Source organism: Mixophyes fleayi, chromosome 5 (genome assembly GCF_038048845.1).
Source record: "Mixophyes fleayi isolate aMixFle1 chromosome 5, aMixFle1.hap1, whole genome shotgun sequence".
NCBI lineage: Eukaryota > Metazoa > Chordata > Amphibia > Anura > Limnodynastidae > Mixophyes > Mixophyes fleayi.
This window is the reverse complement of record NC_134406.1, coordinates 247,010,644-247,082,732: the sequence shown is the minus strand read 5'-3', so window position 1 is coordinate 247,082,732 and position 72,089 is coordinate 247,010,644. Positions and strand designations below refer to the sequence as shown.

At 39.5% G+C, this 72,089-nt stretch overlaps 1 protein-coding gene and 1 long non-coding RNA gene across 2 annotated transcripts; both read right to left on the bottom strand.

Annotated features, from left to right (window-relative positions):
- Positions 1 to 37,147: 37,147 nt before the first annotated feature.
- Positions 37,148 to 42,690, bottom strand: LOC142159175 (uncharacterized). The gene is made up of 2 exons (XR_012692920.1): positions 39,094 to 42,690; positions 37,148 to 39,042 (listed from the first exon to the last, which is right to left on the bottom strand). It is a non-coding gene; the product is annotated as an uncharacterized LOC142159175 (long non-coding RNA).
- Positions 42,691 to 42,872: 182 nt separating this feature from the next.
- On the bottom strand, positions 42,873 to 50,486 carry PLEKHF2 (pleckstrin homology and FYVE domain containing 2). The gene is made up of 2 exons (XM_075213831.1): positions 50,093 to 50,486; positions 42,873 to 44,121 (listed from the first exon to the last, which is right to left on the bottom strand). Exon 2 carries the CDS (start codon positions 44,105 to 44,107, stop codon positions 43,361 to 43,363), a length of 747 nt encoding a protein of 248 aa, XP_075069932.1. The 5' UTR covers positions 44,108 to 44,121; positions 50,093 to 50,486; the 3' UTR covers positions 42,873 to 43,360.
- Between the last annotated feature and the right edge of the window lie 21,603 nt (positions 50,487 to 72,089).

Here is a 72,089-nt window from a genome sequence, read left to right as displayed (position 1 = left end):
AACTTCCCTGGTTATTCTGTTGTATTACTCGAGTAAGGCTTTCTTTATCTACTCTTCTAACTCTAAACCCCTGGCATCATCAGACAACTTTACTGGTTCTCAACCCCTGGCATCATCAGACAACTTTACTGGTTCTCAACCCCTGGCATCATCAGACAACTTTACTGGTTCTCAACCCCTGGCATCATCAGACAACTTTACTGGTTCTCAACCCCTGGCATCAACAGACAACTTTACTGGTTCTCAACCCCTGGCATCAACAGACAACTCTTCTGGTTCTCAACCCCTGGCATCAACAGATAACTCTTCTGGTTCCCAACCCCTGGCATCAACAGACAAATCTTCTGGTTCTCAACCCCTGGCATCAACAGACAACTTTACTGGTTCTCAACCCCTGGCATCAACAGACAACTCTTCTGGTTCTCAACCCCTGGCACCATCTGACAACTCTTCTGGTTCTCAACCCCTGGCACCATCTGACAACTCTTCTGGTTCTCAACCCCTGGCACCATCTGACAACTCTTCTGGTTCCCAACCCCTGGCATCAACAGACAACTCTTCTGGTTCCCAACCCCTGGCATCAACAGACAAATCTTCTGGTTCTCAACCCCTGGCATCAACAGAGAAATCTTCTGGTTCTCAACCCCTGGCATCATCTGACAAATCTTCTGGCTTTTGACACCTGTCTACCATTTTGACTACTCTTTTGCCTGATGCTCAAACTACCAACCCTGGAATCCACCTTGCCTGTATTACCTTTCTTTACAAATTATTCAAGGCCTTACATATAGTCACTGCCCAGTATGTATAACTAGCAACCAATGAAAGGGTGAGAAAGGTGAAAGTCATACACAACCAGGTCAGAGCAGATGCTCAGGCACAAAGGAAAGATCTGCAACAGTAATCCAATAAAACTATGTCTATATGTCTATATGTCTCAGTGATGACTGGTATAATTTACATAGGTGTTGTGACTTTAAGAAATGCGAACATGGCGACATAAGAAATACAATATCAGCCACAGATGCTGAAAGGAAGATGCCGTACAGGAAAATATCTTACAGTCCACTATCCCCTGATACAGAAGGGCTATAGGACCATTATCAGAAGACTTTTTAGGAAATATTTATTTAAATTTTGCTTTAAAACATTTTTAATCCATCACTGATACAAGTATCAATCCACGTAAATAGTTTGAACATCCTTTGGGATTTGTTACCGAGTGCAACAGAGGGAATCCTGAGTACTTTCTTCAATTATAAAAGTAATTTGTTTAATCTGTTAGCATCCTTGTCAGAATTTAATGGATCCATAAAAATACTGCTCTCTCTTATATTTATAAACCTTTCAAGGTCATGTGATAGGTGATTGATCAATTATTTTTTTTATTTTTTTAAATCCTCAATTCAGATTGTCATTAAGACCCCTGGGTTTTAAAGTACCTTGTGTGAGAATCCCATCTCAGCAATTTGCCTCTTTTGACTCCTATGGAGAAAACAGGCAGTTGATCAATGATCTTATATCAGAGTTTTTTGATTATTTATCACTCTTACCATGTTCCAAGGCTGAAGAACTGTCTGATCTGTGATTCGCCATTCTCTCTTTAAATTCTGTAATAGTTTCGTCTATGCAAAACAGTAGACATTTAATAAAGTAAATGACGTGGGTACTTGATTAGAAAAAAAAATCACCCATTATTTAAAACCTAAGTGGAATAATAATAATAAGTATACTGTTTGTATTGATTAGTTCTATTTGTATTGAACTATGCTGTGAACCAACACGTTCCTATGTTTACAATTTGTCCCAATAACAAAATGAATATAAAATCGCCCACAATGAGACCTTCTCACATGGTAAATTTGGCACCACATCTTCAACAACCCAGTTTGGGTTCTGGCAAGAAGGTCTATTTTACACAAGCATAGCAAAGGAAGGGTTCTGTATTGACCAATAAATCTCTGAGACTGGGTGGTCTTGGGTGGTCTTTTATTTATAGCAGGGTATTTGTCTAAAAGTGGCCCTAGCTACCACATTCCAACATTGACGGTATGTACAATATTCCTGCTGCCAGACGAGCACAGTCTCGGACTGGCCTGCAGGCCAGCCGGACTGATCACCGGTAGGCCCTGGCGCGATTAAGCTCCACCTCCGATGTTAGGGCAGAGCTTGCAGAGATCACTTGACTGCTCGACATCTGCGAGCCTCGGCGGCAGTGTCAGTAACAAACACACTGTCGCGCAGGTGCAGAGAGCCTGTCTGGCTCTCTGCACCTGCGCGGTAGTGTGTTTTTTAACTTCAGCAGGGGAGGAGGAGTTGTCTTCCTGTCGTGGCCGCCCAGAGGAGCAGCATGCCGGAGCATTTCACAGTCAGGTAAGTGACACATTGCGCTTGGCCCTGGGAGCTATTAAAATCATTCTAATTCACATTCCACAAGCATTGCCTGTAAGCATTCAATTAAAGAGTCTCTTTCTTTTAACACCAGAGTTTGATGGACCACTTTCTCCCATGCTCGCTCTGGTTTGCTCTGTTCCTTTATACATTAATGTTTTGATTGAAAACTAGAGATGGGCGGGTCCGGTTCTCCGAGAACCGAACCCACCCGAACTTTGGGTATCCGAGTACCGAGCTGAGCAGCTCGGTACTCTCCCGCCCATTCCGAATCCAAATCGAGGCCGAACGTCATTGTGACGTCGTCGGATCTCGGGACTCGGTTCTCGCGATACTTCAACTTTATAAATACACGCCTCCACAGCAATCCATCGCCATTTGACAGAGGGAGAGAGCAGGGTGTAGTCATAGGCTAATTAGAGCAGGGACAGAGAATACCATATTGTTCTTGCAATTGCTCTAACCAAAATCGCTAGTGCAGAGAGGAGGATAGAGGTTTATTATTTTTTCTTCATATTTGGCACTCCCCAGCGCTTTTGGGGTGTCCCCCATAATTGTGCATTAATATTTCTGGCTGTCAAAAGTCATATCTGTCAGCATTATCTACTAAATAATTTGTAGCACACCTCAGTGTTTTTGGGGTGTCCTCCCTAATTGTGCATTAATATTTCTGGCTGTCAAAAGTCATATCTGTCAGCAGTATCTACTCAATAATTTTTAGCACTCCTCAGTGTTTTTGGGGTGTCCTCCCTAATTGTGCATTAATATTTCTGGCTGTCAAAAGTCATATCTGTCAGCAGTATCTACTCAATAATTTGTAGCACTCCTCAGTGTTTTTGGGGTGTCCTCCCTAATTGTGCATTAATATTTCTGGCTGTCAAAAGTCATATCTGTCAGCAGTATCTACTCAATAATTTTTAGCACTCCTCAGTGTTTTTGGGGTGTCCTCCCTAATTGTGCATTAATATTTCTGGCTGTCAAAAGTCATATCTGTCAGCAGTATCTACTCAATAATTTGTAGCACTCCTCAGTGTTTTTGGGGTGTCCTCCCTAATTGTGCATTAATATTTCTGGCTGTCAAAAGTCATATCTGTCAGCAGTATCTACTCAATAATTTTTAGCACTCCTCAGTGTTTTTGGGGTGTCCTCCCTAATTGTGCATTAATATTTCTGGCTGTCAAAAGTCATATCTGTCAGCAGTATCTACTCAATAATTTGTAGCACTCCTCAGTGTTTTTGGGGTGTCCTCCCTAATTGTGCATTAATATTTCTGGCTGTCAAAAGTCATATCTGTCAGCAGTATCTACTCAATAATTTTTAGCACTCCTCAGTGTTTTTGGGGTGTCCTCCCTAATTGTGCATTAATATTTCTGGCTGTCAAAAGTCATATCTGTCAGCAGTATCTACTCAATAATTTTTAGCACTCCTCAGTGTTTTTGGGGTGTCCTCCCTAATTGTGCATTAATATTTCTGGCTGTCAAAAGTCATATCTGTCAGCAGTATCTACTCAATAATTTTTAGCACTCCTCAGTGGTTTGCGCTCAGAATGGATTCAAAGCAGTCCACATATGATCTAAATGAGCAACCAGGTTCTGTCACCAGTCCTGATGTTAGTGTTCCCAGTACGTCATCTGGCCAAGGCGATGTCAAACAACAGAGTGTTTTCAAATTAGTGCAAAAAACAAAAACCAAAAAAAAATTTACTGTATTGAAGCGAAAAAGAAGTGTAACTGAGCAAAAGTTAAGTGACGATAAAAAAAAAATTGCAAGCATGCCATTCTACACACGCAGTGGCAAAGAGAGAATGAGGCCTTCACCTTTGGCTATTAGTGGCAGATCCCAAAAAGTTACCCAGCCTACAATTGGTGCACAACTACTGTTACGCGTCAAAGCCGAGCTGCAAGATAACAGTGAGGCATTACAGGAGAATATTTGCTCTGATTCACAAATGATAACAATCCCTGTGGAGAGTCCATCCAACAGTGGGATGTCTAATCGTGAGCATTCTGCTGATGTGTGCCTTAATAGCCCGAGTGTAGCCGGTGATACCCAAATTGAGGATGCCACTTTGGAATTAGAAGAGGATGAGGGGGAGATTTGTGTAGGCGACGAGGGCGCTAATGATGATGTTGATGATTATGATGCAGACAGATACCAAATTGCCTTTCTCAATTTCTATTTATATTCTAGATTATATAACGGCTGAATAGTTTTCTATTTTACTCCTAGTGGAGAGAGGATCTGATGCAGACAGATACCAAACTGCCTTTGTCCATTTCAATTTATATTGTACAGTATATAACGGCTGAATTTATTAGTATTTTATACAAGTGGAGGGGGGCCTAGAGAGACAGAAACCAAACTGGCTTTCTCCATGTCAATTAATATTGTACAGTCTATATCGGCTGGATTTTTTGGTATTTTATACAAGTGGAGGGGGGCCTAGAGAGACAGAGTGACCCCAAACTGTCTTTCTCCATGTCAATTAATATTGTACAGTCTATAATGGCTGAATTTTTTAGTATTTTATACAAGTGGAGGGGGGCCTAGAGAGACAGAAACCAAACTGGCTTTCTCCATGTCAATTAATATTGTACAGTCTATAATGGCTGAATTTTTTGGTATTTTATACAAGTGGAGGGGGGCCTAGAGAGACAGAGTGACCCCAAACTGTCTTTCTCCATGTCAATTAATATTGTACAGTCTATAATGGCTGAATTTTTTAGTATTTTATACAAGTGGAGGGGGGCCTAGAGAGACAGAAACCAAACTGGCTTTCTCCATGTCAATTAATATTGTACAGTCTATAATGGCTGAATTTTTTGGTATTTTATACAAGTGGAGGGGGGCCTAGAGAGACAGAGTGACCCCAAACTGTCTTTCTCCATGTCAATTAATATTGTACAGTCTATAATGGCTGAATTTTTTAGTATTTTATACAAGTGGAGGGGGGCCTAGAGAGACAGAAACCAAACTGGCTTTCTCCATGTCAATTAATATTGTACAGTCTATAATGGCTGAATTTTTTGGTATTTTATACAAGTGGAGGGGGGCCTAGAGAGACAGAGTGACCCCAAACTGTCTTTCTCCATGTCAATTAATATTGTACAGTCTATAATGGCTGAATTTTTTAGTATTTTATACAAGTGGAGGGGGGCCTAGAGAGACAGAAACCAAACTGGCTTTCTCCATGTCAATTAATATTGTACAGTCTATAATGGCTGAATTTTTTGGTATTTTATACAAGTGGAGGGGGGCCTAGAGAGACAGAGTGACCCCAAACTGTCTTTCTCCATGTCAATTAATATTGTACAGTCTATAATGGCTGAATTTTTTAGTATTTTATACAAGTGGAGGGGGGCCTAGAGAGACAGAGTGACCCCAAACTGTCTTTCTCCATGTCAATTAATATTGTACAGTCTATAATGGCTGAATTTTTTAGTATTTTATACAAGTGGAGGGGGGCCTAGAGAGACAGAAACCAAACTGGCTTTCTCCATGTCAATTAATATTGTACAGTCTATAATGGCTGAATTTTTTGCTATTTTATACAAGTGGAGGGGGGCCTTGAGAGACAGAAACCAAACTGGCTTTTTCCATTTCTTTACATATTTAACTATAAGTGTAGGGTGTAATATACATTCAAAGACGATGGCTGCATTGCCAATATGCATAGATGGAGAGGAAGACAATCTGTTTTGTGTGTAGAATAGGCCTACCAACGAAGAATTAAACTGTTTTTTTGGATGATTTATTACCTCAACAATTAGATTACTTGTCTCTAAAACAGTTGGAGCACTAAATTGGGTTAATTTAGGCCCAAAAACATGGATTTTCCCAAAAAATAGCAAAACAAAACCAAACAAAACCAAAACCAAAACCAAAACACGCAATGGCGGTTTTGCAAAACCAAAACCAAAACCAAAACACGACGGTAATCCAGATCCAAAACCGAATCCAAAACCAAAACACGGGGGTCAGTGACCATCTCTATTGAAAACACAACTGCGCTTAACCAGAACTACAAGTTGTCTGTCTCCTTAAAAGTAGTGACAACTGTCTGCTTCTCCTGTTGACTCTGCAAAACATTAAATTTAAGAGCCTTGGTTTCATACTGTTTTTCTTCCAAACACTCTTTTAAATATATTTTTCAATGCTGCTCAATTTTGTCCTCTTGTCCACATTATTTATAAAAGAAAACCGCTAACAATTCAAAATCTTGCTCCTGAACTTTTGTATTTTCATTAGGGTAAATCTATATCAAACATTTCTCTTGCCTGTTATTTTTAACTAAAGCCTCTACCCCCCTCTATGTTATGTGCATTGTAACACTGGTATATAATAGCATTTCTCTCCTTTCCTTCACACTGTGGTATATGTGATTAGTCTTTCCCCCTCCCTCCTGTACATTACTTTCATTATGATAGAGAAAAGAAAGAACAGTCAATTTTTTGAAACTAGGTGCACTATGGGCCTATATCATTTATTGGTATCACTGAACCATCATTTTAAAACATAACTCTTATTGGATATAATGTTAAAAGGGAAATATAAAATGATATCAATATAATTAACAAAATTAAAATAAAACTGGATGCACTGTGTATCTCTACCTATATATCCAAACCAAAGAATATATGGTAAGGAGGCTGTATAAGTATTGCTAATATGCATATGTCATATGCATGCAGATATACTATTGTGTGATCGGTGTCAGTTATCATCCACCACTTCAATAGGATTAGTAAGGACTATGGTAATATATTTCCAAGTCCTGGTGCTTTTGATTATTCATATCAGCCTCCTTACCATATATTCTTTCAAGTGATAACAATAAATGATATAGGCCCATAGTGCACCTAGTTTCAAAAAACTGCTGTTCTTTCTTTTCTCTATCAAGTTATCCTCTAGTTTAAGGTTGCACCCCAGTTATAAAATGATATTTTATCAATACTTATAAAATCCTAGAAGGGAGCGAAAGAATTATTCCTAGAGATAGATTATAAATACTGGGTCATGGCTCTAGAGTTGGTGCGCAGTAGCGCACGCAGGGGGGTTTTTGAGTCTCTAGAAACCCCCCCTGCGCTAACTAAGTGGCCACTGTCCTATACAGCAGCCGCGGCGCTGTCAAAGAAGCGTCTGCGGCGGTGCTATATTGTATACAGCACCGCCGCAGACGCTCCTTAGATAGCGCCGCGGCTGCTGTATAGGACAGTGCTGGCGAAACGGAGCAGATCTCTCGTTTTTTTTTTTTGGGTCGGCGGGGGAAACCCCCCCCCCCCCCCCCCCCCCCCCCCCCCCTCGACAATCCTCCGTGCGCCGCTGGTGCGGTAGTATAACCCTTTTTCTCTGCATATGTGAATTTTTGATTTAGACTCCTGTATCACACAGTCTCTCTTGCTGTCTTTACCCGTTTATATTATCTTTTCTATCAGCCTTCCTTCCTTATTAACTTTCTTTCGCAGCAATTTTTTTTTCTTCATAAAGAAAGCACTGCATGGTAATTAAGTGATTGGAAAATCACTACTGTGTGGTGTTGAAATATTAAGGAATGTTATTTATATTTTATTGCGTTGTTGTGTCAGATGTTCTCAGTGTTAAACTAAATAGTTTTGTTTAAATTTTCTAATTTTCTAGTTCTAATTTATATTTTTGTATTCATACATGTGTTTATTACTATTAATAAAGGTTATTTATTGATTGATACACAATTTGTCTATAGTTTTGTGTACATGATATATGTGAAACTCGTCTAATTTGCAATGTACACTTTGTTCTTTAAGGACCACACTATGGTGCTATAAGTTCTCCTCCTTGGGCTGACCACACCCCCTTGACTGGCCACACCCACTCTTACAGTTGGCCACACCCCAACGTAGTGGGCCCCTATCACTGCATTCCCCTGGTGGGCCCTTCATACCCCAGTCCGACGAGCATGTACTCACAAAAGGTGTAGGAGCCCTATTTATCTGTTCGTGTGGTTCATTATAACCCCTCAGTTTGAATTTTAGATTCAAAGGCTCTATGTACTACAGGACGGTGCACAAAGTTGCCAAATTTGAAGTAGAAAGCGATAATGTGCCACTCTTACCTTCATATTTGCCTTAATACATAGACACCATCTATTCTAGTTGAATTCAACCTGATGCACAATCAGAATAAGTTTGCAAAATTTTGAGTAGGTGACATTATTATAAATATATAGAGGTACAAACTATGGCATTCCCCTATCTACTATCAACATCAAAAACACAGTAGGAGATAAACTGATGGAAATAACTTAGTCAAGCTAAAGCTTTCAAAGGTTATACTAAGTAGTTAAAGTATTTTCAATAATATGTGTTTGTAGAATATAAAATTCTTTTCCACATTAAAAATCCTTCTTGGGGTAAATGAAGGTCATCATTCTCCAAGTTCACGCTGTAACATACATGACAGTAAAACAATAACAAAAAATAGTGTAAATCAGTATTCAGGATTAGCGAACCAAGATCAAAAACAATACATATTTCTTTTGTAGATGGAGACAGCGCAATTACTATAAAACACTTGCCAAATGTGAATCTAATAGGTGTGTCCAACTGGTTTAACCCCTTGAGTGATATGGATGAGTGGGACTCGTCCTCTGCATGATCTGCTAAAGAAATAAGTCCATCTTTCTACCATGATCTGCGGGTTTTCTGATGCTGCTGGATGAAATTAATCTTTCCTGCATTAGAATAGAGTGTGCACATGCACCGGTGTCACAACATGCAGATGCACGCACACAGTCTATTAAAGCCAATGGGGACCTACTAGCGATGGGGGGTGGGGGGTTAGAGCCTCTATTTCCCAATTTGTGAGCCCAGGACAAAGATTACCTTAGTGGTCCCCAGTATGAGTGGCTTAGGCTAATGCTAGGTCTAGGATTAGCTTGGAGTAAGTTCAGATTTAGAACTTGGGCTACTGTCATTTCTATGTAAAGGCTGAGATAAAGACGATGATCATCTTGATAAATCAACGTTCTTGAAAGAAGAGGTCTATCTCTGAAACAAGGGGTCTCTGTCTTCCTAGGACACAGAGGGGCTGATATACGTACAGTACCCTCCTATACAGGCTCTTTCTATAGGAATATTAATGGGGGCCCCTGTCCTGGTGGTCCCAAATACCCTTTTTACCCCTTTGTTAAACAGCCATGCCTTGTCCCAAGATGTGTTGGTCACACCCACTTTTATTACTTCTACACACTCATATCTAAAGGACTTATGTAGAGCAGTTTCTGGAATACTGAAAGCATTATAATGTCCCTTAGCTTCTCTACCTGCTTAGATTGGCTCCAATTAGCACCTATTCCCTCTAATGCTTTCCACACTCAACTAGTTTTCCTCTCATCAAGTCCACACTTATCTCACTAACTCCCTTTTCTTTTTAGATTTTAAACTCTTACAAGGAAGGTCCTATTCATTCAAATGTTTTGGTATGTTCTACTATCATCATCATCATCATCATTTATTTATATAGCGCCACTAATTCCGCAGCGCTGTACAGAAAACTCACTCACATCAGTCTCTGCCCCATTGGGGCTTACAGTCTAAATTTCCTAACTTACACACACAGACGGACACAAACAGACACACAGACTAGGGTCAATTTGTCAGCAGCCAATATCAGTATCAGTATGTTTTTGCTATCAGTATGTTTTTGGAGTGTGGGAGGAAACCAGAGCCACTTGCTACATACTAGATGCCACATACTACCCCACCGTGCTGCCCCAGCAGCACAGTGGCCTAGTGGTTAGCACTTCTGCCTCACAACGCTGGGGTCATGAGTTCAATTCCCGACCATGGCCTTATCTGTGTGGAGTTTGTATGTTCTCCTTGTGTTTGCGTGGGTTTCCTCCGAGTGCTCCGATTTCCTCCCACACTCCAAAAACATACTAGTAGGTTAATTGGCTGCTATTAAAATTGACCTTAGTCTCTCTGTCTGTGTGTGAGTGTGTGTCTATATTAGAGAATTTAGACTGTAAGCTCCAATGGGGCAGGGACTGATGTGAATGAGTTCTCTGAACAGCGCTGCGGAATTAGTGGCGCTAAATAAATAAATGATGATGATGATTCTAAGAAAACCAGGAGTTCTAAAATGCCCATGGGACACTGCCCTAAGGAGCAAGTCCGAAGTTACCTATAGTTTCGACTTAGTAGTCAAGGACATAACTATGGATTACCGGACTGCAGAACAGAATTTCAGGAAGCACTGATGTTGTGGATGTTTGCTGAGTTGATGTCTTAGTATAGGCAGATCAGCAACTTTACTACTTGAATTCAGGATCAGGTATTATTACTGGGTGAATACTACGATGAGCATATTCTGATTATTCTATTATCTCCATCACGGACAATACTTTGTATATTGTTAACTGTTCCCTGGCAATGGACGAGTTACATCCTCACAAACTGAACCCACTAGCTACCAATTAATTCATAAGTTTCATTAACACATAACAAGTATACAATAAAGACTATAGAGCTGTAATCGATCCCTGTTCATTTGTTTTTAAATAACTTAGTTATCATTTTTACAACCCAACATATATGGCAGCTGCTCAAGTGTTGGCTAAATCTGTACAAAAGAAATATGAAAAGCCTTCATTTAAATAAAAAGAGCTATTGACATTCATCACTTCCCTCATATCTAGTTAATATCCTTCCTCTTATATAATATATTTGGTTTATTAATAAAGTATATTAGCATTACACAAGGAACCATGTTCTCTTTATCTAAACAGAGGAGGGAAGAGGAGACACACTGAGCAGAATTAATTGATGTGGAAACATGTTGGTGAATTACACTCATTGTATAATGTTAGAATAGATATTTTTAGATGGTTCGTTCTTTTAGGAGACATCTATCCACCATACTCTCTATCAATATAGGAGTTAGCTAGCTGTGGTATTACCAACGAGAGAGGGCATATGAGACAGTACATGAGGGAGATTCTATCTATCTATCTATCTATATATATATATATATATATATATATATATATATATATATATATATATATATATATATATATATATATAAACCCACAGCACACTATGCTGTCATCCTACAATAAAATGTTTTACTATTTGGGGAACCACTACGCTCAACAGTCAGTTAGTGGTGGGTCAATGACAGTTCCAGGGACTATAGAATGTTTGGGATTTCCTGCCCTGGCAACCATTGTTAGTCACAGACAGACATTCCGGAATCAGAGCTCTGGGCTGCTTACTGAGGTCAGTAGAGGAGAACTTCGCTTACAGGCTGCACACATTGTCCTATAAGAGGCGGTATTGATCGAGAGACGCTAACGCGGCCAGTTTGTGTGAGCAGAGAAGAGAAAACTGAGGATAATGGCGGACTTTTTAAAAGATCTACCTGTGTATGATGAGAGAAACTTTAGCAGATTTAAAGTAGACCCAAAGAGAAGGCTTCCTGTTTACCTTGCCACAAGAGAGCTTCCTTCTGACCAAACCATAGTGACAGATAACACGCATATACTTTTACTTTTGCGTTCTGTACACCAAAAACAGGGTGAAAAGAAAGCTGGAAAGAAAAGGAGCTTGGAGGAGTCAGAAATATTCAAGGTACCCGCTCCTCCAAAAAAGACGGCTCGGAGAGACAAGAACTGTATGAATAAGTGCCCTTGAGAACCTTCCAGCACCCTTCCAGCTTCATTCTACAGCTTAGTGTTCTCCTCATGGGACAGGATCATTTTATACCAGGCCATAGAGCCAAATTTGTATTTATTTATGAATAAATCAATTATTTACTATTATATTATGTGGTTTGCTTATTTACAATGTACAAATGTGCTATAATGGGCTGCAACCAGATGCAGTAAAAATCACTTTAGTGCTAATTAGACTGATGAATGTAAATATTGGGTAGATTTCTATAGGTATTTGTGCCAGTTGGAGCATCTTAATAGAGAAGCATTAAATGCACAACAACCCTTTCCCTGTGGAGTAAAGGAAATATTTAGAGGTACTATATCTATCTCTCTATCTCTCATCTATCTATATATCTATATATATCTCTCTCTCATCTATCTATCTATCTCTCATCTATCTATCTCTCTCATCTATCTATCTATATCTAGATTTATATATATATATATATATATATATATATATATATCTAATGCTGCTCCTCACCTCTATAAATACACACACAAAACACACAAACTTGGTAAAATGTTTACAAATGACTCCTGTCTACTTGACTATTGCTACTGACTATAATTTCCTCATTTCTTTAGTTTTTTTTGGGTGGCAGTTACCATTTATAATGACCTTTGCTATTCCAAAGTGACTCGATTTTCTAGCCATTCGTTTCATTTGCACTTAGTGCTAGATTAATCAGAATAGACTAATTAATTTAAGCAACAAAGTGTAACTGCGATGCCACCTAAAAGGCAAATGTCTGCTGTGGGAGTAACTGCACAGGAAGAAGCAGCAAAAAGACGAAGGACGGAGCGGGATTTAAAGCACGACAACGAACTATGAGCAAGGAGAACACGAACATCATCCCCATGCAAATATAACTCCTCAGCAAATTGCCCATCACACAGAAAGCAATCGAAGAGCGAATAGGACAGAGGTGATATCACATCAACATCTACAAAGTCAGCCAACAAGATTCCACGCCATTCATGATGTCGGTATCTTTAATGAAACGAATACTAATGCTTATAACTGTGGTCCCATGAAAAGTATTTGTGAATTATGCCGCACTAAACTTTTTGCGGCTGAGCAGCCATCTGACAAACTAATCAATCATTGTTGCTACAATAGTAACGTTAAATTGGGTGCAAATGGGTCCTACATGATCGTACTCTTATTTCTTCCGTCATTTTGAAGGGCTTTTAACTGGTAAGTAATAATATGAAAATGTGACACTATAAAAAACATTATCACCAAGTTGAAGCATTGTAAAACACACATGCCTCAGAAGTGAGATCTTAAGTCATTATAAAACTGAAGGAATTTTGCCAAATTTATATGCCCTATAAATGGGATCAAAAAATCAGGCTACTTATGAACATAACAAGTACTTCAGTGGAATACATGTGGGAGACATAATATAAGTAACTACAGTCAAGTCCATAAATATTGGGACATCGACACAATTCTCATATTTTGGGCTCTATACACCACCACAATGGATTTGAAATGAAACAAACAAGATGTTCTTTAACTGCAGACTTTCAGCTTTAATTTGAGGGAATTTACATCCAAATCAGGTGAACAGTGTAGGAATTACAACAGTTTCTATATGTGCCTCCCACTTTTTAAGGGACCAAAAGTAATGGGACAAACAAAACAATTCTACATCAAACTTTCACTATTTAATACTTTGTTGCAAATCCTTTGCAGTCAATTACAGCCTGAAGTCTGGAAGGCATAGACATCACCAGACGCTGGGTTTCATCCCTGGTGATGCTCTGCTAGGCCTCTATTGCAAATGTCTTCAGTTCCTGCATGTTCTTGGGGCATTTTCCCTTCAGTTTTGTCTTCATCAAGTGAAATGCATGTTCAATCGGATTCAGGTCAGGTGATTGACTTTGCCATTGCAATCATTCCACTTGTTAGCCTTAAAAACTCTTTGGTTGCTTTTGCAGTATGTTTCGGGTCATTGTCCATCTGCACTGTGAACCAATGAGTTCTGAAGCATTTGACTGAATATGAGCAGATAATATTGCCCGAAACACTTCAGAATTCATCCTGCTGCTTTTGTCAGCAGTCACATCAATAATACAAGGGAACCAGTTCCATTGGCAGCCATACATGCCCACGCCATGACACTACCACCACCATGCTTCACTGATGAGGTGGTATGTTTTGGATCATGAGCAGTTCCTTTCCTTCTCCATACTCTTCTCCCTCCCATCACTCTGGTACAAGTTGATCTTTCTCTCATCTGTCCATAGGATGTTGTTCCAGAACTGTAATGGCTTTTTTAGATGTTGTTTGCCAAACTCTAATCTGGTCTTCCTGTTTTTGTGGCTCACAAATGGTTTACATCTTGTGGTGAACCCTCTATATTCACTTTTGTGAAGTCTTCTCTTGATTGTTGACTTTGACACATATACACCTACCTCCTCGATAGTGTTCTTGATTTGGCCAACTGTAGTGAAGGGGTTTTTCTTCACCAGGGAACAAATTCTTCTGTCATCCACCACAGTAATTTTCCGTGGTCTTCGGATCTTTTGGTGTTGCTGAACTCTCCGGTGCGTTCTTTCAAGAATGTTCCAAACAGTTGATTTGGCCACACCTAATGTTTTTGCTATCTCTCTGATGGGTTTGGTTTGATTTTTCAGCCTAATGATGGCTTGCTTCACTGATAGTGACAGCTCTTTGGATCTCTTATTGAGAGTCGACATCAACAGATTCCAAATGCAAATGTCACACCTAGAATCAATTCCAGACCTTTTACCTTATTAATTGATGATGAAATAACGAGGGAATAGCCCACTCTTGTCCATGAAATAGCTTTTGAGTTGATTGTCCCATTACTTTTGGTCCCTTAAAAAGTGGGAGGCACATATAGAAACCGTTGCAATTCCTACACCGTTCACCTGATTTGGATGTAAATACCCTCAAATTAAAGCTGAAAGTCTGCAGTTAAAGCACATCTTGTTAGTTTCATTTCAATTCCATTGTGGTGGTGTATAGAGCCCAATATATGAGAATTGTGTCGATGTCCCAATATTTATGGACTTGACTGTATGTGTCCCCTCTCCCCCTTTTCTCTCGGTATTACCTCTATAAAACCTGAAACTCTTCCCTATTGAAGATGAGAATATGACAATATGGGTAGATAATGAACATGCTATGTATACTGTACTGTGATGATTAAGACTCTAAATAAATGAACAATTAAGGACTCCCTTTTGATGGAAAATTACTAATACTAGGAACAACCACACTGTTGTAATCAGAGCAAATATTGCTAAAATACTATTTTAGGAATAAGGATGATGGTGCACAACAATCCTTTCCTAATATAGGACATACACTGTGGAATCAGAAATTGGCAGACAGACATAGTATGGATCTTGTATCTCCTGTTTTGAAGTGTGACCCTGAATCATCATCATCATCATCATTTATTTATATAGCGCCACTAATTCCGCAGCGCTGTACAGAGAACTCATTCACATCAGTCCCTGCCCCATTGGAGCTTACAGTCTAAATTCCCTAATATAGACACATATTCACACACAGACACAGAGAGGGAGAGACTAGGGTCAATTTTGATAGCAGCCAATTAACCTACCAGTATGTTTTTGGAGTGTGGGAGGAAACCGGAGCACCCGGAGGAAACCCACGCAAACACAGGGAGAACATACAAACTCCACACAGATAAAGCCATGGTTGGGAATCAAACTCATGCTGTGAGGCAGGAGTGCTAACCACTAGGCCACTGTGCTGCCCATAAGATTAACAATAAACAAGTATATAATAAAGATTACAGAGCTGTAATCAATCCATGCTCACCAACACTGATCCGACTCGCTACATAAGGGTTTATTTGTTTTCAAATCACTTACATATAATTCATACATCAAACATTTTTTTAAATATTTCGCCACATTAATATTTGCAATTGATCTAATTTTAACAATGGGGAAATAAAGTTGTTTTTAATGTGTATTCAAATATTTATTAGTGTACTGGAGTGTCTTTATGTCTCATTGTCTTCCAAACTTGGTCTCTTTTGTTGACAATTTGGCTTTATTTGTTGGAAGTGCACCTCCCCAAGTGATATATGGGAATTCGCCCGTGAAGATCAAAAATAGAGAATGGTCCTTTTCCTTGTGCGATTTCATACTTACTTTTCTCTGTTAGATGGATATTTTTTTTAAACATATTTTATTAGGGAGATTTTTCAATTTTTCAAAACAGTGTGAAGGTTAAGTTACATTGGTCAAACAACAAGTACATTGCGAATAAGAAAAACAATGTGAACTTTGTCAATAAAAATAAAAACCGAGAAAGGGAAAGAAAAGAAAGAGAGCAGGGGACAGGGTGAGGGATGGAAAAGGGAAGGGGTAGGAAAAAATGTTAGTGTGGTAAGAGGGGGAAGGAGAAGGAACACCTGACTTGGCATCTAAATGTATTACAGGTACATACCATATATTGAACGTCTTCTGACGCTGTGTACATTAGTCTCCATTCTAATCAGGTCTTGGCTGTTCTGCCCCACAGGAGGCGAGCCAAGGATCCCAAATCGCACGAAATTTATTGGGACGGTCATTGAGAATGCTTGTAATGTGTTCACAACTATAGGTCTGCCAAATTCTGTTGATAATTTCAGGCAGGGATGGGGATTCTGGGTGTTTCCAATTTGCTGCTATTGCGCATATAAGGCCTATAAGCGCCATTGTATATTTGTTAACGTCCGGTATAGGCCTATGCAATAGTGAGTATGAGGGGCAGGGGGGGAGTTTTACTGAGGTGACTCTATCAATTAAATTGTGAATTTTCAGTCAGAATTCCACAAGTCACGGACAGGACCACCAAATATGTTGGAATGAGCCTTGCTGCTCACAGAGTCTCCAGCATTGACTCAGGGCCGGATTAAGGGAGTGGAGGCCCCTGGGCTACGGGCGCCTCCATTCCCCGTGAGGCCACCATTGTGAGCCGCCCGCCACCCCCCGTGAGGGCCCCCCCCCAAAGCGCTTACCTGTCAGTCCAGTCCTCCGTCCCCGGCGCGCTGTAAGCTCCTTACTGAGGAGATCTCGCGAGAGTTCACTCGCGAGATCTCCTCAGTAAGCAGAGTACTGAGCGCCGGGGACGGAGGACTGGACTGACTGTGCTCAGCAGCATTGATCGGGCTGGGGGCGCCCCCGCCCCCGGACCGATCAATAATGCTGCTGCGAACTTTGAAGGGCCCCCTGGATGCCCGAGGCCCCTGGGCTATAGCCCAGTTAGACCTCGGGTTAATCCGGCCCTGCATTGACTAGAGGAGTCAGGATATATGGCTTTCAAGCGGGTTGGGACTAAATACCATCTATATAAGAGCTTATACGAGTTCTCTTTAGTACGGACACAGATAGAGCTCTTAGCGACTCGTGACCTGATCTTAGCCCACTCTTCTACCTCTAGTTCCACGCCAAGGTCTTCTTCCCACTTCAGCTCATAGCGATCTTTGGCAGGTTGACGAAATGCCACCATTATGCTGTAAAAAGTAGAGATTAAACCAGTAGGGAGGGATTTACGTCTGCAAAAAGTTTCTAAAGGTGTAAGCTGGTATATAAGCTTAAGCGTTGGGATCGATTTATATAAGTGTCTTAATTGCAGGTATTGATAGAAACGGTCATGGGGAATGTCATATCGTCTTTGTAAGTCAGCAAATTCGGGGAATATCAGATGGATATTTTTGACAATTACTTTGGTTGCCATTTATGGGTTGTTCACATAAAGTTTTGCAGCATATTCATATAAATATGTTTATGGCAGAGTTTTACAGTATCTTTATGTTATGATGTTTGTGATAGTGATTGGATTGAAAGCTTATCTTCGCTCTCCCTAACTGCATTGCTACATGACATAAGCAGGAAATAAAAGTTTACAAAACTTATTAATTCAACTTTCTCCTAGGTAAGTTACATTCTATACAACTCACCGACTAAAGAGCCTGGAGAGATTCGGTGGGAAGCGACATGAGAGAGGTTCTAGAACCTGAGGAGTCATCTCACATTAGAGAGGCAGTTGCCAAATCCTCAATTTGCACCAGGATCAATGAAAGTTCTTACAAACTTTAGTTTGAATGATACTTGGACCCCACCAGACTAAAAGCAATATGTCCGACCTCCTCAGACCTTTGTTGGCAAAACTTCGGCACCCGGGCAAGTCTCACCCATATGTGGTGGAGCAGTCCCAAGATTAGGAAGTTAAGGACCTAGTATAAAGGATTACCCAGATACAACTCCCCCCCCCTCCCTCCCACCCAAAATCTCTTCATTTACCTTCTCCCTCGGCCAATGCCAGACGTCCCAAGGTAAATATGGAAACTTGCTGACCATATACCTACGGCAGCTAGATGCCTGATCGCTGAGAACTGGAAGAAGTCTGATCCCCCCCTAACCCGACACACACACTTCCTGCATTTATCAATAATGTCTGGCAGATTTACATACTAGAACACATCACAAGCATGATTCAGGAACGGTCAAATAAATTCTTATCAGTATGGAACGTTTGGACTGAGCAGTTTCATTTGTGAGGTTCCCCCACCCAGAAACCACCAAAACATAAGTAGCCTGAGAACTCACCCTCTTATTCTTCTTCTCTCCCCTCCTTGTCCCTATAAGCTTTATTTTCCTAACATGAGATTTGTTTTATTTAAGACTGTTGTACTGTCACTTTCTGTACTGTTTTGTTGAATGTTCTGTCGATTCTCCCCTCCTCTTCAATATTCTGCTCCTCCATTGTTATATTGTATAGCAATTCAATAAAATATTATTTCAAAACAAAACAAGGAAACTTGGTAGCAGTAACATATATTATTCTATAGCACAATCCATCTTCTGATTGACATATATATTCCTCTCTCATATGGGCCTGGGGCAATTTCCCCATTTGTCACATTATTAAAGTGGCCTTTGTTGCAGGAACACAGTAATGTCACCCAGCTAATGTCTTGCATACTGAGGACAGCAATGAGCAACATAATAGGGGCATATTTATAAATATATGGTAAAGGATAAAGTGAAAATCAAAACCAGGTGATTTAAATTATATAAATGAGGACACATCCAGCAACACAGAGCAACAATCCAGTTTGACCATTACTACTCTTTAGAAATCATCATCATCATCATCTATTTATTTATATATAAAGTGTTATATTTAACTAGTCTTCTAGTAAAGCTATTTAAATTAGAGGTTGGGAACTGGTTGCTGATTCATTAACACGTCAATTTCTGGAGATGCTGAGCAGTGATTGGTAGCTTAATTTGCATTCCTAATTTTATGTAATCTTTCACATTCCTATAGTATATAGGCTATTTGCCTATTTAATTGTATGTTTGACATTGATAGGTTTTCTTCCTATTACAATTGCCCTATAAATAAGGTTATTCAGAAAAGCCAAAAACAAGAAGATACGGGTGGCAAATGCCAGCATAGATTTACCAGCACACTGGACTCAAGCAGTTAAATTGTTAGGACATTGCACGAAACAATGTTTCAGTGACCTTGAATGAGTCACTGTATATGTTTATTATACTTTCAGTTGCGTGCAATGTACAACATCATTATATAAGATTTAATACTATGCTCACAGTTAAGACCGGAATTAAGTCAGCTGATCATTTTTCAACACTGTATGCATTTCTGTCATTTGGGTTTGTAAGCAAGACCAGCACATATCAGCGATTTGGCTCTTGGGTGAAAATGTTTGGTTAAATAGCAAAACAACCTGAATTGTAAATACACCATTGGAGTAATATTGTTTTATTACCAGTTATTTATATAGCACCATCAAATTATACAGCGCTGTACAGAGACTATATAATTATCTTCCACACAAACACATGCACACTAGGATACTTTTTTAGTCAGCAACCAATTCACTCACATTAAGGGCCTGATTCATTAAGGTACTTAAATTAAGAAGTTTCTTATTTCAGTCTCCTGGGCAAAACCATGTTACAATGCAAGGGGTGAAAATTAGTTTTCTGCTTTGCACATAAGTTAAATATTGACTGTTTTTTCCTGTCTGCTTTGTTCAAAGGATTTATTTATTCTTAAGCATCACTTGCAAGACAAATGCATATAAAATGTTCATTAGGTTGACACAGCTAAAATGTCGACATGTAAAATGTCTACATGTTGTAAGGTCAACAGTCAAAATGTTGACTTAAAGCACTATATTTAAAATGGCTAGGTGTACGCAGCCCCATGTTGGCAGCACTAGGGCTCTTCACACATCTCTGGGCAGTGAGTGTGGGGTAATAATTATTTTTTGATCGTTAAAAAAAAAAGAAAAAGGAAAAAAAAAGCATTTTGTCCCTGGTGCACTATAGGTCCCAGCATGTCCAAGCTGTTATAAAGTCTTTGGGCATGCTGGCGCTTGGGGAACCACAAGTGGCAGCATGCCCTGGCACCCAGAGCCCACTGGGACCTATGGTGCACCAAGGAAAAATGAAACACAGACACCAGTGTAACAATTATTTTAACTGAAATAAAAACATCCTACATTACCCTAATTTTCCCTTTTTATTTCTCACCTACATCCATCTTCATCTGTAATTCCAGTGGCGCACGCAGGGGGGGTTTCTGAGTCTCCAGGAACCCCATCCCCTGCGCTAACTCAGTGCCCACCATATCGGCATTGTCCTATACAGCAGCCACGGCGCTGTCAAAGAAGCGTCCGTGGCAGTGCTGTATTGTATACAGCACCGCCGCGGACACTTCTTTGGCAGCGCCGCGGCTGCTGTATAGGACAGCGCTGCCGAAACGGAGCTGCTGAGCAGCTCTCTCTCGTGGTTTGGGGGTTTTTTTGGTATGGGGGGAACCCCCCACTGACAATCCTGCGTACGCCCCTGAATTCATCCAAGGATCCTGGGCAAAATAAAAAACCCTGATAGCCAACGCAAGACTCCTCCTTGGAGCTCTGCAAAACGCCATTCCGTTGTTTTTTTTCCCCCCTGTATTGCTGTTTTAAATGTAGTGCTTGTAAAGGCAAACTTGCCTTTACAAGCCAGCGCCGCTTTAAATTTTACATGCAAAGTCGCCGATCTCTAGCGAGATGAAAAAACCAGAGCATAATACATTTACCCCTTGGAGTAAGTTCAGATTTAGAACTTGGGCTAATGTCATTTCTATGTAAAGGTTGAGATAAAGAGGATGATCATTTTGATAAATTAACATTCTTGAAAGAAGAGGTCTATCTCTGAAACAAGGAGTCTCTTGTCTTCCTAGGACCCAGAGGGGCTGATATAGGTACACTACCCTCTTATACAGGCTATTTCTATAGGAAGACTAATGGGGACCCCTGTCCTGGTGGTCCCAAATGCCCTTTTTACCCCTTTGTTAAAACAGTCATGCCTTGTCCCAAGATGTGTTGGTCACACCGACTTTTGTTACCTCTACACACTCATATCTACAGGACTTATGTAGAGCAGTTTCTGGAATACTGAAAGCATTATAATGTCCCTCAGTACTCACCTGCTTAGATTGGCTCTAATTAGCACCTATCCCCTCTAATGCTTTCCACACTCAACTAGTTTTCCTCCCATCCAGTCCACACTTATCTCAGTAGCTCCCTTTTTAGATTTTAAACTCTTAAAAGGAAGCAGGGCCGTTTTTCCGACTGGGCACGATGGGCAGGTGCCCGTGGGCCCAGCAGGAAAGGGGGCCCAAGATAGGACTGCTGTTCAAAAACAAATCCTGTAAAAAAAACAAAAACAAAAACTTACCTTTTGCGGTCACCTGACAGTTCAGATCAGGTGGTCAGGTGGCGATCCGCCTTCCTCCCTGGTCCCCTCTTCCGTGCTGTGCTTGCAGTGAATGTCGGGCGTGAAAAGCAAAGAAGGGGATCGGACTTAAGGTAAGTTAAAGGGGCACATATACATATATATTATAAGGGCACAGTAGGAATAATGTAAAGTTTAAAATCTTGCCCTTTTTTTGCACTTCCTGTTTTGCAAAAGTCACAGTTTTTCTGTTTTTTTGGGGGGACAGGAGGTTTAAGGACCTGGGTTTTGTTTTATAAGAAAGCTATTAGGGCTAAGGAGTGCCTTTTGAGGGTTTAAAATTTTGAGAAAGTTATAGTTTTTTTACAATTTGGTAAAATATGCCCCATTTTAAAGATAGGGGATTATATAACATTGCACATGTCAGTTAGAGGTTTGTGCTGGGTGTACTCAGACTGGCTTCACTTGAGAGCACAAACATGGCTGAGTCTCTGGCTATGGGATTTTCATTTCTGAGCTGAAGAAATTACCCACACTTTCTAGCCACAGGGGGGCTGTTTAGTGTTTTGGGGATATGGGGGGGCACCCTGTAGTACTATTAGCCCATGCACTGCTCTCAATTTAATCTCTCCCTGAGACAGCTGTTAGTGATTCCATTGTAAACCTCCCTCCCCTCAGTGACATCAATGAATTTATTCAAAAGTGCTTTGTGGTACTTGTACTGATCACACTCGGTGGTAATCACAGCGGGGAGTAGATGTGAGGTATCTGGACATTAGCATCTGACATGTCCCTCTTTACAAGTGACATGTACTGGAGAGAAGCTGCATATAATCTATACACACCCACTTCTCATTGCCTGCTGTGGGCTGTGTTTTACTCATTGGTTTACTCATGGCTTTTCTGTCAGAATCTCTGTAAAAGTCTGTCTGCTTTCACTGGTGACAGCATCAACAAGGACTCAAGTTTAAGGACTGGGGAGGTGATTACAGTGCTGCAGGTGCTGGTCGGAAGCACATAAGCACAATGCGGTACATACTGCACCACATTTCTGACTGCCAGAACATGCATTCATACATACTGCACGCATAATTGCCAACTTTTGGCAACCTAATTCCGGGAGATCCCACGCATCATTTTGAGCAGCATATTGCCATATGCGACATGTTTGCCTGCTCTCCCGGGAGCCCAGGAGACCTACCCGAATTTCGGGAGTCTCCCGGACATTCCGGGAGAGGTGGCAAGTATGACTGCACGCCGCCACTGACTGCCAGAACATACATGCATACACTTCACTTTACAAAAAGCCATGAAATTCCATAGACAGAAAACCTTACGGTTTAACATGTCCAATTAAGGTTCCTTATACACAATCTACAATGTTAGAAAACGATTGAAACTCTTCAACTAAAACTGCAAAAAGCAATGAAATTACGTCAATTAAGGCAGAAACCTTAGTGGACACCCAAATCTGTGAATTAGCAGCTCCACCATTTTGTGAGTGACAGCAATCTCACTCCATGATAGTGCTGAATCTGCAGCTAACCACAGGATGTGATGGTATACCATGTCTGTATTGCGCAAGGAACACGTCCATAAAGGTTTGTGCCTTAATCATCGTAATTTCATTGCTTTTTGCAGTTTGAGTTGAAGAGTTTCAATCATTTTCTTACATTGTAGATTGTGTATAAGGAACCTTAATTGGACATGTTAAACCGTAAGGTTTATTGTCTATGGAATATATATTAAAAAAAAAGTGATTTTATTTATATAAAATAACTTCTTTTTTTTTTTTGCACATACACACACACACACACTAATATATACATATATATAGGGGCCCCGGTGCACTGCTTTGCCCGGGGACCCATAATGTTGTTAAGGTGGCCCTATTCATCCAATTGTTTTGGTATGTTCTAGTATGTAATATGTAATGTACCTTCTGTAAATTGTACAGTGGTATGTGAGATGTTGGTGTTTTTTTAAATACTAGATGATGAGTATTGATTGTAACAAGAAATAAATATTGACAATAATATTGTTAAGACTACAAAATGGTTATATTTTCTTGAAAGGTAAAGCAGCATTTTAAATGCACCAATGCTAATCAAATATCCATTTAAATGAATTTGCTAGACAGAACCGATATCATAAATGTTTCATTAAAATAATATATATTTTTAATACTTTTCTACTGAAAGTCTATAACTCAGTTTCACAAGAACTTGTCCTTGTCATATGATCTCTTTCTAGCTGTCTCCCATGTAATTATGTAGTTCTAACTCCTTTTCACAATCACCAGCACTTCTTACTTGGTCTGTTTGAACTAAACCAAATGAGTGGCAGTGGCCCACCCTAGTCACCAGAGATGGGGTATGAAACAAGCAGAGTGTGGAGAAGAAAGTGCAGTGTCATATATCTCCTTCCACAATTACAAGTTTATCTCAATCAGTTCTGCTAAGCTCCTGAGAGTGGCATAAATATAAATATTTGTGAACGCTTTCAGTAACTTTTACATAAGCCAACTTTCAGCGTTCTAAGAAAACCGTGGAGTTCTAAAATGCCCATGTGACACTGCCCTAAGGACCAAGTCTGAAGTGACCTATTGTTTCGACTTAGTAGTCAAGGACATGACTATGGATTACCGGGCCGCAGAAAAGAATTTCAGGAAGCACTGATGTTGTGGATGTCTGCTGAGCTGATGTCTTAGTTTAGGTATATCAGCAACTTTACTACTTAAATTCAGGATCCGGTATTATTACTGGGTGAATACTATGATGAGCATATTCTGATTATTCTATTATCTCCATCATGGACAATACTTTGTATGTTGTTAACTGTTCCCTGGCAATGGACGATTTACATCCTCACAAACTGAACCCACTAGCTACCAATTAATTCATAAGTTTCATTAACACATAACAAGTATACAATAAAGACAATAGAGCTGTAATCGATCCCTGTTCATTTGTATTTAAAAACACTTACATATCATTTTTACAATCCAACATATATGGCAGCAGCTAAATTGTTGGCTAAATCTGTACAAAAGAAATATGAAAAGCCTTCATTTAAATAAAAAGAACTATTGACATTCATCACTTCCCTCATATCTAGTTAATATCCTTCCTCTTCTATAATATATTTGGTTTATTAATAAAGTATATTAGTATTACACAAGGAACCGTGTTCTCTTTATCTAAACAGAGGAGGGAAGAGGAGACACACTGAGCAGAATTAATTGATGTGAAAACATGTTGGTGAATTACACTCATTGTATAATGTCAGAATAGATATTTGTAGATGGTTCTTTCTTTTAGGAGATATCTATCCACCATACTCGATATAGGAGGTAGCTAGCTGTGGTATTACCAACGAGAGTGGGCATATGAGACAGTACATGAGGGAGATTCTATTTATCTATATCTAAAAACACAGCACACTATGCTGTCGTCCTGCAATAAAATGTTTTCCTACTTGGGGAACCACTACGCTCAACAGTCAGTTAGTGGTGGGTCAATGACAGTTCCAGGGACTATAGAATGTTTGGGATTTCCTGCCCTGGCAACCATTGTTAGTCACAGACAGACATTCCGGACTCAGAGCTCTGGGCTGCTTACTGAGGTCAGTAGAGGAGAACTTCGCTTACAGGCTGCACACGTTGTCCTGTAAGAGGCAGTATTGATCGAGAGACGCTAACGCGGCCAGTTTGTGTGAGCAGAGAAGAGAAAACTGAGGATAATGGCGGACTTTTTAAAAGATCTACCTGTGTATGATGAGAGAAACTTTAGCAGATTTAAAGTAGACCCAAAGAGAAGGCTTCCTGTTTACCTTGCCACAAGAGAGCTTCCTTCTGACCAAACCATAGTGACAGATAACACGCATATACTTTTACTTTTGCGTTCTGTACACCAAAAACAGGGTGAAAAGAAAGCTGGAAAGAAAAGGAGCTTGGAGGAGTCAGAAATATTCAAGGTACCCGCTCCTCCAAAAAAGACGGCTCGGAGAGACAAGAACTGTATGAATAAGTGCCCTTGAGAACCGTCCATCACCCTTCCAGCTTCATCCTACAGCTCAGTTTCCTCCTCATGGCACAGGATCATTTTATACCAGGCCATAGAGCCAAATTTGTATTTATTTATGAATAAATCAATTATTTATTATTATATTATGTGGTTTGTTTATTTACAATGTACAAATGTGTTATAATGGGCTGCAACCACATGCAGTAAAAATCACTTTAGTGCTAATTAGACTGATGAATGTAAATATTGGGTAGATTTCTATAGGTATTTGTGCCAGTTGGAGCATCTGAATAGAGAAGCATTAAATGCACAACAACCCTTTCCCTGTGGAGTAAAGGAAATATTTAGAGGTACTATATCTCTCTCTCTCTCATATTATATATATATATATATATATATATATATATATATATATATATATATCTATCTATATCTAGATATAGATAGATAGATGAGAGAGATAGATAGATAGATGAGAGAGAGATATATATATAGATATATAGATATATAGATAGATGAGCGATAGAGAGATATTATATATATATATATATATATATATCTCTATCTATATATATATATATATATATATATAATCTAGATATATATCTATCTATCTATCTATATATATATATATAATCTAGATATAGATAGATAGATGAGAGAGATAGATAGATAGATGAGATTATATATATATATATATATATATATATATATATATATATATATCTATATCTATATCTCATCTATCTATCTATCTCTCTCATCTATCTATCTATATCTAGATTATATATATATATATATATATATATATATATATATATATATATATATATATATCTCTATATATATATATATCTATATCAATATATATCTATATCAATATATATCTAATGCTGCTCCTCACCTCTATAAATACACACACAACACACAAACTTGGTAAAATGTTTACAAATGACTCCTGTCTACTTGACTATTGCTACTGACTATATTTTCCTCATTTCTTTAGTTTTTTTTGGGTGGCAGTTACCATTTATAATGACCTTTGCTATTCCAAAGTGACTCGAGTTTCTAGCCATTCGTTTCATTTGCACTTAGTGATAGATTAATCGGAATATACTAATTAATTTAAGCAACAAAGTGTAACTGTGATGCCACCTAAAAGGCAAATGTCTGCTGTGGGAGTAACTGCACAGGAAGAAGCAGCAAAAAGACGAAGGACGGAGCGGGATTTAAAGCAGGATTTAAAGCCCGACGACAAACTATGAGCAAGGAGAACACGAACATCATCCCCATGCAAATATAACTCCTCAGCAAATTGCCCATCACACAGAAAGCAATCAAAGAGCGAACAGGACAGAGGTGATATCACGTCAACATCTACAAAGTCAGCCAACAAGATTCCACGCCATTCATGATGTCGGTATCTTTAATGAAACGAATACTAATGCTTATAACTGTGGTCCCATGAAAAGTATTTGTGAATTATGCCGCACTAAACTTTTCGCGGCTGAGCAGCCATCTGACAAACTAATCAATCACTGTTGCCACAATAGTAACGTTAAATTGGGTGCAAATGGGTCCTACATGATCGTACTCTTATTTCTTCCGTCATTTTGAAGGGCTTTTAACTGGTAAGTAATAATATGAAAATGTGACACTATAAAAAACATTATCACCAAGTTGAAGCATTGTAAAACACACATGCCTCAGAAGTGAGATATTAAATCATTATAAAACTGAAGTAATTTTGCCAAATATATATGCCCTATAAATGGGATATAAAATCAGGTTACTTATGAACATAACAAGTACTTCAGTGGAATACATGTGGGAGACATAATATAAGTAACTATGTGTCTCCCTCTCCCCCTTTTCTCTCGGCATTCCCTCTATAAAACTTGAAACTCTTCCCTATTGAAGAAGAGATTTTTGACAACATGGGTAGATAATGAACATGCTATATATACTGTACTATGATGATTAAGACTCTAGATAAATGAACAATTAAGGACTCCCCTTTGATGGAAAATTACTAATACTAGGAACAACCACACTGTTGTAATCAGAGCAAATATTGCTAAAAATACTATTTTAGGAATAAGGAGGATGGTATACAACAATCCTTTCCTAATATAGGACATACACGGTGAAATCAGAAATTGGTAGACAGGCATAGTATGGGCAGTGTATCTCCTGTTTTGAAGTGTGACCCTGAATAAGGTTACCAATAAACAAGTATATAATAAAGATTACAGAGCTGTAATCAATCCCTGCTCGCCAACACTGATCCGGCTCGCTACATAAGGATTAATTTGTTTTCAAATCACTTACATATAATTCTTACATCAAACATTTTTTTAAATATTTCGCCACATTAATATCTGCAATTGATCTAATTTTAACATTGGGGAAATAAAGTTGTTTTTAATGTGTATTCAAATATTTATTAGTGTACTGGAGTGCCTTTATGTCTTATTGTCTTCCAAACTTGGTCTCTTTTGTTGACAATTTGGCTTTATTTGTTGGAAGTGCACCTCCCCAAGTGATATATGGGAATTCGCCCATGAAGATCAAAAATAGAGAATGGTCCTTTTCCTTGTGCGATTTCAACCTTACTTTTCTCTGTTAGATGGGTATTTTTGACAATTACTTGGGTTTGGGTTGTTCACATAAAAATTTGCAGCATATTCATATAAATATGTTTATGGCAGAGTTTTACAGTATCTCTATGTTATGATGTTTGTGATAGTGATTGGATTGAAAGCTTATCTTCGCTCTCCATAACTGCATTGGTACATGACATAAGCAGGAAATAAAAGCTTACAAAACTTATTAATTCAACTTTCTCCTAGGTAAGTTACATTCAATACAATAAAACTCATCCCTCGACATTTATTTACATAGGGCCATCATTAACATTTATTTATAAAGTGCCAGCATATTCCGCAGCGCTTTAGAATTGGGAAGAACACAGTAATAAAACAATACTGGGTAATACATACAGACAGAGAGGTAAGAGGGTCCTGCCCGCAAGCTTACAATGTATAGGACAATGAGAGTTTGATACATGAGGGTAAGTGCTGCATTTTGCATATTGGTTCAACCAGATTGCAAAGGTAAAAGTGCATAGTGGGCTATATGATCCAGTCACAAACCAATGCTGGTCAGAGGGTTGTTGTCTTGTGGCATTGTGTAAAGGGTTGTTTTGCAAAACTATGTGTTGAAATGCAATTGTCGACAGATTAACACAAGGCCCACATCAAGTGTTTCATAATTGTATCTAAATTCCTTAATTTCTCTTCATTTGAAAAAGCACAGTAGTTCTCTGCAAGATTCTTAATTTAGCTACATCATATGACAGTGGATACCAAACTTTTTCAGTTCAAGGCACCCTTAGGGTCTCCCAAATTTTTTCAAGGCACCCCTAAGCCAAAATAATTACCAAGTAGTCCCCCGCCTTGCTTACCACTGGCCCTGGCCGAGGCACCCGTGACATTTCCAAGGTACCCCTGGGAGCCTAGGCGCACAGTTTGGGATCCTCTGTCATATGACATTACTGGATAAAGAGGGAAATTATGATTAGAGTTGGATTAAGAACCCATGGAGCCCTAGGAAACATACTGGTTTGGTTCCTCTTCCCACCTCCGTTCATCAAAAAAAACAACAACATAAAAATGGGTTAGAGTAATCTGGGCCCCAGGCCCTAGCTTGTCTAATAGGTGATCCGGCTGTTAGGCTGACGGTCTGATCATCAACCCACAGAACTAGATGGCGGAGGTCTTCACCTATAGCAGCCACCTTTCCCTTAGAGTTTAATGTGCTCACTGGTACTGAGATGCCCCCAGGACTTAACTCCAGGTGTAGTGTGGGTTGGTAATGCAGGCCCTTAGTGGCAGGCCAAGAGGCAGCGGATAGTCAGACAGTAGTTGAGGTCAAGGGTCACAGTTAAGCAGAGTAGTAAGTAAACACGCCAAGGGTTAGGGTCACAGGCAAAGTAGTAGAGTCCAATGTACAGGCCAAAGGGTCAGGGTCACGAGCAAACAGGCAGAGTCCAAAGTCCAGGCAGGGGTCATCACAGAAAATCCAACAGAGTATCCACAGGACAGGGTACAAACAGACAAGAGCAGGTCAGCAAGACTGGGTCAGAAGCGCTATAACCGGCAGGGAGACTAAGCCCTCCCTGCCTTAAATACTAGAATCCACCAATCAGGGATTTGCCCCGTAATAATCCTCAGGGCCAGACTGATGAGGACAATATTAATTAATCAGCCCGCAGGCTGCACCTCTGCGCATGCGCCCGGCTGCCAGACTTGCCGGGGCGCATAAAACCTTACTTTGGCGAATTTTCGAAAGGGACGTCCCGGTCGTCATAGCGACGGTCGGGACGCCAGAGAGAGGGGCGGTGAGTTGCGGCAGTGCCCGCTGCGGCTCTCTAACACCGGCTAGGATTATGAATTTTATAACGGTCTGAAAAATATTTATTAGAAAATAAATATTAACATCAATGTAAGGCACTTGTGCATTTATTTGAAAAATGTTCAATCACTAGTGATACATTGTGAATAGTAATTTGCTGTTGTTTGTAGTGTACAAAAAGTTACGTTTTTATGTAGCTTATGTTAATATGGCATTTGTATTTCTAAGACCTGAAATTATTCTCCGTGTGAAAAATGTTTCCGCTGGAAAAGAGAAATAATGGCAACACTGCAATAAGTGGAAAATAAACTAGGACCTAATAGAAACTGGTCAGACTTATCTTCACAGTATGCTGGTCACACACGTATGGACAGTGAACTGACCTGCTATTGTTGCAAGTGCAGGCCCAAAACAAGCATGAAGTCTGTGAATGAGATGGATCATTATCAGATATTTCTGCAAATCCAGACATTTGCTGACCACGCTACCAGGTCCCAGTGTTACCCAACAGTTTGGATCATTCCTATTTGGAAAGTGATTATGGTTCTGCATTTGGACTATGCAGCAGGATCAGTCTGTATGAGCAAACTCTTTATTACAGCATTTAACTCGCCTATCGGAAGCACATAAATACATGACCACCATGCTATTTCAATGAAGTGAATGAGGGTTAGCTTTGACCTTCTGTGGAATATGCAGCACAAAGTCTGATACAATGTTTCCCATATGTACACACTTATTGTGCGGGACGAGATTATTATATCTTTTTAAGTTTTATATTCAATGGACACATGTAATCGTTACAATTAATGTAATGATACAATAATAAAAGAACATACAGCACCAGGTCCATTTTATAATAAGGTTATCTTGGGGGAAGTCCACCTAATGTGGAGGAAAGTCCCCCTGTGGTAACAATTCCTCCAACAGTGCACCAGCTGTTGGAAACATTTTATTTATTTTATCAGGGGTGTAATACCAACGGTAATATACTTTATAGGTCGTTTATTTAATTAGTGAGGATATTTAGGAGCGAGATGTACTCTCCCTCTGATCTCATGCCTCCTCTTCGGGCGGTGGTCCCAGATCCAATTCCCATAATAATTCATGTCTACGGTGGGGACCAGATATAAAACATAAAAGTATATTATAGATTATGGAAATCAAACCTCATCCAAGAGCGGTTCCTAAACAAAGAATTTCATATTGGGTAAGTGGGCGAAAAGCGCCTTGAGTTGGGAGAGAATGGGCAAAGTGTTGGACTTGGAAGAATTTCAATAGAGTCGGTTCCGGCAAGGGGAATTTTTTGGGAGTTCCAATGGAGCAAAGTGAGTATTATCAGTAAAGCGATACCCATGCTGGACCAACGTCTAGAGAACCTAGATGATTGCCTTGGAGGGTGTCAGGATGAGAGCATAAATCTGATATGATGAAATAGAATATTAAAATTCAGGGCCCAAATAAAATAGTGCATTAATACATAAAAGTGAACCTGATTTTCAACTCCGATAAATGTTTGACCAAATGGTTTAAAACATGTGGTCAATTAGCCCAGTAGAAGGTAATTAGGTTGAGCAAACCTTTTTGTGAGGCGACCTGCTTAATATATGCAGATTGTTTTTGACCATGTATTCCACTTCCTAATTGACTTTGAAGTCGTATAACTGGATGAACGAAAGTATATTGGTTAATATTGTTTTACTGTGCGATTGCGATCAGTACGCCATGTGGCACGGTGCGATCGCTCGATAAAATACACACACATACACACACTTTTCACAATCATTTATATATTTCATATTTATAATGGTTCCATTCCACAGTGATTTATGAGCAGATGGTATTTAGTTTATAGTTCTATATATTAAGGTTATATGTACGCTTTAATGATGTTTAAGGTTCAGGTTACAGGAAACATGCCATGTGTAGTATCATTTTAATCCCCTATGTGTCCACAGTTGTCCGGTTCATTCACCGAAGGGATCGCACATTGCATACTCTAGTTAGCAATGTTAGGGAATAAATGTTTAAAATGTTACTAACTATGTATTGTAAATAGACTAGCTTAAACTGGTTTCTGGGCGAGAGAATCATTTGGATTGTTGACCCCCACACTTGGAGGGAGTTGTTTGAACTGGCCTATGACCTGAATTACACTGAACCCTCCTGAAGCCTGGACCTATAGAAGCAAACCACACCATCTGTATCGTTTTCTCTGTAACCCTGAGTGTATATAATACAGCTTTGCTGGGACCAGCTTCAGTTATCTCTGACCACAGTCTTCTGGACTGAAGTACTGTAGCTGGTACCAGCGGAGCGCAGCGAAGGGCGCGGCCGTATGTATGTATGTATGTATGTATGTATGTGGTATCGGCTATTCTGTATTATAATTATGTAATGAACTGCTAAAACTTTTGCTAAATAAATTGTTTGTGCGTTGGAACCACAAGAAATCGCTTAGACAATGCTTATTGGAAAACGATAAAATTACTTTAAAAATTTCCTTTCAATGGGTAGCATAAACACAAAGAACCACTAGATGTAAATGAGAGAGCCATATGCCTAGGTGAGAATCTTGTAGACAAAGGCCACATTTGAATGCCTATACAGGTATATAGAAATATTGGCTTCAAAGGGAAAATGTCTTCATAGTTTATAATTTGGGAATGCTGGAGTGTGCGCAATTGGGTGATTAATTCATAGGTTTGCTACGGGCCTTATTTGTAGCTGGTGGCAGTTGCCGAAAGGTGTGAAGCGTGCGTCTGTGTTGGGAAAGGACCAGCGAAATCTGTAGCCTTAGAGGAGGAGGCGAGTGAGATTTGGGCTGGAATCCTGTGTTTTCCCTTACAGTAAGCTTTTAAGTCACAAGTGCGCAGACGGCGGTTTGTGACCGATAAAGGGGTTTAGGAGCGGTTTCCTGACAAAATATAGGGTGATATATTGTGTGACTGTTGGAATATATGATAAGATATCTAATCAGGGTGTAGCTAGAGGGGCTTATCCCTGATAGAGGGAATTTTGAGTTACCCCATATGGGTAGGTTGCAGTGGAGAGTCTAAATTTAGAAGAGCATGTATCCCACCACACTTTCAGAACAAAACTAAGTGTTGGCCGAGGAATAGCATTAACATGCTTACAAGGTCTCCCCCACATGGAGGAAAGGGAGGTAAGAGACAAATGATATGGAGCTAGATTTACTAAAAATTGTGCTTGGTGGTGGTTTAAAACCGCCACACATCGCCAGTAGTTTAGTGCTCCAAAACATTGCATTTACTATAGGGCGATTTGAGGCTGCGATGTAAAATGCCTTGTGATGTGTGGCAGATCTAAAACAGCTGAACTGCCGGCATTTGGGCCAAATCCAGCATAAAAATAAGACTTTTTAATACCCGCTACCGATTGGCTCGATATATTGCCCACACGATGGCCGTATTGCGTGCAACATGTCCACTTTATGTGATTGTGGGCTGAATTTTTCTCATGACAGCACAAGTACGGCGCTTTCCATGTACATACCCGGACAGCATCATTTCACAATACAACAGAAGATGTGTGGGTGTACAGCATTCTGTCCATGTGCAACTATCACTGGGAAATTCCATTTACATGAGAGGGACACTGAGAGCAATTGTTATAGTAATAAGTGTGGCTCTCCTATGGCAATGAGGAGTAGAGATAATTACTACAATAAACAGCTGCCAGATACTCAGTAGGACTCAAAAGTCCATGAGTCCCCATGAAAGCAAAAACACCTTAAAACATGCCTCAAAGTGGGGGTATCTATACAATAAAGTGCCAGTACTCAAATGCCCAGAGCCAGGACGCAGTGTTGTACCTATAATTATTAACTGCCTGGAACCACGAACATGTATTCCCATCAACAGCTGCAATCCGCTACTTATGTATCAAATGTTTCCCACACATATTAGAGTGTAAGCTCATTTGGGCAATGTCAACCTTACTTTATTTCATGTCATTGTATGTACCATATTCCCATCACTGTACAATGCTCCATAATATGTGTACACTGTATAAATAGCCAATATCTACCCATATGCAACTCAAAAGTGGGTGTATACAGTGGGTTGGTCTTAAGGATTAACACTATAAATCACTCACAATCAAGAGGTTAAAAAACAAAAGCCTAATTGGTTGGGTTGTAACAGCGATTAATGATTTACAATCATAAAACCTGTTTCCCTGACACAATAGAGCAGCAAGACATGGCGCGCAGATTAATGTTTAATGTGTTACTTGATACAAGAACTCAGACAATGCTCTGAAAATTACCAAACTGCTGACAAGAGTTCCGAGAAGCTAATTCAGTATTTATGGCGCATAACTCCCTTGTTACTCTGGTCTTATAAGCAGGATGTAAAGTATGGGGAAGGCAGGTCACTTGGACCAGCATTTTTGTTTTGTATCAAGCAGATATTCATGACAAACCTTTTAATTCAGTCACAAAAGACAGTAGTTGGATAAATTATTTCAGTGGATTATTCAACTCTTAAAGCAGATATGATTAATATAAAATACTTTCACCAGGAGTTCCAGATTAGTACTTTGTTATCATATGTGAGTAAAGTCAATAAAAAGTATATTTACAAATGTGTAAATTCACCAACATCATTTCCTTGGGATCATTATCAGTCCTATGTGGTACTTTGGGGCCACAAACATTGTAATACTGTGCCAAATGGGCCACAAACATTGTAATACTGTGCCAAATGGGCCACAAACGCTGTGATATTGCATAGTAAAGCAACGTCCACACTACCAAAATATAGCCCAACGATAGCAGTCTGCAGTTGACAAGTGAAAACCACCTGCCCCTGCAACCTTGAATGTTTTTTTTACTGTAGTCAGTCATAACACATTACTGTGGACCTCCCTAAAACAAACAAAAAAAAAAACACACTTGGCAGATGTTTGCATTTTCTTTCCCATCAGCAATTTGTAAGAGCTTTGCTAAATCTTTGCCTTTATGTGTAATCACTGATGTATGAAACAAGTACAGCATTAAGGCAGTTATATAACCTATGCATCTGTGAACTCAGTGTTTGCAAATACCCTTGGGTAAAATCACGAGACTGAATATAATTCTTAAACAAAATGTAATAGAAATAGTGAAACCGTATGCAAATTGTACAATAGTACTGAACACTGCAACCCTGGACATTTTTAACTCATTAGATCAACCTTTTATTTAGTGCAACAGTGTTGCATTGTAGTTTTCATGAACAGATTGCTTTTTATTTCCATGTTTGACCTTTGAATCATCTTCACTCCAAAAGGACAAGATATATTAGGACCAGAATGCAAGCACAGGCTTAGTGCCAAGTCCCTGGCCAGAGACGCCAAACAGCTCATCAACAGAATCAAGTGACAAACAAACATATATGTCACTTGTTGTGCTAGAAACAAAAACGAATATAAAATTTTTATTTTACTGAATTCTAGGTACTCTTGCAGATTTGATTATTGGGTATTTTAGGATCAGCAAAGAGTAGACTATAGAACAATACACCTGTAACTTCAGTAAACTCTTAGTTAACTTCTGGTTTACACTAGTGAAAGATCACCTCCAGAAACCCTTTGGTAACAATCACGCAAAACAACAATTCTTCTTGAAATAAACAAACTCCTGTAGGAGTCTATGCAATGTTTCTGCAACTCGTGATTCATCTTTCAAAATTGGCAGTTAAAAGGGAACATTTTCTCAGCTTTACTTAATAGTTCAGTAAGTTTACAAAATATTACCAAATGTTATTAATGTTCTATAAACACATTTTGGGAAACCAACCAGTAAAGTATCCAGTTCAGAAGAGTCTTTGGCCTTGTAGAAGTACATATTTAAGTCAACATAGATGCAGGTATCAGACACGCATAGAGGCTGATTCAAGTCCAACTTAAAAAATGGCATATTTGTGTACATAAATTTCATACTTTAGGACATGAATTACACCTATGTTTTTTGGGGTAAAATTTGATCCAACCCTGCATGAGGCCCAGTCTTTATTTTTAACCATATTTGCCTACTTACCTGTATCCCCTGGGGAAGGGGGAGGAGCTAGGAAAAGAGGTGGGCGTGACTTGGTTCCATTCACTATGGCAATGTGTATGACAGCGCTAAATTGTCTCATCTTACCATTAACCACTCAGTATTTAATGAGGGGGGTGTGGCTTACTGCTACTCACATCACCTTAGCACACACCTGGCCATCTCTCCATAATGTGCTCCTAGTTCAGGAATCTTCAGGACAACATGAACAGTAACTAGAATTTGCACATTCCTTACAGAACAGAAGCATTATTTGTATACAGACAATTGAAGACAACTATTTCTGTGGTAGACCCCCCAAAGTGACACCATGCTCAGGAGACCCATAGCAGTGTACATTTTTATAGATTCATAGCCCTGAATGGAGATCCGGAAACCATGGTACATGTTATTAGACAGTTTCAATATATCAGCTGCCTAATGGCTTGGAGATGAGCACAGACAGACACTTTATAAAATGCAGTTAAAATGTGCTTAAAACTAGTTATTCCTTCAAATTTTAACTTCGCATTTATGCTTGAAACAATCATATTTAGACTGAATTTGGATATTACAGCAACTACAGAATCCCACAATTCAATTACACAATCATATACCAAGTTTTACCATTGCAAATATGACAGCATTACTGCTGTAATACAATGTGTTATGTTTTACTGGTTGAAAACACATATATATTTTTTCCCCCATGCAGTCACACACACACACACACACACACACACACACACACACACGACTACATGGAGGTTTTGAAACTTCAATGCAAAAGTTAATTTCCATAACGAAAAGCCACATACTCTAATGCAAGTTTAGTTAGAAAAGTTTTATTTAAAGGTTTGCAATACAGCCATGAAAAATATTGACTTTCAGGAAAGTACAAAGATAGACTTAATCTATAGGGTGGACAAGGCAGCACAGGAAGTAGAAACAAGCGTAGAACAGGAACAAGCTTCGTTTTAACAATACTACACATTTAACATCTAAAAGAATATTTTCATAGAAAATACACAAAATTATTCAAACTGGAGCTAAATTAGTATGCACCATGCACATTGCCAATTAAGTCCCTTTGATTGACATTAGCGCAGGAATAAAATCTGCTCAATGGTAGGTCAAGAACACAATTATTGTATAGTACACTTATCAGATTGTTATACCTTATGTGCTACCTGTCTTTTGTGACTGAGATTTTTAAACAATGCAATCTATGAACGTTTGCTGCCAAATACAGATTTTAAAAACAAAAAAACACAAAACAGTGCAATATCAGTTTTGGATTAACAGCTTTTCTATACGGAAAGCCTTTTGTGGAAATCGTATCTAGTGTCTGAAAGCACAAAGCTTCCCACGCATTTAGCTCAGTCTGCCAATTTTTATTTAAAATTTAAAAACAAAAACAAAAAAAAGCCTTACAACAGAAAAACAAAAAATCAACCATGCTCCCCAAAAAAACAAAAACCAACAACTGTTTACGAGACCAAAACTTCTGATCCCAACCAACACTCCATTGGGATCAATTGGAGGTCTATATTGCTTGGCTCATCATGCAGTCCAATATCCGTCCATTCTGTTATATAGCGTTGCAATGTAACATTACAGGACAAGCCTAGCTCAAAATGATCATTTGACAAGAGCCATTGAAAGTAAACATATCTAAAAAGGAGCAGGAAATAAAAGATAAAAAAAAAATGTAAATCTCTAAGGCGTAAATATAAATAAAACATGAAATTCCAACGCTAAAAAACAAACAAAAATCCCAAAGTCATTTAAAGCCAGAGGATAGGAAAGTTATTACTTAAAGCACGACATACCTATGTGGGGGGCGGCGGGGGGAAACAAAAAAAACAAGTATAATAATTTCATATATTAATATTTGTATGCAAATATCTATTTATTCAGCTCCTTATACCTGAAATAATCTGTGTAGGAAAAAGAATAAAACACCGTCACACTGTTAGAAAGGAAGGGAAGTAGCTCCTGGACTGCAGGTGTAACTGTGCTCCATCCTCTTACCAGCAGATATTTTCTTAAAAGCACAAATCCTACATCCCTTTATACAATGTGAACATTGAAAGATGAAAGCATAATATTCATGCTGCAGCGCTTTACCTAGACCCTATAAAATAGTTAAATTCTGCTGGTAGCACACACTGACCACCAGACTGCCATAGTTTTTAGCTCTGTCACATGGGTAAGTTCTTACACTTAATCCCATCTGTCCCTTCCGTCACTCATTCATGTATGTTAATCGTCTCCCAATTTAGAGATGGAGTGTGGCCTATATACACAGGGTCCGATAGCATTGTGGGCGAGATATGACATAAAACAGAAAAACAAGATACAGACCAACCAAAATAACAGCAGTAAAATGAGAAACTGAGATAAGTGTGCACAAAAAACAGCAGGTAATAGAATTCCTTCAACAAATACCCACCGATATTGCTCTCATTAGACGTTCAGTTTGGAGCAAGCAGCACAGAACTAGTTTTCATGCACTGTTTTCAAAGCACCATAATAGTATGCAAGTCAAAAATAAGCTGGAGAATAAGAACCTTATTTTAAAAGGAGATATTTTTGGACATATGTTGCATAGTAGTACCCCTTCCCATGTATCTGCAAAGTAGGAGATCCCATTAACCCAATACACTTGTCAGAGATCTGCAAACTCTAGTCTATTGCAGTGTTTCCCAAATCATGCACTGTTGGTAGTCCCTGCGGGACCACCAACAGTGCATGATTTCCATATATACTTGTTGGAGATATATAGGGCCTGAGTCATTAAGGAGAGTAAAGCAAAACAAAACAGTAACTTTGCATGTTGGCAAAATCACATTGCATTGGAGGGGGGGGGGGGGGATAAATTTATAATGCAGGGACAGATTTATAGTTGGGCTAGAGCAGTGATGGCTAACCTGTGACACTCCAGGTGTTGTGAAACTACAAGCCCCAGCATGCTTTGCCAGCTATCAGCTAGTTATCTACTGACAAAGCATGCTGGGGCTTGTAGTTTCACAACATCTGGAGTGTCACAGGTTAGCCATCACTGGGCTAGAGCATTTCCTAGATCTACTTTATTATTTTGCATGTAAGGGAAATACTAGCTGCTCTTTCATGTAGCACTCAAATACTTGATAGCTTTATATTAACATTGTAATTTAATCCAATTTGCACCCCTTGCATTGTAACACGGTTGGTCCAGGACCAGATTTACTCCTTTTTTTGACCTTGCTCTCCTTAATGACTCAGGCCCATAGTCGTTTCTAACTGACACATTGTAAAAGAACTACAGATGGTACTTTCACTTGCGATAGTGCGAGACCTGGAAAACATGCCTTGTGAGGGGTCCCCGAGGACCACATTTGGGAAAGACTGGTCTATTTGAAGCCAGAAGGGTCATAAGGCAAAGAAAGATTCCTAGTGAAAGGTACAGGAGCCATGTACAGATGCAACCAATTGAAAGGTTCTGTGGCAATACAATCAGCTGCCATCGGCACTATGCTTCCGACAACACTAGTATGAAGTTACCATTTCTTCCAGGGTCCACCATACTTCTGAAGAACCGTAAAATCTGCCGAACTCTGCCAATTAGTGGCAGTGGTTTAGGATGGGCTGGCTCACTATTTAGGAGTAAAGGTTTGTCCTAATGCACTTGTCTCCTTTAGCACCAATTTCACCCATTTACAACTTCATGCAGGAGAGTGTTTTCCCTTTGTTATAGGAGCACTGCATTATACAGTATAATGTACAGTACGGCCCTCTAAACACCAGATTGAATTTTAGAAGCAGTGGTGAAAAAGATGGGGCAAAATGTCAACATAACTGTTGATGCAGATCTGCTAAGGGGGTGACTTAAACAGAGAATATAGCGGGAATCATGTGTACTATAACTGGCCTAATTTATCTTCTACGCCCACCCACAGAAAACACATTTATTACATTTGGTCTTAAACTATCCATTCTTTAAACATCATTGATCTGCCAATTTTGCCAGCACTCACTTTGCTTCTTTTGAAGATATAGGCCAGATTTCCTACACAATACACACTACATTGTTATGTGAAAGGGAATAAATATTTTGCCAAGGTCAGGAAAATTTAGAGGACGCCACAGACTAGAAAATGGGGGAAGAAAAAGATCAGAGTTGCAGATCATAAAAAGGGTCATAATTTGTAAGATACAAGAATTATAGCAAGACTATTATAGATAATGTTCATATCTGTCCACATTATTCTTTTTACTACTCTCTCAAACGATACTGCAATTTCTTGAACATTCTGTTCTAATTGGGGGGATTATAGCGAGTAAAATGTAAATGCAATGAAATGGCTTTTACCTACTGCACATTACTAGAACGGAAAAATAAATCATAGTATTTCAAACTGCATGGAAAATAAGACATTTTTACACACTTACACAGCAGTCTAACAAGCAACTCTAAACCTAATATTCCCAGTGATAAAATATTACGTTATCTTGTAGCATCCATATACATAAAGATATTTATAAGTGTTACAACTTGCTCTTCTACACAAACACTTTGAAAAAAAAAATATGTAGAATGGAACAGGTTACACAGTTAAAGGGGAGCAAAAACAAACAAAAAAAAAACCACAACACTTCACTCTGAATAATAAGAGGGTCCAGAAAGCCATCTGCACATATACATTATGCCCTTAATAACAATTATCCGGAAAAAAAAGAAAGGGGAACATAAATTAGTTACAGTGCTGTGAACTTAAAACCTGTCATTTAAATTAATACAGCTTTATGAATTCAGTTTAAGTACTCATCAGAAGGGTCGTGCAACGGCAATTAAGTGGAAAAATCAAAGCTCAAGACACTATTTTCATTTAAAATGATTTTTCATAAAATTTTAAAAAAAACTTGTTAGCTAGCAAGACTTTAGTAATTACAACAGGAAACCATTGGATAGGACATGGGAAAAATAATAAAATAAAGCCCTGGATATCCAAAGAAATATTAAATGTGTAGAACTGAACAACCTGTCTCAATTAACTAATACTTTCGACAGCTTTATACATTTAGACCTGAGAGCCACAGTAAGAGCCATGTTGCACCCCAGCATACATGAGACATTTACAGTTGCATAGTGCTCATATTACTACATCAGCACACTGGTAGTATAACATGTATTAATATTCCCTCATCTTTTTAACAGAATATTGTGAGTTACATAGAGAAAAAAAAAAAAGAGCTCACAGCAACTCACTGTGATCTTAGCACTAAACATAACCCACTCATATTTGGGCAACTACACATCACAATACACCTATGTATTGCATTCTTTGGATTGTGTATATGGTTGAATACATCGCATATTTCGGTCCTTCCTGTGTTTCTTATTTCTGGTGAATGGAAGGACTGCACTTTATAAAGAGACCAATCTAGCCTACTAGGGAATTAATGATTTTCTTAACCCTGAATATTATTTTGGACCTTACACATTCAGTAAGGTGGGGTATTAATGTACAAGTCAAAAATATCTGGAAGAAAGCAGTATTCTGAAAGTGTTCACAAAATAAACTATCATATGTTTACAGCACTGAAGTGAGCAGTTATGCCTCTATGGCCATGCACACTCGAGAGGCCCTGGGCTGCAGGGTCAGCAGGATTCTCTGTACAGATCTATTCTGTACTACCAATACAATTTGTATCTTATGTTAATATTTTGTGCATTTTTTACTCAATGCTATTCAATTGTTGGCAGAAATGTAAAAGTAAACCGCATAAAGTTTTTAACCAGGGTCCAAATAAAGCCAAATTGGGTACTGTATGCAAATGATTATTAAAGTCAGCTTAGAGGACACAATCTGATCCAGTACTAGAAGTGGTTACTGTGTAAGGCTGGACATTCACTGGCATTTGATTTGTGCTTAAAACCGTAACTTTAGACATCAGTGAAAATGCACGTCCTATGCACATTTGGCAAGCGGCTGTTTTACAAGACATTAGAGGGTGCAGCGAATAGAGCAGGTTGAAAATGATTAACATCAGAAGTGAATATGACCCATTTTAGTGCATTGCATTAGTGTTCAAAAACGCTAGTACAATTTACACTACTGGGTATGAGCCCCGAGGGCTGCCAGAGCATAGGGTGAAGATAGAGTCTCTTTAGGTACACTTTATTTTATATAAAGCATTACAAATAGATATGACTTTCTGATTTTACTGCGATTTAATACACAGTTTTAGGAACACACTTCTAGTATTGTGTGTAAATATACGCCTAATTTCTAAGGCTCCTAAATGCAGTCTCGTTCCCAGATTTCCTTTTTTTCTCAAACCCTAAAAGAATGTTCTTAACCAGTTGTGAAAAAAAAAAAAAATAAAAAAAAAATAAATATATATATATATATATATATATATATATATGTCATCTCACATAAGTTAACCAGTTACAAACCAATTTCAGCACACTAGGGGAGTAATATTTTGCTGCCAGTTCAGACATTATAAAATATAAAGCTTAGTCATAATCTTTATGTAGGGAATAAAGCATGTTCACAAATTTTCAGTTCTACATTGAATACTTTATTCTTATAGTGTCTGACCAAGTGCTACCAAATGGCATGTCACATATAAGTTCATTTTTTCAATTAAAGTTCTCACTTTTTTTCTTAGCAACAAGGCACACCACAGCCATTCTTACGCTTTCCCCTGCTCCAGATTTTTATTATAGATAATAATTCCGATCAGAAGAAAAAAAATAGCATATTTATAGAGATTTTCATAATCTATAAAAACCTAAGTACCACACTGCTTGGAAGAAGCAGAAACAGATTATAAAAAGGTTTATAAAGTTTATCCCTGAAAGAACCAAAAATGATTGTTGTATCAAGGCACATGTAGTAATATATTCTCAGGCAAAGATGTATCATTAGTTTCAGGTCACACATTCTATCTGTAACCACTTTAGATGATCCCAATAAAAGCAGCTCAACTTGTTGTCCTTTCCTGCTCCCCAAAATATAGTGTCCCTCCAACATGTTTCTCAGCTTAGTCACTGCTGTCATCATCGTCATCATCATCAGACAAATGATTGGTCGATTTGGGAGAGCCGCAGAGGGAGTCCGATCTGCCAGGCTGACAGGAAGAGAGGTCTCCACTAGACAGCTGTTCATAGCAGAAGTCGCAGACCCGCACAGCCTTAGAAGACTGGTTGGGCAAAAGAAACTTCTTCTCGGAACAAGGTCCGCATATGACAAAGCCACATTTACGACAGTGATGCCTTCGGTTAACAGGAGTAAACTTCACTTTCTTACAACGCATGCAAGTGGAAGCTTCAGAATCCGGGATCCAGACCGCAGCATGCTCGCTATTGGGCGTTTTTCCGCTTTTGGAGATTAAATCAAATACACACTTGTTAATGTGGTTCATCCATTCTGATTTTTCGGTTGCCGTGGCTGCATAAACTGCAAATGATTTTGTAGGGGTTTTGATGAGCCATCCATTACGCAGATCACCTTCATCTGGTATTGTGTCAATTGTAACATTTTCCAGAGGGATGATATGCTGCTTGTTGTACTTCTTCTTTTGAATAACAATATTGCCATAAACTAAAATGTCATTAAACAGGAAAAACTGTCTTGCTTTTGGTTTCTTTCTGCAAAGCTTTGTTAACACGCCTTCCCCGATCAGAACCCTGCCTTCAATAGCCAGAGGCTGGCCAGCTGTTCCAAAGCAGCCTTCCACTACATTTATACGTCTTGCATTAGCTTCACTGTTTGCTAGGCGATCCACCATCTTCTTCAGCAGATCTAAAGATGTAAATGCAAAAAGTCACATAGTTGCAACAAAAAGGATAGAGAGAGCATATTATACACACACATTTCAGGTCACCCTACCCAGAGAGCTTAATCAGTCTCAAACTTATCATTGTAAACCCCAGGAAAGATTTCAGTTTCTACAATTGTACAGTGGCAGATCTTTAATTATCAATTATTTCCAGTATGCAAGAAATGCTTCAATTTCAACAGAGCTTTACTGATGCCAAAAAGAAGCAAGTTCACCCAGAATCATGTACATCGTGGGCCACGATGACTCAATAAATCCTAACTCTGATCTCCACCAGTCCATTTTATATTTTAAATTGAATCAATGAAGGGTTTCCTTTTATAATATCAGCATAAAACGAGACAAGAGTAGAATGATAAAGAGGTTAATGACAAGGGTACAAATACATATTAATGTTATTTGAGCAGAGGATACATCTGGTGGTAAGCTATGGTGGCATTATAAAGGGGGAGGGCTGTTAGAGAGAAATCACTCATTCTAATAAAGCTCACAAACCTTGACATACATAAGTTTAAAACTAGAATTTTAACTTTGCAGTAACACACAACAGCTTGCAACAGATCATGCAATAGTTTTGTGGTTGAAAATTTGTAAATGGTATTGTTAGATTTTAAAAAGGCATAAAAGTGCAAAATAGACATAAATGTCCTAATTTAGAGTGTTAGCAGCAGTGCAGGGTGATGTGGGTACATTTTAAATATACAGACAGATTTAGGTTTGAGAAGGGGTGTGTCCTAGCTAAACTCTGAATTGCAGTGTAAAACTAAAGCTATCCAGTATTGCAAAAGCAGCCTGTAGTTCCCTACATGCAACATGGTTTGCCCATGAGCAAAGCTGCTTTGCTCCTAGCTCTAAAATGAGGTCCAAAAACGTATATTTTGCAAAATAAAAAACCCTATTCTATATACAATTGTTTAGTGTTATACATGAATTTATCTATCAGTCAGTTTTGCCTGTGGACCATCTCCAACATAATTTCATCAGGTATGGACCAAGTAACAGACAGTATTTCATGCTACTCAGTTCCGACTGCCAATGTCTGCTGGATAGATCTGCACTGGGGGCCAGTCGTACTAAAGACAACATACATCTGGAACACTAAAGATGGAGATACTGTAGTAAACGTTATGTTCTACAATCTAGCAAATTGTTGCACATAGGATAGGGGTTATATATGCATGTTTTACTCCCGAACGTTAACATGTTCCAATCTTTAAAAATAAAATAATCTAATTGCCATATTTGTCCAAGTCAAGCCACATTCTTTGCCTATAAATAATATCATCTTTCTGAATTCAACAAACATTTCTCAGAGAAAAGTACCACCATTACTCACACCTGAAATGCAAAATATATTTAAGGATATTGTCACACGGGAAAAGCCAGAATATTCACTACTACTCCTGTGGTAACAGGATGCAGAGAAGGGGACACCTGTCTTCCCGACACATGGCAGCAATTGTGGCCTCATTCAAAAGCACCTGTGTGGAACAGTCCTAAACCAGAAGTGGTTTTCATTCTCTGTGTTTATGTAAACACAGAATCCAGTCAATGCAACATTTCCTTAGAGCCATTTCAGTTCTCATTAGAGACAACATTTTAGCAACAAATACATTTCAGTTGCATGAGATTTGTCTGTGTAGCTTTGTTGTTTTGGGCATGATTATTAGACAAACACATCCTTGAGACACTACAAAGCGCAAGTGGATATTTCCAGGGTCAGAAAACTATTTCATTATCTTCCTTTCATTACTAATAAAAGGTCAGATATATTTAGCCGCGCGGTGTCTCCGGAACAATCCATAGACATCTCCTCAATGTTTTTACTCAAATCTCTGGTCATTTTCCCTCACATCCCATAGAGATGAGGAGAAAATGAGTGAAGGTTCCTTATTGTATTGACCGGCGAAGTAAGCGGCCAACTGAATCTGCCCCAAAGAGTAAACTCATGTATCGAAAAGCAGCAGCAATGGAAGATGATTATCATCTATTAAATGCAGCACTTTCAGGGTATATCTACCTTTACTTGCCACATGTAACAACTAGGGGGGAAAGAGTCAAATAAAAAATATTTTTTTTTTTAGAACATTTATGGTTGCAATTCTGCATATAAAGACAGGTAAATGGGGCTGGGCCATAGACCATGTATCACAAGGGGAAGATTAGCTTGCAGTTACAAGTTTCTGCTCCCAAATAGTCCCATACCTTAGGACCCATTCATATCTTCACTAAGGTATGTTTAAAAAAAATATATATATTTTTTTAAAGAAAACAAATCCTCAATATAAAAGTCTCCACTTTTTGGCGGGAACTACTACAGCATAATGCGTTCTGGAGTTCATGCAGTTACAGGTCGAGGAGAGATGGACTTTAAAACTGCTGTGATCACATAATATTGCCCTTACTTCCCTCAGACCATCACAGTCCTCTCACACAACACAAAATAAGAGCTCAATGCAGACCAGACACTCTCCAATCCCCAAAACGTCCTGCTTAGAGTTCTAACCCATTCTAGCTGACTCACAGCTTGTTCTCAGGCTTCCACCTCCTCTCTTCTACCCCCAGTTACTGCAGTCAGCATTTCTGCACAGTAACCTCAATACCTACTTCCAGTACTTCTCAGTCATACATTACATACATTCTGTTCCCTGCTACATAATATCCCCAATTCTCAGCACTTCATTTGTCACTATGCACTAAAGATAAACACGCTGCCAGAATTAGGGGCTGTGTGTTAATGTAAATAGAACCATAGTACTCAGTTTTTGGCGAAAAGCAGTGACTGCTCAAAATAGGGCAAAGATGATGGAGGATTTCAGGGCAATGGGGAGGGTGTGGTGCAAGAGGTAATATTACCATGCATGCGCACCTGAACACAGCCTCGATTCCTCCTCCAGCCACAGAAAGAGACCGTCTGAAGGCAATCATGGGAGAAAGTGTAGTGCTGCGCTGATCTTTCTTTCATATTTGCTTTGATACATGGACCACATTATGTTGGTTTGTAACACAAACCTTTCAGATAATTATCTAAATGATCTAACAATTGGTTTAGAGCAGTGGGTTTACAAACTAGTGCTCAGAAACTACAAACAGGACACAATTTGAAGAGAGCACCTGAATACTTAAACGAGAACTTTTTGACACCTCTAATCAATTAAACCACATAAGAATAGCAAACAGGAGGAACACCTCAGCCCCACCAGCTGAAGCCAAGAGCCAGCTTGTGACACTGCTCTTCGTACTGGAGGGCTCAGTCCGCCCATAGAGCTCCCCTGACGTGCTATGGGCAGCTCTGCATTATGCTGGTTTCCCTGCAAGAAAGACAAACATGATTCAGAGGGAGACTGTTCTCGGCTGCAGGTAAATAGGCCGTGGGGGTATATTTGATTACACCAAGGCAAAAAAAAGTTAGCAATATCCTTTAGCGGCAATTACAAATATTTACTCATACTCCTTTGAAGCAGCAGTCAAAACATAAATCTATGCTAGATTTTCACTATAAAAATATGGTGTACACTGTAATTATTATTTGACCCTATATACACTTACAACAGATCTTTCTAAAGACAACAAGAGACGAGTGTGGGAAAAGAAACAGCCTTTACAAACTCTGCATTTCTACTTTAAATGTAACATTGTAGGCTCACAGGCACCACAAAACACTATATTTAATAGCTATTACACAACCTCTGCCAACACTTTGCATAAATACATCTGAAGTAGTGCTTTTGGTAGAAACTATGGATAGAATAACAGTTCCTTACAGCTAGGGTAAAACTATCATTTACAATGCAGAGTTCAGTCTCACCACTACAGATGGCAAAGAATAGAAAGTCAATTATGCCTCCTGTGACCTCACTAGCCTCAGCCCTGCTATATAATCCCATCAATCTGCAGTTTGATGGGTTTATGCAAGGACTTTCCGATTTTAAACATTATTCCAAAAAGGCGTAGGACAAGTATATCCAGTTTAACCACTTCTACTTGCAAAATGTATTGCCAACATCCTGTGATCTGAACAAAAGTTGTTCCAAGAAAGAAGCAAAACAAAAACGCCACCACAAAAAGCCGTTGAGGGATAGGAAATTGCAACTAGTGTTACATGGTTAGTGAAGTTGAAAATGATGTTATGATCAGAAGATATTAACCAGAGTAGGTGCAACACTAGTACATTCAATGTTCGTTTTTCTTTGTAAAATTAAACATACATATTTCCCTATTAAAACACTTGTAAAAGAACATAAACAGACATAGAAACAGAACTCATTGGTCCCAGTGACCAGATACCAATTCAATTTTGCACAAGCAGCCACAGAGTGTTTTTATTGTGTCTTGTTTATCCTGACGCTGCCTGCTATTGTTACCGCAAATGTAAAAATTTTGAATTGGGGTCAGCGTATCCTCCAATATCCCTCGAGCCCCACACCCTCCTGGACTGCAGGCATTTGTTTATCACCACGTCAACATGATCACGTTTGATAGGTCACTAGTGTTTAATGCACATTACGTACCCTTAAGTTACCCAAACACGTTACAATCTTTGTTTTCTAATGAATTGTGGACTGCATTAATCATCATCTTTCAATACCAAACATGGTACACATAAAAGCAAAACACAACAATCACAAGATTATCTCACGCAGAGTTTGACTGCGCAAGTTGACAGATTGTACTAAGGAATAATGTAGAATAGTGTATTTACTGCACAAGTGCTAGAATGAACATATATTTCTGACTTAAGACCACAACACTCCCATACATTAAATATTTTGCACAATTCTATTAAAATCTAACAAATGGTACAATAAGATTGAAACATGTAAAGGTAGCCCCAACAAGCATCCTTAAAGGAGTCTGGGATTTGTAGTTTACAGATACACTTCTTTCAGCAGAAGCTAACCAGCAAACACATCAACTGCATAGCATGCCAAAGGTTAACAAATAAATATTTAACTGGGGAGCTATAATTCAGTTTGGATGTTTTCGGTAAATAAAGCTGTCACACACTGCTAAAAAAACATAAGACAAGTATTAAAAAAAGAAAACACACCTTTTTTTTTTTTTTTTAAATAAATTGATCTATAAAAGATAAACCCTGCACTCAAAGTGGACATTTTGAAGCGGCTGTATGAAAATTTAGATGTGATGATATGAGAAATAGAACAGGAATGTAAGTGAATGGGTTTGGTTAGTTTTACACCAAACTGGAAAAAAGTGGGGGTATGGCATACTACTGTATACCAGCACACTTCAACCGGTTTGTACGCATAAAGATATAATATACATTGTGTAAAATATATTTTTTATAATATATATATATATATATATATATATATATATATATATATATATATATATATATATATATACACATACACACACACACACACTATTAATCACTTCTCTGCATATACATAACCTGCAGTGAGGAGGTTCATGTATTAGAAGCCAAATAAAACATTTGAGATGGGGAGGTTCTGTACATGCAGGATTGCTACAGCCATGTCTACCAACTATTTAAAAGCACAAACTCAGACTTTGGGTGTATATAATATAACATTGCACACAAGGCTGAGCCAAGAGGGGATCCACATGCACTGTGCACCATCAGATGCAGCAGAGGGACAGTGAGCTGGGTCTTCAGTTTGGGAAGGGTGCTGTATCTTGTATCTCACCAGGACAGCACTATCAATGCATTACATGGAAGGGGTCTATGCCACATAATAAAGCACTGCCCTTCCTGGCACAGAGGGAGGCTGGGCACGGTGATATTATACAGACTATGAACAGCCTGTGACTAAACTCGGCCACAACATGGCCGCTGGCATCCCAACAGGAGGAAAGTTTTCACACCATCCTCAAATGGCCGCAAAGCCGTCAAAAGTTGAGCCCGGAGTGCCCGGAAAGCCCCGTCCTGCGGTCTCCACAACTTACCAGCTCAGTAAGGAGGCCGCCCGAGGTGTAACCTACTGCACGGAGCGGACTGGCCGCCCGGTGGTGTGTGCTCTCCGCAGCCGCCTCCCCTGCACCGATCACCGGGGGGAGGAAGTGGAGCCCTGTGATAAATAGAGCAGGAGAGATACTCCGGGGAAACGGCCACTCCTCTCATCACATGCAGCCAGGCCCCACCCTCTCCCGCCTGGGACACCGCGCGTTGTGTCCTGACAGATGGGCTGGGGGGGAGATGTAGGGCACCGGCCTCCCGGGCTGGGTGAGTCACCCGGGCTGTTCTCAGACAGCTGCTGCTGCGGCGGCCGCGCTGGTTGTGGGAAGTTACAGCGCTCCTCGAGCTTTTACTACACTTGTCAGGACTGACAGGGAGAAAGGAGAACACACTCAGTCACTGCGGGGAGGGGACGGTGCGCCCTGTGGGGAGTTCTGTGGTGAGGTAATACAGGATGACAGCCGCGCCATCTTGAGGGTGGCAGATATTGGCTGTGTCCTGATCTGTTCTGGGTTTACTACAAAACCAACGTGAATGCCAGACCAGTTTAGTCACGTCAGCCATCCCTAACTATAGCAGATGGAGACTTACCACAGAGTAGTTGCAAACTTTTGAAAATGTAAAGTATATTTTCATGCCTGCAAAAAATAGCTTCATACTGTGAATGTATAGAGTACCTGTCTAGAGATGCTTACTGACTCCCATGTTTTGGTTTTGGATCTGGATCAACTTCGTGTTTTGGTTTTGGCAAAACCACCCTGGAGTGTTTTTGTTTTGGATCTTTTATTTTTTTGAAAATTGCTAAAATATGCTAAATTCACATAATTTTGCTCTTTTTTTCCCCTCACATTATTATTATTATTAACCTCAATAACCCTAATTTTCATTCAATTTTGACCACCTCACAGGTCACAATATTATTTTCATACACTTTTGGCCAAAGACTGTAGCGAGCACAAACACATGGCAGTTCACAGGACATCTAGGAAACAGTGCCACACAGCAGTGGCGGAAAAAAGAAAAGTGGTGCAAGATGGAATCGTCCTTACACCCTCCCACCCATCCTTATGTAAGATATTGAAAAGGACATGTACGGTTTAACAAACCAAGCACTCCAGCAACAAGGAGTGCCACTTTTGTGGCTGAAGTGCTTGGTTTGTTCAGGCCCCCACAAAACAAGCTACCAATAGCTTAGCTGCCTTAAGCCTAACACAGGCAGGATGATAAATATGTCCAGTTTAAAGAACAGCTAAGACACCTGAGAAAACAAATGGGTGTGTCACCGGCCCCTGCAGACGAAGATTTGGAAGATGAAGACTAGGAGATCACCGTCACCCAGAACACACGGCTGGTACAGTGAAACTGACAATGGCTCATTAAATCACTTATGGTTCCTTTGATCGCTCCACCTGTTACTTGGACAACTGGTTATTCTACAGCTAATACATGGCGACCCCCTGGGATGCGTGTATTTATCAGACGAAGACCAATCCGGGGTGCCTCGGCGGGTCGGAGATGGGGAACCCAGTGAAAAAGAAACACATACGAGAGAGAAGCAATTGAAAGGATGATTGAAAACATACTTCATCCTAACACAATATTAATTCAACCCTGCAGGAAACCACCATCACAGAAGTCTCTAACATAAATGTCAAAAACAAAAATGTAAAAAAAAGATTTTTCTTTCTAAAAAAAACAAACATCCTTAATAAAGGTGAAACTTTGCTGTAGAAAAACATAAAATTGCCAACATGTCATTTTACCCAAATATTAATAAGCATTCCTGCATCAGTTAGCTTCCTTCTCTCCGCTAGATCCCAGCACTTGCAATCTACATTGTCATCATCCTCACCCTCATCAGTGTGTACATCATCATCACTCAATACTAATTAATCCCGGCTGGAATCCACCATTACAGAAGTCTCTGTACTTTGATCTAAATGCCAGTAAAGGCCTTCCTCGTGGAATTTGTAGTTCATTTTATGACAGAGCTGTCATGATTTTTGGGCAATTCTTTTAGACCAGACCAAATGTCAAAATGTTCTGCTGAATCATCTGCATCATATTTGGGTGTCTTAGAAAAGCTAAGTTTTTTCCTAGCAGCAGTAGCCTGAGAAACTGACGTAGGGGACACCGTCGTGTCAGGTACCACTTCAGCTGTCAACTTGCTCACCAGGAGCTTATTGTATCTCTTGTGATCTGGGACAGTGGGAAATAAAGAGAAGACATAGCTCTTAAACCTAGGATCAAGCATAGTTGTCAAATTGTAGTGATACGATTTCCAGAAGTTGATAACTCTTCGATCCTGGCAAAGCGATTAAAGTACTTCATCTACAAGTGCGACATACTTAGCTTAATTTTTTTGTTTCATCTCCTCCTTCAATTTTTCCAAGGTACTTTTCCAAAAGTCTAATTAAGGGCATTGCTTTGCTCAAGCTATCAGTGTCTTAACTCAGTTCACAGGTGACTACTTGGAATCATTTCAGCACCTTGCACAACTCGGAAAGTATTCTCCACTGCGTTGTACTAAAATACATTCCCCTTCCTTTCCCAATGTTATGGCTTGTGGAGTAAGTGTGGATGGCTTTTCGCTGTTCCTCAATCCTCACAAGCATATAAAGTGTGGAATTCCACCTTGTTACTACCTCTTGCTTCAGTTGGTGGCAGGGCAAAATAAATTGTTCTTGCAGCTGCTACAATTTCTTACATGCTGTTGCAGAATGCCGACAATGTCCCGAAATTTTTTGGGCCACAGACAGCCTCTCCTGCACGTCGCTGTCAATTTTCAAAAAGCTCTGTACCACCAAGTAGATTGTGTGAACAAAACTGGGAATGTGATGGATTTCACCCAGGTTTAATGCTCTCACAATATTGGTGGCATTGTCATAAATAACATATCCTCAGGAGAGTCCAAACGGGATAATCCATGTTGCATTGACATCCCTTAGTTTTTCAAACAGGTTGTCATCTGTATGCCTCTTGGTGAAGCCGCTGATACACAGAGTAGCCTGCCTTTGAATAATCTGGTGTTGGGTATATGCTGCTGCTGTTCTTGCTGCTGAAGGCAATTTACCAACCCAGTGGGCTGTCACAGTCATATAATCTATAGTTTACCCAGTTCCGCTTGTCCACATATCTGTGGTTAAGTGTACAGTGGGTAGAATGGCATTTTGTAGCCCAAAAAATACATTTTATGGAACCTTTTGGTAGAGGTGAGGAATTTCTTTTCTAGTAAAATGGTGTGATGAAATTTGGTAACGGACACAGGACCTCAATTAACTGTCTAAAACCAGATGCATTAATTGTGGATATTGGACGCAGATCTAATACTAGCATAGTTGCCATGGCGTCTGTGATCCGCTTTGCAACTGGGTGACAGCTTTCATACTTGCTTCCTCTTGCAAAGGATTTTTTAACAGTCAATTGTACTACTAGTAGTCTTCTTCTTGGTCAACTTCTGGGATGAAGATCCACCAGCAGCAGCGGGACAAACACTCAAGAATTCTTCAGAGGAATCCTGGATAGTGGAGAAGTCATCTACCCTTAGTAACTTGGATGCAGGACTCCGATCACTAGTGAGGATATTGATGATGAAGGCATCGTCGGTGTGGCTTTACAAAGGCTACAAATGGCTAGACAACTGTTGTCAGGATTGGGTAAAAATAATTGCACACATAAGAGGTGGATTTTTTGGTCTTATGTCCAGGCATGACAATGGCCTTCTTATGACTGGCAAGAACTGCTTCCACTGGTGCAGGACTTACACAGACAACATCATCCTCATCATCATCCTCTTCAACATCCTCATTAGTGCCATTGTCAGCTACACAAATGTCCCCCTCATCCTCTTGCAATTACAGGGTGGTATTCTACATTTGTGTATCACCGACTACACTAAGAGGCATACCGATGACAATCTGTTTGAAAAACTAAGGGATGTCATTGCAACATGGCTTATCCTGCTTGGACTCTCCTGAGGATATGTCATTTGTGATAACGCCACCAATATGTGAGCAGTACAGCAGGATTCCATTACATTTCCTGTTTTGCTCACACAATCAACTTGGTGGTACTGAAATGTTTAAAAATTAACAGTGACATGCAGGAGATGCTGTCTGTGTCCAGAAATAATTTGGGTCATTTTCGGTATTCTGCAACAGCATGTAGGAGATTGTAGGTGCTGCATGAAGAACCGAATTTGACGCGGAATGTGCTTTAGTCCAGCACAGTGGAGAATACTTTCCGTGTTGTGCAAGGTGCTGAAACCACTCTAAGTAGTCATCTGTGAACTGAGTTCAGACACTGTTAGCTTAGTGTTTCCTCTAATTAGACTTTTGGAAAAGCAGCTACAGAAATTGAAGAAGGAGATGAAACGAAGCAATTCTGCTAACTATGTAGGACTTGTAGATAAATTACTTTATTCGCTACGCCAGGATCCGAGAGTTATCGACATCTTGAAATCAGATCACTACATTTTGGCAACTGTGCATGATCCTAGGTTAAGAGCTATGTCTTCTCTTGATTTCCAGCTGACCCAGATCTCAGGAGATGCAATGAGCTCCTGGTCAGCAAGCTGATATCTCAAGTGGTACATGACACGACGACTCCTCCTCCCTCAGTTTCTTTGGCACCTGCTGCTAGGAAAAAACGTAGCTTTACCAAGACACCCAGTGGTGATGCAGATGATTCAGCAAAACATTTGGTCAAAAAATTTGGCCCAAAAATCGTGACAGCGCTGTCGTAAAATGAGCTACAAATTATGCGGGGAAGGACATTACCGGCAATTGCATCAAAGTACAGAGACTTCTGTAATGGTGGATTCCAGCGGGGATGAATTAGTATTGTGTGAAGATGATGACAGTGTAGATAGCAGGTGTTGGGATTTAGCTGAGAGAAGGGAGCTAGCTGATGCTGGTATGCTTGTTAATATTTTGGGTAGAATGGCATGTTGGCAATTTTATGTTTTTCGACAGTAGACTCACCTTTATTAGACAGGAGTTTTTTCTTTAAAAGGTACAAGCTTTTTTTTTTACATTTGTGTTTCCAGACTTAAAACCACTGTGCACTTGAACATAGGCTTTAGCACATGACGTAGAGGGATTCGTATCATCATGACTGAGACTGGAGAGTTAAAAGAACAATGTGACTGGAGAGTAACAAAAACACTGCTACCCCTCCTGTTTCTGTAAGAGCAATGGCACAGAGCAATGTGAGTGGAGATTGACAAGGACGCTGCCACCCATCCTGTTTCTGTATGAGCTATGGCACAGTAGAATGTCACTGGAGACGTTTAAAAACACTGCCAGCCCTATAATTACAATTTTGTTTTCAGCACAACATTGCTACTTCTCCTGTTTCTGGGTGAGCTATGGCACAGTAGAATGTCACTGGAGACTTTTAATTGCACTGTCAGCCCTATTATTACAATTTTGCTTTCAGCACTGAAAAATGCCACCTCTCCTGCTTCAGGGTGAGCTATGGCACCGTAGAATGTCACTGGAGACTTTTAATTACACTGCCAGCCCTATTATTAAAATTTTGCTTTTAGCACTGAAAAATGCCACCTCTCCTGCTTCTGGGTGAGCTATGGCACAGTAGAATGTCACTGGAGACTTTTAATTACACTGCCAGCCCTATTATTACAATTTTGCTTTCAGCACTGAAAAATGCCACCTCTCCTGCTTCTGGGTGAGCTATGGCACAGTGGAATGTCACTGAAGACTTTTAATTACACTGCCAGCCCTATTATAACAATTTTGTTTTTAGCACTGAACACACCCACCTCTCCTGTTGGCACAGTAGAATGTCACTGGAGACTGCCAAGAGCACCTCCACCCCTCCTTTTTCTCTTTTATTAATGACGCTGCCCAACTGCACTGGAGTCTGCCAACAACCCTGCGACCCCTTCTGTGTCTCTCTCTGAAATGGTGCTCGATCTCCGTGGAGGGCGATACTTATAGAATCCAAAACTTGCGAGATCCGACAACGCAACAATGACGTTTTGCCTCGTTTTCACTTCTAAGGACACGCAAAGTTCGGGTGTGCTCAGTTCTCGGAGAACCAAGCCCGAGCATCTCTACCTATTACTACATTCAACTGGTAATTACATGTTTTATGTTCCTTTTTTATAGTTGCCAATTGTCTCTTAATTTGATCTTTGGATAATGTATCCAGGATATTATGCTTGTTGGATTCAGTTCTGACTTTAGATTCTGATTTTCTGTTTTCTAGAAATCAAAGATTACTTAAAATGCAAAATGTGTGGTAAACTTGAATTCAGTGAACAGAATTGGATGTACTAGAAAAATTACATTTTGATAAGATTGGTAGATAGGGGTGACATCAGTGGTCGAAGTGGAAATTTAGAAGTGGTGGTATGGAAAATATAAGTGAATGGAGTTTTATAGCTTTACACTGAAGACAGTAGGAGAAGTGGTATGGCATATCACTGTATACCAGCCCAGTTCCACCACTGGGTGACATCATATTGTACAGTTAATAAATAAGTACCACCACTTCTGCGAACATTGGGTACAAGTGCCCTGTCTCCGTGTACAGCAATTAGCATAATGCCAAACAAATTTAATGGGCACATAGCAATGCTGAGCTGGCGGATAACCCTGAGAGTGCCCATGCAGTACAAAAACAAAAGCTTTCTCCAGAACAGGAAGGAGGTTTAGTTACTGCAAATATTTAAAGATAACCTCAGTTCCCACCAGCTGACTGTCTTAAGATAGATAAGATGAACCCTTTGGATAGTATCATTTGGGAGTATTAGAACATCACATGTTCTCAATGAAGAGAAGCACAGTTTTCTGAAGCCCTTGTAGAGACACTCAGCAGCAAAAGGGCAACAGAGGGAGGTGCTTCATCTGTTAAAGCTTGTTTTCTGACCTTTCTCTGGATTCCACACCCATCTCACAAATTGTGTATGTGCCATTGCATATTGTGTAAGCAATCTGTTTAAAGGGACTATCCACCTTCAGATGCTGAGAATAAACAACTCTACCATACCAAAAAACATATTAAAAGTGAATAAGCTTCTTGTTTTTACAAACCTACATATCTCAAAAAGTCAAATATTTGAATCAAATAGGCAGAACATTTGTAAACCTGAGTATATAACTACAGATCTAGTATGGTGTGCTGTATCATGGAATATATACACTGATTTTATTATTTAATGCATTCGTCCTTTACTCCAAAGTGTTACATATAAGCAGCATCTCAAAGTGGATGTTGCACCCTACTATAATTGCCTGTAAGACAGCTGTTATCAATGACTGATGGTAAGACCAGGAAGCATATACAATGGTTCCAGGCCTCATGTTCATTCCTTATGGCTTTCATTGTAAATGTGTATGCTGAAAGCAGAAGTGCTAAGCACTTCCCATTTGTAAAAGGAAATCTTAGTGGTGTCACCCTGTGCAGGATAGAAAGGCTGCTGATTCAGGCCTCACATAAAAAGCATTACTAATAGAGCCTTGCAAAATGGATGTAATTGTAATTGCTTTGCTAGTTACTATTAGATACAGTTTGCATTAGTGCTGAAAATATGTAAGCCTCAGTTGAACCCACAAAGCTTTTCCCTATGAAAAATATTATAAATTAATAATAAAAATTCCTACAATTGCTCCAGGTCCTATATCTACATCAATATAAAAAAAAAACTAAAAACAATATGCATGTCCTCAATACATTTAATTTTGTGTATTCACCAAATGGTAATCCAAAAGTTCAATAGATGAAAAAGCATTAATAACTAACTATAAAAACATAATACAGTGTAAGATACAATGTTAAATAAGTTAATAGTAGTGAAACATTAAACAGAGAAGATGACAGATTAAACTAGTTGGAATGATTGTTTCACTTACCAGTGCTTTTGAACAATCTTTCCACAACTGTTTGGCTGAAGCACGGCAGCATGGTGGCTAAGTGGTTAGCACTTCTGCCTCACAGCACTGGGGTCATGAGTTCAATCCCTGACCATGGCCTTATCTGTGTGGAGTTTGTATGTTCTCCCCGTGTTTGCGTGGGTTTCCTCTGGGTGCTCCGGTTTACTCCCACACTCCAAAAACATACTAGTAGGTTAATTGGCTGCTATCAAATTGACCCTAGTCTCCCTCTGTCTGTGTGTGTATGTTAGGGAATTTAGACCGTAAGCTCCAATGGGGCAGGGACTGATGTGAATGAGTTCTCTGTACAGCGCTGCGGAATTTGGCTGAAGCCTCAACAGTGCAGTGTACAAACAGCACAAATACATTTTTGCTGTGCTTTCCTCCTGATGTTCTTTGTATCCCACAAACTTTCTTCCACAAAAAGTGAAAATAAAAATCACAGTTTTTTTTTTTAAAAAAAAATAGAATTTCTTTTAAATTGACACCTGAAAAGGGGTGGGGCACCTATTTTTGATCTCACCCCGGGTGCCATACTTCCTTGCTACAGACCTCCTAGCCATATAAGCTAAGTAAGGGCAATAAAAGAAAATGGAGTCTGAGCTCAAATGTGGATGTCGTTTACAAAGCACAATAAATGTGCATCGCAAAATGCTTACTTAGTAAATATTATTTATATAGTGCCTCCATATTATTCAGCGCAGTACAGAGAATATTTAATCATCCACACCATTCAATGCCCCATTGGAGCTTACAGCTCCACCAGAGGCAGATTGGGACGTTAAAGTGGCCGTCACTTGGGCAGGACCAAATCAGCTGTAGGTGGGGCCAACACAAAAGTAGGCAGGATTAGCACAAGGTTATCCTTAGAGACATGGTAGGTAGAGTCACAAAGGCGCAAGGAGGAGCCTGTCACAGTAGGTGGACCTAAGTAGGCAAAACATTTGAATCAAATGGGTAGATATAGAAAAAGGACATTAGTACTTGTTTTATAAACATAGTGGTTTTGGGCAGGTATGTTTGTCCCAGGTTTCTGACCTACATGTTTTAAAAACCTCAGGAAAATGATTGTCTGTAAATATACGACTCACAAAGGGCTTTTGATTTTAGTAAAATCTGATAAAGGGTTCCAGGGGTTATGGATGGAGAGTGAGGGCAAGCTCCTTCCATTAGGGTCTTTTGGGCCTCCAGCCTGAGGATACGCTGATTAGCACTTGCACCTGTGTAAGGGTGTTAAAAAGCAGTCAAGCTCGACATCCTCTGCTCTGCCTGGGGGAAGGGACTGCAGAGTCTCTATAAGAGAAAGTCTGATGTTTTGTTGTGAGTATGCTATACATGCTGGAACTTCTGATGTTTTCTTTTATAGTTTCACAAACAACTTGTGTCTAGTTAGTGCTCTACAGGTAAGGTGGATATTTTGAAGTTTTTCTTTATTTTGCTGTTTAATAAAACTGTCTGAGGGCAGCTGCATCAAAACCTTGGACTTGTGCGATTTCTCGGCTTCTGTACACCACCATCTACCCCAGGAGATGGCATCTGTTCCCCTATCCCGGTTACAATATACAAAACAACTCCTGTGTTTCTGCTGCCTGGTAGCATCGGGCGCCCTAGGTCATCTAACAGGTGATCCGGCACTGCCTGCACTCATGGGTTCCAAGGGAAACGGTCATCTGGCTCTCAGCTTTATTGTCATCTCTTCTGGAGTAAGTAATTAACCAGGGTAGATGGGACAGGACAAAGGAAGAAAGGGGAAACATTGTTCATGCAGGTGTGATAAAAATCAGGATGCTGTAATGCTGATTTTTTTTCCAGCAATGCACATGCAGAACACAATTGGTAAAATAATATTTTAGTTGTGTGATACTGACAAGCAACGTGTGAACATTATTACCAGAGCAATCTGCAGTATGTATCTGGATGGATCGAGTCCAGATGCACCATGTATCTGCACAGAATGTTACACAATGTATAAATCATTCTTTATGGCCTATCTGCATTTTCTTACTGCCATAAATAGTCTTTATTGTGGCATGGAATAGATGCTAATGGACTTTATGGTCTTTATCATCATCACTGGGAAAAGGTTTAATGTTTATCATCAATGAAGTGGAATGTGAGAATAATGGTAACTTAATCAAGAGGGAAGCACTTTTCATACTATTGAAGAGTCATTCAGCCCAAAACAAGAAAACATGCAAGGAGGACAAGCTTTGTAAAGTGTAAAGCTTCAACTTTGCAGAAAGAGTGGTAGATTCAAGGACTAGACTCATATGAACATATTAATAGAGCAGCATCTGGATTAATAACCCCACCAGTCTATGTGTTTGTCAATTTTTTCCTGATCAGCCCACATAAAATGGAGTAGATATAAGAAAATAATCCTGTAGTAGGGTTGAAGGCTACCATGCTGCTGGAGACAGTAACTTTATATCTTAAAAATGCCAGGATGACCTGACTATTAACTGTCATGACCTTCAGACAAACCTGCCTGATGAAGCTACTTAAAGACCAAAAGAAAATGAGAATGTGGGTCTTCAGCATCCTGCCCTTGATAAAGCTCCTTCGGTCAAGGCTGCCCGAACCGGCGAGCGCGGAATGATGGGAAATATTTCAACATGTTACCGTAACAAGCTTTGGGACAAAGGGAAGTACATTCTATTTTTTTTTATAAAGATTTTATTAATTATCAATGACAGAAATAACAAATTGTTGCAGAGACACTACAATCAATCACAATAAAATAAATAATTGTATAATAGCATTTTAAAATATATAGAAAACCGCACATTGTCATTATAAATATATATATACATATTTGAAGGAAAAACTAGGTAGAAAGGGGATGGAGAGGGAAGGGGAGTTCAGTGATCTCTTTGCAAAAAGTGAAGTTAGAATTAATAATAAGAAACAGAATAGATTATGACAATTTATGATCAGTGATATAGTAAGTTAAATATGGTTGCCATGTATTATCAAATATTTTAGAGGCATTATTAAGAAAGCATGTGATACGCTCCATTTTGTAATCCCACACAAATTCTACTAATTATAAAGGTGAGAGAAAGTGGATCTGGAGATTTTCATGGGGCAGTTAATTGAGAAGTTGCAGCACTGCAGATATGACAAATTAATTTATTACAGTATTTATTAATACCCAGAACTGTGAACGGAAGGAGAAAACATTCTGGTGATAGAATAACGTTGACAGTTATTACAATTTTTATCAGTTTTCTAATCTCACCCCCCAAAATTTTACTAATTTAGGGCAATACCACAAAATGTGGGCAAAATTACCTAATTGAGAGCAATTTCTCCAACAACAGTCAGATGACAATAGGGAAAATACATGATTCTGGGAGAGGACAAGATAAGTAGTGTCTTTTAATTTTGGTACATATAAAGGTTTTAGAAAGTCTTTTAATGAATCAAAAGCCAATCTTTGTAGGAAAGCGTAACCTCAATCTACTGTTCCCAGGAAATCTCAAAATAATATTTTTCTGGTGTGGGTAGAGCTATAAGTAACTTATTTGAAGAAATGAGACTCCTAGAAGTTGAGTGAAACATGCAAAGAGATTCTAGAGAAGAGAATGGAGTTCTTCGACAGTTGAAGCAAATGGAAACACTAAAGTTTTGTATTTGTGACTATTGAGAGAAATGTTGTTTTGAGAGATGTAGTCTCCTTAGAATGTCAGAAAATTCTGTTAGGAAGTTTACTAAAGTCACTTCATGGAGGAATCTTAATTCTTTTATCTATACAAGTGGGAAAAATTCTAGGATTCATGTCAGGTGGAGAATTTAGATTGTTCCACAGAGGGAACATAGTAGGTATTGGTGAAATTAATTTAAATAAATATGTCATATTTTCCCAAAGTTTACAAGAAAAAGCCATAGTATGTGTGTATTTTTACTAATAGGTCTTTAAGGGGTCTGTGAACCCATAAACAGGTAGAGCTCGAAACCATTTGTAATAAATCTGCTTCAAAATCAACCCATAATTTGATGTTTAATGAAACCTGCATTTGAATGCACCTTGAAATATGGAACACTAGGTAATATTTCCTAAAGTCTGGGAGGCCCAAGCCATAATCCGCACTATGCCAGAGTACAGGTTTTTTTAAATCTTTTTTTAAAATTTTGTCTAGGAGAGGAGTAAAATTGTCTAAGAATAGTTTTTCTGTTATGATTCCTAGCGAATTCAGGAAACGGCAACAGAACTATAGAAATCAAGTACCTTTATTTAGGCAACATGCGAACAAAGATTCAGTTCGTGGAATATGCAGACTTTCAGGTAGCAGAATAAACTGGTATAACTCAAATACACAAATATGAACAGGTGTGAGGAATGAAAGGAAAGTCCGCAGAGCAACAGGTTCCAAGCAATGACAAATACGGTTTAAATGCCGGAACAAGTATATTGAGTTACCCCCTAGCCGGGATGCACGAGTCTGTCCAAGGAACTTTAAATTTCAGTGACCAAATAAGTTATCAAGTATTTATGCGATACATGAAAAACAGCTATTGTTTTCCTTATGTGCAAAATAATAAACTCATTTGCACCCGTTGCATTGCAACATGGTTTTGTCCAGAAAACTTGAGTAAGAAAACTTACTAAATTTTTTGCTTAACTTTCCTTAAAGAATCAGGCCCATAGTCATTAATGATAAAACATTACAAAAAAAAAAGTTTTCCCCCATTTTACCCCTCCCATGAAATACAATTATTACGATGTTATTAATGACTGTTGTACATAAAACACATTTTTACAGTTGGTCTTGCAAACACATGTTCTAGCACGATCGTCATCACTATCAGTCGGCACTTACCCCTGCCCTGTAGCTGGTGCAAGTGATACCGACAGAGAACCACAAACCTTTGAGATACCCAAAGCTTGAATCGGGCTCTGCTGTGTGCACTCGAGCTTGGCACATCCTTACTGTACATTGACTATGTGCTTTTGCCTACCGATGTCACTGGTGACCATTGCAGTCTCAATCTGCAGATAGTATTACAATAGTTTTAAGCTTTAATGTAAAAAAAACTACTACTACTACTACTATTTGTTAAGGTTGATAAACACATTACATTTAAATAATTCATTGTTTGTTATTCTTAGTTTAGCAATACTTTTTTTTGATTCTTTTTTCTTCTTGGAGAGGTGAAGTTAACTATGTCCTTTGTTAGGACAAACCCTATTAGAGTTGTGCCTACACCCTTTTTTTTTAAATAGATTACTACTATTAATACTGCTATGTTTATATAATCATCTCCACCACCACTACTTGAGTTAGTATAGTGTGCTTAGGTTACTAGGTATGCTAAACTTGCATGATCTAATTCTTATCTCCTCATATGTGTTGGTCAGCAATGCTTGATGCCAGGTGAGCTGCCTAGTCAGTACATAGTTACATGTATGGCCCCCTCATAACCACGTAATGTATGATTCTATGTACGCAGGCTGCTGCCACTGGGATTGTGTGATACCCAGGGCCGGGCCTCCCCCGATGAGCCTCGACCCCCCCCCCCCCTCCCCGATGAGCCCCAAACCCCCCCCCTCCCCCCCGACGAGCACCCCCCCCAAACAAAAAAAACTGAAAAAAAGAACTTTAAAATATACTTACAGTTTGAGATGTTGCAGCTGCTGCTCGCTGCTCCCTCTTCTTCTGCGGCGGCGGGAACAGTGGTACATCAGGTCACACCACACAATCAGTGAGAAGGGAAGATCACATGATCGCAGGGGCAGAGCAATGATTCCCCTACGATCATGATTGGCAGCTGCCTGGCTGTCACAGGCAGATCACATGATCGCAGGGTAATGATTCCTCCACCCCTGCCAGAGCTGGATTAAGGCTCTGGGGGGCCCGGGGCACTTTAGGCAGGGGGGCCCCTATGATGTAACATGGTTATCATTTTAGGCAAATACACAGGCAATGCTGTGTGCACTACTGTTAGGTGCATGCAGCTCTGCCTTTACAAGCAGTACAGTGTGGAGGGGGACATACCTCCCAACTGTCCTTGATGTCGGCCCCACTCCTGACTATGTGAGACAGTCACCCAAATTCAGGACTGCCCGACCAGATTCAGGACAGTTGGCAGACTGTCCTGCTCTCTCCTACCTGTTCTTGTCACGGTCACTACCTGTGGCTGCTGGTTTCTTTAGTTGCTGCTTGTCTGGATCCTGGAATGTTGGGGGCCCTATTTGGAAAAAAACATGGGTAAATGAAATTTAGAAAATTTCAACCAACCCCAGCATTAAATCAATAGTATTCCCATTTAATATATAAACATATTTCCCTCCTTTGAAACAGCCCTATCAATAAATTAAATGGCATTTACATTTAAAAAATATAATCATTTTCCACAACCATCCACGGCATTAAATAATTCATATTTCACATTTAAGAAAAATATCTAATTTTCCCCAAACAGCCCCACATTCATTTATGAGCTTCCAAACCACCCCAGCATTAAATGTAAAGGTCCAATCACCCCATCTTAAACTGATAGCCCCCACTATTAAATTAAATTACCCCACCATCACCCCACAAATAAAATAGCATCTATTAAATAATTAGCATCCACCTGCAATCCAAGATTAAATTAAGAACCCCCTTCCCTCACCCATTATATTAACATACTACCCCCCTCACACACACACATTATATTAACATACTACCCCCCTCTCACACACACACACATTATATTAACATACTACCCCCGTCACACACACATTCTATTAACATACTAACCGCACTAACTTTGTTCTATCCGCTCGCTGTATGACCTTGTTTCTCTTCACACATGGGACGGCACCTGTCATGTGGTGCACGTCCCATGTAACACCAATAGCAGGCTACACATATGGGAAGGGGAGGATGGATCATAAGAATCCGCTACCAATGATAGAAGGTGGCTGGTCTCAGAGGAGGGGCCAGCCACCAAGTAATAGAGACTTCGACCAGTGCAGGAACCGGACCAAAATAGTAATTTTCTCCTGCCCTGCCCAACGGGCATATGCCCCCCAGCTCCCCGTCCCAGCCCGCCCCAGAAAATAGCATTGATACTGCACATTAAAATAAAAAAGAAACACTGATAAAATCTTTTTAATGTGCGGTATCATTGCCATATATGTGTGTGTGTGTATATATATATATATATATATATATATATATATATATATATATATATATATATTTATATATATATATATATATATATTATAATATATATGTATATACATATACACACACACAACAACTATGTTACGGGATCCTCTATTTTATTAGTAATTATTGAGGCCTGCCTCTTCTATTAAATATTAAAGGTTTAATTAGGCTACACACATATACATACACACATATATATATATATAGATATATATATATATGTATATATAATGATTAATAATTATTAATAAAATAGAGGTTTCTATAACTTATAAGTTATATGATCCTCTATTTTATTAAGGTAATTACTCAAGCCAATATATATATATATATATATATATTTTGCATCTAATATTCCATTATTCGTGAAAATGTAAAATGTCACATAGAAAAGATAAGATCCTGGTAAAAAAAAAAGTGGTAACACAAATAAAACAACTGTGATAGGTGAAGTAAGACTAAATAAATTACAAATTACCATGCAGTTTGTCTGCTCCTCTATTAAACTCCTGTTGCAAGTGTATATCTAAAATAAATCATAAGAAAAGGCCAAAGCACCAAACATGGTGTAGTATGCACATAAAAATGTTATACAGTAAATGGTGTCATTTCAAGCCACGTACCAAACTAAATATAGATGTGTAGCTTATCTGGGTATTAAAGGATTCCAAACGTCCTCTCCAGAAACAAGTACTTGATCTTCCAAAAAATCAAAAAACACAATAATATATGATAGTAGGTTGGGTACGTTTTTCCCAACTGTAATAAACACGACAGCAAGTATGCCTATAAACTAACATATATATACATATATAGATACATACATATATACACACACACACACACACACACACACATATATATATACATACATACATACATACATACATATACACACATAATACACACACACACTCCAAGTGACAGTGTGACTTACATTGGAAGCCACGTTCTGCACTGCAACCCCAGTCTCTTTTGGTATGGGAGGAGCTGCGCATGCGCAGCAACTTAATTTCCGGCATCTTGGAATGGCCTGATGTACAGCAGCACCGCGGCTGCTGTACTTAAGGCCAGCTGTCAAATTTTGTTTGGGGGTGGAGCGCCTGTGTCACAGCCGGAGAAGCACTCTAGAATCGGATCACCAACTGACAGGTGATCCGATCAGCGTGTGGCCGGCGGCGGGTGGTCGGCGGCGGGGGGCCCTCAGAGAGAGGGGGGCCCGGGGCAGGTGCCCCCTGTGCCCCCCCCCTTAATCCGGCCATGACCCCTGCGATCGCATTCTGCTGCCTGGCTGTCACGCTGACAGCCAGGCTAAAGACAGCAACTAAGAGCAGCGCAGACGCAGTGGAGACCAACGGAGACTGAAAGACAGCGGGCCCCCTGGTAATTTTGTGTTGCACCGCTGCTGGGCCCCCTGGTGAGCCCGGGCCCTGTACAACAGTACCCCCCCGTACCCCCCTGATGGCGGCCCTGGTGATACCTCTTGGCCAATACCCTGGGCGATTCCAGGGCATATGGTGAGCCTGGGGAACAACATACAGTTCCCAGCTCTCCAGGCTACAGATCCAGGAGATTGCTGATTAAAGTGGTCCTGGAGAAAATTCTGGTCAATTAAAGTGCACGGTTAAGCATTAATGGTTTTATGGTACCACACAGTCTGTGCTTGCTGAACTCTATTTATGCTAAAAACAGCAATTATCTGTTGCTATTCTTAGAAAAAGTTGCAGCTGCTCCTCTGTCATAACAGATGGATAACCACAAAATGCCCAACAAGTGCTGTATGCAATACAAGCAACCTATGTCTTCACCTGTTGTGGAACTACAATTTCCAGCATTCCTAGACTGTAAGCTTATTTGTACATGGCCATTTTTGTCCTCTATTTCATGCCATTGTATGTTTGTATATTTATGTATATCATAATACCCTTAATGTGCAGAGCTATGTAATATATTGGTGTTTTATAAAGGATAATAATAATAATGCTGGGGCTTGTAGTTCAAACGTAGCAGTAGAGAGAGTTTTTATAATGAAGCACAGACTGTGCTGGACTACGGTGGATCAATACCAGAATTCCAGAATAAATATTTTTTTAAATAAAAGTTTCCTAGAACGTTAAATATGGAAGTTTGTGTATTTTGTTCAATTAAAATGCAAAAAACAAAAGGTGTGGGTGTGATTATTTGCAACATCACCAGTGTAACAGCTGGTGATCATTATAATGGGGCACAACATTCTGCTTGTTCCTCTCTTATAGTGATAATCAACAGCCCAGGATGTCCAGCTCTGGGTATAGAATTTGTAGGGGTGAAGTGGTGGTGGGAGGGTGCAGGAAATGCTGTTCATTCATTATTAGCAGCGCTCAAGGACAAACACAGGATTTATAGACAGGGACTTTCTAAATGTTTGCATGGGGAAACCTATATAACAAGTATTGTGGTGGTACTTGTTATAGCCATCTCAGGTCATAACAAATTAATATATTTTTTTAAAATGCCTTATTCTTTGAATAAAGCATTTTTTAATGAATGAATGTTTTTAAAAATGTTTTTTTATAAATGGAATCTACTTTTAAACTCTGATTTATTTTTCCCACAATATTGGAGCTGAAAGCCCAATATAGTTAGTACATACTTGCCTACTTTTGAAGGCAGCTGTCCGGGAGAGGATCCGTCGAGGGGGTGGGGCCATGATGACACTTTTAGCCCCGCCTCCACCCTCTTCAACAATGGAGATGGCTGCATCCGGGATGTTTGCCTGCTTTCTCGGGAGTCTGGGAGAACTCCCAAAAATTCGGGAGTCTCCCGGACATTCCCGGGAGAGTAGGCAACTAGGAGTTAGTATAGCTCACAGCTATAAAATATACTTATCTTTTCCATAGGGCCTATTGATAAATATAGTTTACAGCATTACTAACAGCCACTTACCTCTCCCCAGAAATGCTGTCTACTCGTGGCTGTCCATGTTGAGGAATACGGAGCCCCAGCTCTTCTCTTACACTCAGGCTCCGTCACCTCATTGGGATTAAATCTTGCATGCACTCCTTTTTACTCACTGAGCTTTCTGCATGAGCAGACAGCTTGCATGGCTCATGGTGCAGAGGAAGGGGGATCCCCTTCTCTTCTCTAATTCCAATTACCTCTCCTTATCTCCCCCTCTCTTTCCATTTATAGTCTCCTCTTTTTGCCGGTTCCCCCATCTGTGTTGCTTAATTACTATTCTATATTAATTTACTCACTCTCCGTATCCATTTTGTTACTTTCTTCCAGAGGCGTAGCGTGGAAGTGTATTATGTGGCTGGCCGTATATCAGTGTAACCTACGGCTCTCCAGCTATTTTGGATCTACAAATCCCAGCATGCCCTCTGGCAGAACTTACTGTGCTTTGTAGCTCCGCAACACTGAAGAGCCAGAGGCACTGGTAAAAGTACAGTGTTACTGGCTAAAGGCCCACTTACCTTGCAGTTTATATTCGGAATTGTCTGGAGTGGAGAAGTGGAGTCCATCCACGTGGGAAGCTTTATATTGCTATACAAAGTAAGTATGTTATGTAATAACAAGTCTGATTTTTTAAGGTATCTTACTATACTAAAATAGCCATGCCACAATAATATTATTTGCCGTGCACATAGAGAACTTACAGTTATTTATAAGGGTTAAACCATCACATAATTGTGAGGCCTAAAATCTAACTGCAGTGTAAATATGTTCTATCAAATGAATCCATTTATAAATTGAACTACTAAAGTGTAAAATGTGAAGACAGTGTGAGAAGATAGGAGTGTCACCTATGGCAGCTTCAGAGAGCCCCTGCTGTGAGATATATCCTGGCCTGGGATGGAGTTTTGACACCTGAATAGATTTATAGGAACCGCTCAGCATGGTGTCTGGCTCCAAGAGCCCATGAGCTTACTTGGCTATATGTGATATAGACAAAGATAATTCAGTTTTAAAATATGCCACTTAAAATCACTAAAAGTAGTGATCAACCACATATTCCTCAATAGCATGATGAAGGGCAGCTCATAAGTCAAATTAAGAATTCTGCCCCACAGAGAACTTAAAGAAAATGAGTGTAAGCTCTATGAATACACTGTATTTAGACGTGTTTGGTATCAAAAGATGAACAAATTCATAGGGGATTTATTAATTATAAAATTGGGTCTGTGTGACGCTCCACATAAAAGTTAGGTCACATAGTAGAATTGGGCTGCAAATCAGACAACATGCAAATGGTGATTGAAAAAAATGTTTCACAGACCACAACCCCCAGGAGGTGGGAAGGTGTGAAGCTGAGAGCAGATACAACAAATTGTCAGTCTTTTGGGAAAATCAATCCGCATTGATAAGCTGTCCATCTTCCTAGCCAATTTCCCATGGCACAGATTATGCAACTCATGTAAGTGATACTCTGAATGTAACCCCTTTTATTTTTAACTGTTTTGCTTGTGTACGTTATGTCAATTTATTACTTTTTAGTAATAGTTTTTCTTTTTTTATATCTGAATGCCCTGTACTTTTGTATATAAAATCTATAATTTAATATATGGCGTCTTGGTACTCTAACGAATCCATTAGCCTGTTAAGAAGAATATAGTTTGACCAAGTTAACCCTTTGAATGTCGGTGTGTGATTTGTTGATACATTTGATTAACAAGCTTAGTGTGCTGCATTTACATTTGTGTAACAGTCTGGAGGTGTGAAGAGTTAACCCTTTGTTTGCTGGTGGGGGCCGTGTTAGCCTATGGTAACTAGAAGCCTTGTGTGCCAGTGTTGGACAGTATATTGGAGTCCTATTGCCCGTATTCAATAGGTGGTAACAAACCTGAAGTGTGTGGGGGTGTGAGCGAAGTTTGGGGCGATTCAGTAGGTGTATAACCTGTGTGATAGGTAGAGAAAGACTGCGGGCTGGAATCGTGTGACCTCATACAGCAAACACCCAAAGTCACAGCAGCTGGGAGCGTGTTCGTGACAATATTTAAAAAGACTATTTATTACTTTTGATGTTACTTATCTAAACTAGTGTTATCAATATGACCAAGAATATTGCTGAATTTAATTTCTGTTAAAAGCAAGAGATTCAATTAAAAGACATAAGGACCTATTTATCATCAGCAGTCCTATTCTGGTGATGTAACCAGGGCCCTCTTAACAACATCTTGGGCCCCCGGGCAAAGCAGTGCACTGGGGCCCCTATATATACATATATATATATATATATATATATATATATATAAAAGTGACTATATATATGTGCCCTGCAGCCCAGACGGCCCTGGATGTAACATATGTAAAAACTCCATTGTCACCACAATTTATCAAAAAAACATTGTAGCTGCACACATTTGCAGGTACTGCGGTACCTCAACATCGCAGATTTCTCCTCTCACCTGTGTATGCGTGTGCGTGGGGGGGGGGGCATTCAGTGGTTAATTGAATATGCCCATATATGCCTTACAGAAGCCCTGATATGAGAGCTTGCTCCAAGGAACCAGGCAGTGAAAATGGGGAGAGGGGTGATAAGTGGCTATAGATAGCTAATATATGTAAAGAGTTATGCAATGAAAGCAAACACACATTTTTTAGTCAAACCAGCCTAAAGATTTAGGAAGGCAATAGTTATAGGTGTGTTACATACTGACAGTTTTTTTATTTTAGTGATAGTGTCCCTAGAATTCCTCTAGAATGTAAGCTCTCACAGGCAGGGTCCTCTCTACCCTATGTCTCAAGTCTGTCCACCTTGTATGACCTTGCTGCCATGTCTTAAGCTGAATCTCTGCTGTTTGTTCACATGCCTTCAGTGTGTTCCGGTATCCATGCTAGCTGGAATTGCTAGCCCATGACTATGTATGTATGCTCCATGGCCACTTTAGGTATTGTTAAGTACACCTTTCTAGAACCGGGTAGATTGTAAGCTCCCGTGAGGGCCCTCTAATCCTTGTGCCCTCCTCCTCCTCCTGTTACCTCTGGTTTCGGCTCCCCAGTTTCACTTTTGCACCTCCACACTAGGCTCCTGCCCTTGGTTCTCGTCTTCTCCCCTTCCTTCGCATCTCCATCACTGCTCTGATCTTGTCAGTTTGCCCACACTGCTGAGCACAGGATCAGTTTGTTTTAGTTCAAACCCCACCTCTCCTCCTTCCCTTCCCTAGCTTCTAAGTGTTCTAGAATTCACTTATACCTCTGTGCCCAGCGCACCTGTTCTCAACTGAGTTGGTTTTAATTGCACTTTGTTTTTGTACTGCCCTGAGTACGGTGTTGCGGACTCTTTGTGACGTCATATAAATAAAAGATAATAATAACAATAGGACCCTGCTTTAGCCCAAAAATAGCCTGAATTCATAGATTCAACAAGGTGCTGGAAACATTCCTTAGAAATTCCATGGTCCATGTTGATATGATAGCATCACGCAGTTGCTGCAGCTTTGTCGTGGGCACATTCATGCTGCAAATCTCCCGTTCCATCACATCGAAAAGGTTCTGTATTGGATTGAGATCTGGTAACTGGAGGTCATTGGAGTACTCTGTACTCATTATCATGTTTATGGAACCAGCTTGTGATAACATGTGCCTTATGACATGATGTGTTATCCTGCTGGAAGTAGCCATTAGAAGATGGGAGACTGTTGCCACAAAGGGATGCACATGGTCAGCAACAATACTCAGGTAGGCTGTGGCATGCTTATTTAAGTTTAAATTAAGGGGCCTAATGTGTACCAAGAAAACATTCCTCATCCCATCACACCAACAACCTGCGCTGTTGACACAAGGTAGGATGGATCCGTGGATTCATGTTGTTTATGCCCTACCATCTGCATGTCACAGCAGCAATCAAGATTCATCAGACCAGGTGACGTTTTCCAATCTTCAGATGTCCAGTTTGGTGATCCTGTGCCCACTGTAGCCTCTGTTTTATGTTCCTTAATGAACAG

Excerpts from the sequence above, each read along its gene's own strand:
- PLEKHF2 (XM_075213831.1), bottom strand. The coding sequence starts at position 44,107 with ATGGTGGATCGCCTAGCAAACAGTGAAGCTAATGCAAGACGTATAAAT.